Genomic DNA, 72,089 nt, shown 5'->3' on the forward strand with positions numbered 1-72,089 from the left:
CTCTTGAAAAGTCAGAGTATTATCCGCTATGCAAAGGTTCAATTTGTTTACAACACTTTTGTTTATTAGCAACCTTATGGAAACGTCTTTGACGTTATTACTGAAATCATTTTTTAAATTTAAGTAGGTGATTGTTGGAACATATGTGAAAATTGAGTAATTGACTAAACACAAATTCCCACAATGGGTAGAATTAGTGTAGTGTGAATTGAAAAAAGTGGAAGTCACACGTCGGATGGATCACACATTAGTAGTGTTTATATAGTAGGGGTGTACCTCTAATTAATGGGGGTACATAATTATGTGAACGAAGTAAGCACTAGAGAAAAAAAATATATATTGATATATATTTTATTATATGGAAATGATAAATTAAATAATTAATTTAATCATTATTAGAAAGTGTTTTCTTAGTCCCCAAGTTTTGCTAAAAATATTTTGGAACGCAATCTAAAATATTTTGGAATACAATCTGAAATATTTTGATAAGCAATCTAATATATTTTAGTGCATGATCTGAAATATATTTTGATAGTCAATAATATATTTCTGTAGTCAATAATATATTCATGTATTGAATAATATAATTTGAGACTCAATTTGAGATATTTTTGTACTAGATCTAATATGAGAATTACTTGCTCCCAAAGTTTCTCACTTATTAGCTGTGAACTTTCTCTATAAATAGAGAGCTCACACAGTGCTTTACATACACCGAAATTCACAGTTGATGCTTCCTGTGCTTTTCCTCTCTTCTCCCTCCTTCGACTTGTGTTGACAAGTCGTTCTCCTTTTTCTACTCCTTTCTGTCCCTTCAGAATTAAGAGTGTTCTTAAGACCATAGTCCATCGTCGGTTTATTATCCTTTCGGAAATAAGAATGGTCTTAAGAGTATAGTCCCTTCAATTATTTATGTCTCTTTAGAATAAATAATATTTTAAGATCATGGTCCGTTTTCGGTATAATAAAGATGATTTTTTAAATATAAATACTTCTTCAATTCTTGGAGAAGTTAGATGTTAGAATGGTAGTAATATCATATTTGAGTGGTAGTTGGAGAAGATAAAATTAGAATGGTGGTAAAACCATATTTGAGCGGTCTCAACACCATAATAGAATGATAAAAATATCATATTGGTTTCAGTATTAAAGAGTGGTCTTAGTACCATATTAGAGGGTGTTATTTCTCGAACGATCATATACGGTGCAGTATTTAATCGAACAGACGAACTGGGCTGTTTTATCCTGGAGGCACACGGTTGTTAGTCTACCTTGCATAATTTTGGGTAGTGTCGTGATTTGTCTTAAAGAAAGCGACCTAATCGTGACTCAATCCGGTAGAACTTCAAGAAGACTCAACATGATAATATCTTCGATGGTGATTTCGACTTTATTGAAAAGGTACGCTTCTGAACGCGAAAAACAACAATTACAACATGAAAGGTTGCACTAGTAATGAGATTTTTCAGCTCCCCATTCTGCTTAGGATGCCCGTATGATCAGTATCCCAAAATTTTGTTCCTGTTCTGATTATGCGCAAAAAACTTCTCTAGTTGTCTATTTACTCTACAATTAATTTTTTTATTTTCTTTTTTAGTTTTATTTCATTGTGTAGTTCTATAATCCTTGATACTAATTATTATCCTTATCCTAAATTTTATGGTGTTCTTTTTCTATGTATTCAGTATGATTTGATAATGGTTATTGCTCATAGAGAAAAATTAAATGAAACGGAAAGCTTTAGAAATTACTAGTAATCGATTCTATACATTCTTTTATTCTTTTTAAGTGGTACAAATCAATTACGCCTATTTTAAGATAACAAATAGATAATGCAAATGCATTCTTTTTGATGTGGCTTTCTAATCTTCAAACAATGTCTTCAGATGAGTTTAAATCAATTACATAGGAAACAAGCATAGAAAGTGATGAAAAACATGTAGTAGTTAATTAGAAAAAGTACGACAAAAGATACACCAAAGGTATAACAAAAAGTGATGATCCTTTCTATATAGACTTCCAAAGAATACGGTATTTTGAGAATTGACACTATAAGCAATATGAGCATTAAGCAGGCATGTATTCAGTTCTCTAAGTGAAGTCCACAACACATTTTGACTTTTAGAAATTTCATTGTCAAGTATATAAAACTTGAAACTACTAACATCCATGTTATTTAAAGCAACTACAATATCAAGGGTTTGGCTCTCTTATTCTGTTCAATATAACAGAACCCCTCAAATCACATTCATTTTGAAGCTAACAGATTTCATATCTAATACCATCCTCACCACATATAAACCACTCAAAATCTCGCTGTATTTTTTTTCAGTAGTCAACACAATATTGAAGTATTAGGAGAAAAAGAGATAAAAGAGTTTAATAGCTCAAATGAAAGTAATATTTATAGAAAATTATATTGGTCAAAATATGGTGATTTAAGTGCATGGTAGTCTTATTAGTTGAGTAACTATAACTTTAACTAATCCTGACAAACCAATCAAAAAAGAAAAAGTTTTATGTAGAATTTTGACTCCAATTAACATTGATTTTAGTTTAACTTCGTAGAACTTTCTAATTTTTTATTTTTTTTTTGTCAAATAGTCTAGTGACTAAAAGATGATAAGGAGTCTGTGGCTCGAACCCTAACCCGTATATATATTATATATGCAGTGTTCCTACAAACTAAACTAATCTTACGGAAACCTTTATTTATTTTTTGTTAATATATAACTTAATAAACTTTTGGAACACATTTTTTTAGCAAAAGAATATAACATAATTAAAAAGAAAGAAGAAAAAAGCTTAGGGGAATTTTTTGGAACACATAGTATATACATTTTAAAATCAAGAGTTTTATTTAGCCAATTCTCCCTTTTGTACTTGGATTGAAAAGTATTTCATATATAATTCACATTGGCTCAATAGATAAGATAGTTGATTAATAAAAGGTTAACTCCCTTAAAAAAATTAACTTAATAGATAAGATTGCATCAACAAAATTGTGAGAAAAAATTAAAAATTATATATAAAAATGCTAAAGCTAGATCACATAGGTTGTATGAATTATTAGAAATACATTTTTAATGTTAAACAATTAATATTCCATACCACCTCTTGATCAAGATAATTTATAAGGAACCTTTGCGGATTTTAAACAATATGATAATACCTAATTATGTCGATGTGAGACTTTTCAAGTGCCTCGTTTCTTTATATTAGTTGCCGAGGGCTATGAGAGCTTCAGAAATGAAGATTGTGTATTGTCCGTAGCACTGTTCTTTATAAAATTATATTGTCTTAACATATTGTAGCAATGAAGCACCCTAGAGACTACAAATGTATTTACTACAAAATTGTTGGATCTAGTTCAAACAGCAAGTAATGAGATTCATCTATTTTTTATTATATATTTTCATGCCATAGAAAAGGGATCAGACTGGAGTTTGGTACCCAAAAAAATTTTGAAGTGTGTGAATGTAGTTTAAGGTTTGAAATTTTCTTTCCGGTTTTCTAGACTACACTAAACTAATTTGAAAATTAAATGTTGCAGATAATTGGAATGTAGTTTAAGGTTTGATAGCTGACTCATATGAAGTAAATAAGTATTAATCCTCTATAAACTCTATAGCCAATGTCTACCTCATTGTTTTGTCTCTTTGTAAAATACTCTTTTAAGACGTTTTGTGACACTACTAAAAAATTGTGCATGCAGTTTACCAACCACGCAACCTCCAAAATAAAAAAGTTCAGCTATGACTATCTCGGAGTCCTAGAGTTAAACCTTCAATATGGTACTAACAACACAAAATTAACACTAAAACCCTTAAATGGAAGACTATGACAACATTGTTATGGTACTGTGACAACTTAAATATGGTGTTACTATTATTCTAATCTCTAACTTCCCGAAGGGCAAGCAATATTGAAATTAACTATACTTTTAAAATCGTTCTTCATTCAGAAGGGACATTTATCTTCAAAAGTGACTATTATCGTAAAAATATTATTTAAAGGAACTATGATCTTAAAAATACTATTTATTTTGAAAGGATATAATTATCAAAGGAACTATACTCTTACGATATTCTTAATTCAAAAGAGGCATCAAAAAGGAATTAGGGATTATGATTTTAAGAAGACTCTTAATTAAAGGATAAAAATTATTGGGGAGAAATGCCTCTTAAAACATCAATGACGAGAAAGTGGAAGTGATATTGGAAGATCACTTTCAAATCCACGTGATCAACAATATAACATAGCTCTTTAATCTTTATATGGAATACGTATGTTTAATTTTGTTTCTGGGCTCAGGCTCGCGTGAGCGACCAACATAGGTTTCTCACGGTGCAAATTGATTGGTGTCCATTAGATATATTATTATTAAATGATGCGTTCAAGATGTTTTACTTGAAACCTTTTGCAACAGTGTTTGTTAGGCATTAAAAATTCTATTAAAAGTATCAGGTCATAAATTCATATAAATCATTTGCAAAATTAGTGGGTTGGCACGTGTTGCAAATAAAGACAAAAAAAATAGTCTTATTTAGAGGATAATTACCCTCTCATGATATCAATCAACCAATCAAAATGTAATATACACGTAGGCAACATTAAATGTCAAATAAATGAGTCAACTTCTAAAAATAAAAGAGTTAATCTTAATCATTAGGTAACTTTTAATACTTTTAATTTTTATTTAATTATATTAAGGTGTTCAAATATCTTAATTAATTTACACTACAAGACTTATAACAAATAAAATTTTACATCATATTTCTTTCATCTGGATGTCCTTAAATTCATCACTTACATTCATAAAATTTATTCCATTCCAAAACCCCGAACTTGAGAACAAAAACATCTCCTTCATTCAAATTTCTTCTTCTTTATTCTTCCCTATTGATCAATTCTTGTTTGTTTTTTTTCATTCTTCTTCCCATTTTGATTGTTCAATTTTGTCGTTCCAAACTGTTGTAGGTTCGAATTATAGTGAGAATTGTCGTTGTTTCTAGATCCGTACTTTCAGCAAAGCCTTTAAGTCCAAACAAAAGAACAAAAGCCTCATGACATAACCATTTCAGCACTAACCGAAAAAAAACTAGCAAACTCCCACAACATCACAGCGGCAACACCTGCTAACAGTCTTCAAAGTACAACGGATGACTCACTCAATTGTTATAATTAACTACCTCACAACCAAGAAAAATCAAATCAAAAAGAAAAGAAAAATCAAGTCACCATACTTGATGTGGTTATGGAAATAACGAAAATTCTCACGATATTTGGAATCAAACGAACGACGACGATTCTCATGAAAATTGAAAAATGCGGCAATTTGGAACGACAAAATTGAACAATCAAAATGGAAACAAGAAATTTTATGAATGTAAATTATAAACTTAAGGACATTCAAATAGAAATTTGATGTGAAATTTTAATTGTTCTAAGCCAGTATTGTAGTGTAAATTAATTAAGATTGAACACCTAAATATAATTAAGGCAAGATTACATTAGGGGTCCATTATCTTATTTATTTGTAACACTTTGACCCTTCATCTTTATTTTTTCTCATTTAGGTCATTTATCTCTCTTAAAAGCACATATACATATTTTTTTTTCTCATTTTTTATTAAAAAATACATAATTTTATTTTTAAAAATATATTTTTATTAAAAATGAAAAAAAATTCAGAAATATGATGAAGATGTTCATCATCTTCTTTAAATAAAAAAAAATTCTACTAAAATATATCTCCAAATATCGTGAATTAATGTTATATTCAGCTCAAATCTTCTTTTAAACACAAAAATCAAAACCTTAATTTCACAAATGTTGCAAGGTGGATGGTGGAGGCTAAGTCACTGGCGGAAGGGTTAGACTTTACGAAAGTTAAGATTGTTCTGGAAACAACAAAATTGATGTGCAAAACTGCTCTCAATTTTTGGGTTATTTTTATGCCGAGTTTGTATATTGAGTTAGAAAATATTAATAATAATAATAACAATATACGGTGTGAAAATTTATATAACTATTTTTTTTTTTTTGTGATGAAACTAAATCTCTTTTTCTATAGGGTTTTGATTTTTGTGTTTAAAAGGAGATTTGAGATGAACATAACATTAATTCGTGATATTTGTAGATATAGTTGTGTAGAATTTTTTTTGATTTAACGCTATAAGCTCATGAAAAAAGCTTGTTACCAAACACGCCACATTTTCGTCTAACGAGCTTATAAGCTAATCCAACAAGCTATAAGCTAGCTTTTTTGTGTTACCAAACACAGCCAAAATATCTAAATAGACTCGAAATTTTGCATTACACTCACATCTTGTTTCATTTTTTGGCTCGCGCTTTCGGGTTTCCTTGGTTAACCCCCTATCCTCCTTGAGTCCTTGACATGAACAAACAAAAGTTTGCTGAACTACTTCACCATTCCGATCCCTAACCATTTGGCCCTTACGAACTGAAAATCCCGACGTTCTAGCAAACCAAGAGTAGAAAAGATAAGCCACATCCAATCCAACAAATTCATATCTCTCCACATTAGCCAAGCAAAAATTTTCCAAGTCAATTTTCATTATCAACCATGTCTTTTATGACAATAGGAATGACTTCATTAGGTTCATCATGTGAACCTTCAAATGCATCTGAACTTCCAGTGACATCTCCATTGATTTCTTCCGCATTTCTGTTGTTATTACCACATCTTTCATCCTCAAAATCCTGTAACAAGTTAATCTTTAGCCTCATGTTGTGTAATTATATAAACCAACAATTAATTTCCAAATTTCACATTTGCGATTACTTACACTGGAAATTCTAGGACCTCCTTGCTCAAACAGAGGATTCGAAGCTTGTGATCTTCCATCCATGTATCCGAATACCAACATTTTAAATCAATCAGGGTTACGACAACTTGAATAAAACCCAAACATGTACCATACAAAAACCCAACCAGCATTAATCTGCTGCATAATTATACCAACACAAAGGTAAACCATGTCTCTGAATTTCAAACATAGTAGTACTACAGCATGAATAGGGGCAGATCGATTGTTATTTTCATCAAACTAATAATACCTCCACTATAATAAACAAAAATACCATTTTTGTTTAAACCAACATGGATTAAGAAAAAAAGAACAAAAAAAAAAAAAACATTAAGGAAGATCCAGCATGCAATCCGAAAAACTAATAAATATGAAGTCTTTGAAGAAAAAAAACATGATTAGATGCCAAAAAATACCTTACTGATCTTTAATCTTCAGCTCAGAATAAACCTCCTGCGTATCGATCACTCCTTCACAAATGTTAGATCTCTCCTTCACAAATGTTTTTTTTAAGGAACAAATGTTAAATGTTTGGCTTTCAGATTTACTGTGTGACTATTTTATATTAAATTGCCTTAATTTGTTTTGTATTTATTGAAGATACAAATATGGAAAAACATATTAAATGTAATTAATAGAAAATTGGTAAAAAACCGGCTTCACCTAATATAAACGGTACATTTGCAAGTTTCACCGTGAAAGACCTATAAGGCTTGCTCATGCTAGAAGGCGCTTTGTTTCTGAATCTCTTAAGCACAACAGCGCAATACATCTTTTCACACATAATTGACATCAAAACAAATTAGCAAAGTAAAGAAGAAAGAGTATTTCAATTCGATATGTCATGTATATGCAACTGAAGTTCTTTCACACGACCAGCTGAAACATCAAACAAACCAACCACTCAACAAGTTCTCAACACAAATAAAGTAAAAGTTCTCAACACAAATGTTTCAACATGATTCCACTTAATAGAAACTGATCATTAGAATTAAAACCAGGTAGAGGTTGGTTCCACAAATTGGGAAAAACCCAAGTCCCACATCGGATAGATACTCTTGAGAAGAGTATATAAAGAGGAGGCAACCCTCACCACCTTACAAGCCGTTCTTGCATTAAATTAGACAAAAAATAAGATTATAGACAAAGAAAGACAAGTCATAACAAATATTGAGAATCTCATACAAATTTAGAGACGTGCACACTTGAGTAAGACGACAAACATGTCGTACATTATATTGGTCACTATTGAAACCATAGAAACAATGTTCTTTCTTTATAGAACATGCATCATTAATTATGTTAATTGTTTATAGTTACACCAATAATGATATTAAAGGCATTATTTTTTTTGTTGACTAATTGATCTAGCTACAAGCCAAGTTTATATATATATATATATATATATATATATATATATATATATATATATATATATATATATATAAGTTAGTTGTTAGGGATTTGGTGAAAGATTAATACAATATCATAATTTAAACAGTGAAGGGCATTGAAGGCAACGATAGCAAGGTAAGATTTATTGTCTTGGATTTGTCTTTGCATTTGTCTATTTATGCAAAATAAGAATTCAATGTGAGCACTTAAGATAAACTTAATATGCCTACTTTGTCACATATACATATCACATTAGAAGATTGTGTACATAAGAAATGCAGTTTAGCCTCTATCTATTTAAACTTGATTCAAGATCAAATAGTGTTCCAACAAATGCATTTGGCAGTGTGATCAATACAATTATAGAATCTAGCAGAATTGGATAACCGCTACGGGACTTGAAATCAATTTCAATCTCGCTGATTATAGAAAATTATACTTTTTCTCTTTAAACGTTTGCATTTTGTTGCAATGAAGGCAGGTCCAAATGTGTTTGAGAAAAAAATGTTGCTTTCTAGTATTTCTAGATTATCGTAAACTAATTTGAGAATTATATGTTGCAGATAATTACAAATGTTCAAGGTTTGATAGCAAACTTGTTACGAATCAAAATAAGTATTGATATGAATCAAAATTTGGAATGTAGAAGAGGAAGGAAATGTGATTTAGGTGAAGTATAAAATGAACCTATAAAAATATTAATCTATGATGGACCAATTTTTTGTACCATTAGATTATATGAACCCACCAAATTTTATCATTGTCTATAAACACCAAATCTCAACCATCTTCTCTATAACTCTCATTTAATCTCTCTACTTTTTTTTGTCACATATTTTTTTTTCATTTAGCAATACAAGTAGTCTTTTTCTTACGGCACTTTGTATTGATCGAGTTTTTAAGTAATATATGATTTAATTTATTTTGTTTTGAAGGGATATGAATTAAATAAGTATTCAATTGATTTTTTTTACGAAAAAAAATCTAGTTGTTGTTGCTCATGTTATTAAAATAACTTCTTTTTGAATTGTTGTTGTTGTTCTTTCTTTAATATTTTTGTTTTTAATCTTATGGGTTTCTTATTTTTTGTTTTGTTTATAAAATTGTATACTTAAATATTAATGAAAAAAATCAGATACACGTAAAATAAATCTTAAAACTGAAATATTATAAAAAAAAAACTGAAAATAATTTATTTAATTGAAATGAAATATAAAAATTGAAATGAATTAAATTAAAAATATAATTTAATCAAAAGCAATTAATTAAGTATTTTGACCAAAAAATTAAAAAATTTATTTATTAATATGTAAAATATATATTAAATTGATTAATTTAAATTATTAAATATCTTAAATATTAATTGATTTACATTTTATTATGAATCACGGATGTTCTTTTATATCATTTACATTTTATTATGTATTAATGGATTGTATTTGGTGTGGATGGACCATGATAAGAATTGGTTATTGATTCAATCTAAAGGTTAAAAAAAAATTGATCCATCTTAGACCAAAATTTCATGGGTCCAAGCTAAATGGCACCCTAAAGTATATAGAGTAAGTTGCCTATAAAAGCAGCGCACGACAACCTTTTAGTGTTGATAGGCGGATGAGAACTTATAAAATCAGCATCTCCCGTGATGGATTTGAAATTAAGGGAATACATATGTTTCAAATCTACCATGGAAATGTTGATTTATAACTTCTATAATGCCTTTAATAAAAAAACGAAAAATTATGTAAATGGTGATATTTGTATCTGATTTCTTAGTTTTTGTTTGTGTATTTATGCCTTCAAGCATCTACATGTTTGACAAAATTATGTTGATTTCAAAAAGTGGGACAATAAAGCTTCGTATGATGTTTGGCATATAGTTCTACTTCTTATGTTGTTAGCGTTTATGGTATACCTGTATGCTTATTTTTCAATGTGTAAAGAAATACATTGCTCTTGCCCAATTTTAATTATCATGTATATCACTAATAATGAATTATTTTAACATCAAGTGTCTTCTGGTTTTATTTTTCTATACCTACATGTATACTCTGTAATTTCTTACAAATGTATTATTATCTCTAACTCTCAACTTGTTCTGTTTTGTGCAACCGAATTTGACATTTTAGTTTTTTTTAGGAAAGTTTTTTTTTTGTTTTTTTTAACAAATCAAAATGATATTATAAACAACCTTCGATGTTTTCACCCGCACAAGGTGTGCAAAAAGGAGGAACACCAACAATATTTACAGAGTCTCAAAGATACTCAAGAAGAGCATCGACCAAAAAACATAAAATTACAGACGTAATCCATACAAAGAAAGAGATTTTTCCACCAGTCTTGGTAGCTATAAATAAAAAAGACGTCTGCGTGGAAAATTTTCTCTTGTTTTATTCTAGTTAAGTGATACATTTGGGGTTCTTTCTTGTCAGAAGTTAGTAGTTGAGAGAAATCGTGTCATGGGTAAATACATGCATTCTAATTTATCTTGTTGACTAATATTCAAACACCTGCTAATATGCAAATAAATCTAGGCTACCATTCTAACATTACTTGTGAGGATGAAGCATATTCAACTCTTGTTACAATTAAGATAATGAACAAATATGTGGTACAAGTACAAGTCTTGGTATATTGTAATTTTTTTTGATAGGTTCAAATTTTAACTGTAATCATTATTAAGTTAACGGGTAAATATGTGGAGCATGTGTTATAAAATAGGAAGCTTGGAAAGACCTTAAATTACAAAGAGTGGTTAGTTGGTTATCAAGCATTTTCCAAATAGAGAGGTAAAATATGATAGAGATAAACTTGCTTAAATTTGATTTTAAAATATTCTAATTCCAATAAATTAGTTACGAATATTTTTATATTTTAATTTAATATCAAATTCTTTATTTTTTATAGAGATAAATGATTAATTTATTTTCTTATACTATCTTGTTAGTTTTTAACTCTATTCATATTAAGGATAAGAATTTTAAATAGAGAGGTAAAATATGATAGTTTTAGAATTAACTTATCATATGATATTGTCTCAATGAAACATTGAATCAAGACATAGTACGATACAATTAAAAAAAATGTTACATAGACACCCTTTATTTTCATATACTCTTTGTTCTTTTGTTATTGTCATTTTTTTGGCTTTTTATACATAAGAAGATATTTGGCCTTGGTATGCTTCTAGATGGTGGAAGGAGTTGATGACATTTGAGGAATTTCCATATACCTCATTGCATCAAATAATTTTAGGCGAATGCCTTCAAACATCTATAGGCTCATAAATGATTGAGAACATGTGCGAAAGGAGGAGCGATGTTTCATGGAATGTAATGGTTGATTCTTTCTTATGATCATGTTTCACAGTATGTTACACAATGCAGGTTTGAGTACCATTGTTTCTTACTGCAAATTTTGATTGCTAAAGAGTGTGAATTGTTTGTTGTATTTAAGATCTTTAGATAAACACTTTGCAAATCATTTGTCTTTATTTTATCTTTTGTTATAAAAATAGCTTATAAACAAGCACTTATATGATAAACACCAATGCTATACGCACTTAATTAATTGTAACCAAAAATACGCACTTAATTAATGTTACTAGACTAATAGACACCTCTATTACCCGTGAGAAATGAAGATCACACTTACGATATAGCCGAATAATTATTCTTTTTCCTTCCAATCAAATTAATCAAAACATGTTATTGGCTATATAATAATGTACATTGAAAAAAAAAAAACCACCAACATCATATTTTTCAATCATCATGACCATCCAAAATCGTATCAAGAGAAACACAAACATCACTAGAAACAACACAAACTTAACAATTTGACTCCACATCCCCTAACAACAAATCCCACCATCCCAACCATACTCCTAACACCCCAATCAACATCCTCAACCAAACCCTCTCTACAAAACCCCAAAACCAAACCCTTAAAAGAATCATAACTCACCACTAAACCTTTCAAAACCATCTTCTCAACAACCCCTTTAGCCTCCTAAAATCTCTTCAAATCAATCAAACATGTTGATAAGAACTCATGAGGATAACACCCACATCTTCCAAAACCCTAATCCCTTCATCAACTCTCTCATTTTTCACCAACCCATGTATCAAAACATTGTAAACAACAACATCAACAACAATCCCTTCCTCTTTCATCCTCTCCAACAATCCAAAACCATCATCCACCATCCCTTTATCACACAACCCATGCATAAGTGTTGCAAAAGTTCTTTCATTTCTTTTCAAATCCATCTTAGGAAATTCATCAAACACCTTAAAAGCACCTTCTAACTCCCCCTTTTTATACAACCCTTTAATCATAATATTAAGACAACACGCGTCGATTTCAATCCCTAGCTTCAACCAAGAAACATAGAGATAAAAAATGACATCATGTAATTTAGTATTAACAAGTACATTAAGTACAAAGTTAAAAGTCTTTATACTAGGCCATATATGGTAACTCGACATTTTCATTTAACAATTGAATAGCTTTATCAATGCATTGTGCTTTATGAGCGTAGATTTTGATGTGGTTGAAGAAGAAATCTTGGGTGAAAGAGTAGGGTTTAGAGAGGGTTTTAAGAAAGGTGAAGTTGTGGGATTGGGTGAATTTGGTGATGAGGGAGAGACAGAAGGGTTGAGTTGGGTTATAGTCTTACCTGTGGAAAATTATACCTTAGCATACGAACCTTCTCCAACGCAAACAATTCTCATCCTGGTCCCCTGTGACTTCCACTTCCACTTTACCAAATTAGAATCCATGGACGCTGCTTTCATGCTCCCGTCAATGCAGTCGGGAGTCACGATGGATGAAGCCAATACAGAAGGGTTGAGTTGTGTATCGCTTTTCCACTTGAATAGCTTTACCACAATGAAAATCTGCTATGCTCGTTTTTCAGGATGAGATCAAGCATCCCTCAGCCGCATCATCATCGTCTTCATCGAAAGTTACTCTATTTCTGGGGCAATTGAAAGATCTCAGAATTGAAATTCGTGTTGAGAAACTACGTTTAGCCGTCGTGGCAACGTTTCTGACATTGATCACTATTTTTAAAATTAGACACGACGTAATCTTTAAAATCCTTCAATGGCTGAATTGTTATGTATCTGTAAATTCTTCTTGTCTTTCCATATATTGTTTTTGCAGTGTGCTTTGTAATGGAAAAGTATACAAACATGACAGTTCCTATTTTTCTTCACAATAGCAAACTGTACATGTGCTTTCACTTAATGGAGTTATTAATTTTTGCTAGTGAATTCGCGAAATACTTTTCGTTGCATATAGAAGTGCTCTTAAAAACTGATAACATCGAAGTTGATGTTTCCAATATGGTATTAAGCATGGCTACCTAATAGGAACAACTAATGGAGTGAGATTAAAAACTTGAAAAAAAGAGTTGGTTTTGAGATTTTGAAATATAGCATGTTAGGCACTCTACAATTTAAGACAGTTGAAAGAATAAACTTGATAGAGGTTAAGAATAAACTTTCAAAAACTGGAATTTCAACTTATCATGTTAATTTTGTTTTGGCAATGTGTGAAGAAATGTAATGCTCTTCCATTGTGAAAACAACATCAATTACAGCTTGAGTCCTAACATTTCATCAAACATTGCATTTCTTAAAACTCAATTGCTAATAACCAGCCTGAACTATTGACATTGTTGAGACTTGAGAATTAGAAGTTTGGTAGAGTCCAATGAAGAGAATAGTAGAATTGCGATAAATAAGAAACTTGAAATTCATAGAATGAAATTGATTGATTAATATGTAAAATATACTTTATATAGTCATTCTACGATAACTAATATAACCAATTAGCAAATAATTATGACTAGATATCTCCATAAGTATAATTCATTTGATAGAAACATTAGGTAATATAGTCGGAGTTCGAACACCGAACTCCTCAATTATTCACTTTAAAAAAAGGTGAATTTCTTGCCACTTAATTACCAAAATAAAAACATAATTAACTAGAAACTACATTAATCAATACTAACAAATCTCTTACTATACATAATGACTTGCGATTTATATATACTTACAACTGCATTTTCATCTCAACATCCAATCTTTATCTTTTGTCTCATTTTTCGAGTTTCAATTAAAATTTCTGCTCGACCTAGATTCCTCTTTTCCTTTACATGATGCACCAAATTATAGACATTTTTTTTGTCAAAAACAATAGACATAATACTCATAAATCTCAATTGCTTAACAATTATTAGTATTATCACCTGGACATTAAAAATTTAACAATTATTATTAGGCTAAACTTCACTTTTCGCCCTCTAAGTTTTAAAATGTTGCAATTTTTGGCCCCCTATTAAAAAAAATGGCCCCTATGTTTAGGGAAATATGCTATTTTGACCTCCTAACATAAGGGAACTATGCTTTTTGACCCCTTATCTTTACAAAAAGTTGCGATTATGACCCCTTTTTTTGAACACGTGGCGTCTTCTCAGAAATTTTTGGATGAAAGGGGCCAAAATTGCTATTTTTTTTAATAGGGGCCAAAATTACAACATTTTGAAACATAGGGGGCGAAAAGTGCAGTTTAGCCTTGTTATTATTATTACTCTTTATGTCCCTTATTATGAGCCACCTTGACCAATTTCACAAAGATTAAAAAAACTTTATTAAATAAAAGGAAGTAAACCCAAATTCTATGAGTAAATAGTCAATTACACCCCTGAAATTGTAAGTTTCGTCAATTGCCCCCTTGAAATTAACAAAACGTCAATTACCCCTCTGAAATTGCACAACGTTAATCAATTTACCCCCTCCGTCAAATTCTTCTGTCAATGAACATGAAGTTTTGCAAATACCCCCCTGAAGTTTTGCATTTATGTGCAAAAAGCCCCCCAAACTTAAAAATTTATATGTTTTTTTTCTTATCTTGATTCAAAAGATATTAAAGACAAACAATTAACAGTTAACTTTAATATTTAAGCTTAAAATAAGAATATATCCTCTAAAAATAACACATAATTAATAACTTCATATTACTTTAGCAAAATGCATGTTTAGTTCAATTTTTAAGATATAATAATTTTATTCAAACTTATCTTAAGAAACTGTTATAATTAATTATTAATGAGGAATGAGTGTCTCTAACTTACTTTGTTGTGAATTGCGTGTCTCTATCTAAATAAGTCATAATTTATGAAGAATTGAACAACCAAATGACATAACATAAACAAAATAAAATAACAGACCCTTTTAAGAATGAAAGAGTCATGTAAAGTATTAAAGTTAACTGTTAATTACTTGTCTTTAATATCTTTTGAATCAAGATAAGAAAAAAATATATAAATTTTCAAGTTCAGGGGTCATTTTGCACATAAGTGTAAAACTTCAGGGGGGTATTTGCAAAACGTCATGTTTACTAACAGAAAAATTTGACGGAGGGGATAAATTGATTAACGTTGTGCAATTTCAGGAGGGTAATTGACATTTTGTTAATTTTAGGGGGGTAATTGACTATTTACTCCAAATTCTATCTATTAATAATGTCCCACATGGAAACCTGCAACCAGCTATCAAAGCAAAAATGTCCCACATTCGGGGCTTTTGAAATATAGAGAGATTAAGTTGGCTATAAAACAGCGCATGACATTATGCCTTTGTTTGGTATGAGAGAAATAGAGGAGAGAGAGATAGAGAAGAGAGAAAGAGAAGAGAAGTTGGAGATTTCTCTTGTTTAGCAAGAAGAGAAATTGAGAAGAGAGAAAAATAAATGGTGGGCTCCATACCTTTTTTGTTACTCTTCAAAAGTGAGAAGAAAGAGGGAAGAAGACAAAAAAGTCTATTATGCCGTTGGTTTTTTTAATTAATCATAAATTATATTGTTGTCTTATCAATGATATTTTTGTCTTTTTAAAAATAATAACATTTCTTTCTCTTCTATTTATCTCTTCTTTCTCTTATACCAAAATAATACATCAAATCTTCTCTATTTCTCATCTCTTTCTCTCTTCATAAACTCTCTCTTACCTATTTCTCTCTTTCCAACTTCTCTTCCGAACCAAACACACCCTACATGTTGAACAAGAGTATGAGGTTGAGAACTTATTTGGATTGAATCAAAGAAATTTGGGAGTAAATAAACTAAGAAATACGTTTGTTTCAAATTTATCATTGATTCCTTGCAATAACTTCTCGAACGCCTCATGTTGTTTTCTTTGGAGTGACTCTCACTCTCTTCACAGTCCAATGGTAAAATAAGAAGCTACAACATTTTTTAGATGATAAAATCTTTAAAATAGGAAACTATTTTAAATAGTTTTTCATAAAAGAAACATTTTTGCAAGATATTTTTTTTTAAAAAAAGTGATTTTTATTATTTAAAATCCCTAACAATAAATATGAATTAATGAACGACAAAAAAATTTTGTGTGAAATAACTTATACTATTTTTCATAAAATTCATTTTTAGAAAAACAAATAAAAAATAATTTTGGAAGACACTAACGGGATGAATTAAGTTATCTTTATCTGCATATTCAACATTGTTATTCATTTGGTATGGAATTGGCTTTGTAAGGTTCACTTATTTATAATTAACTACTAGTCCATTAGACAATCGAGTATTAAATAAGATTGCAAATGTTTAAATTTTCCTGAATTGATCCTTATATCCATTGAACATGATAATCACCACATGGAAAACATATAAGATTGCAAATGCTTAAATTTTCCTAAATTAGAAAAATGTCTTTTTTTGCCGACTGTGTCTAACAATTGGCCTTTGCATTTAATTTGTCACAATCCACACAAACCAGAGGCTTTAATTAAAGATGTTCAAAGTTGAAGTTTTTGAACAAGTTATTACAGAGACAATATCAAGCTGTGATGACTCCCAGTTACGATTGCATTTGATGCGAGTTTGTGAATGGTCCATAACTCAAAAATTACTCTTGATGTTAATTGCTAACCATTGGAAGTTTAGAAGTACCGCCGAAGTAGGCTACTGTTTTACAATTCAAAAGCTGAAACTATCTTTATGATGTCACAATTTTTCCAGTGTTAAACATCTAAATGCACTTTGTGTTTTGTCAATGCACATAGGAATACATTGCTCTTGCCCAATTTTAAGTATCATGTATGTCATTGTTGAATTATTTTTAGCGTCATCTAGAATTTTGTTTTTTTTCTGGCTTTCTGTTTTTCGTATGTTATTTTCAATGTTGATACCGGTGCTATAACATAGTAGAATTTGAAGAAATATCCAGTGTTCTATGATACAGTGTTCTATGATACACTGTTTAGTACAAAATGATGTCAAATACCGGTTATAGTGATGCTAAATTTAGCAGCATTGGAAGGTATGAGTTGGTCTTGAGATTTTGAAATTTAGCATGTTAGGCACTCTAGAATTCAAGATAGTTGAAAGAATAGACTTGATAGAGGATAAACTTTTCTGGAAAGTGGAATTTCAACTTATCATGTTAATTTTGTTTTGGGGCATCCTATAAGTTTAAAGGAATTTTTGAAATAACTTGGTTGACCTTCTGTAAAGTGAATGCAATTTTCCAACTGTTAGGCGCAAAATATGGTATAATCCATGGAAAGAGGCGTAAAACATGGAAACAAATACGTTGAGGATGACAATGATTTGAAGGGTTCATTTTTGTAGAAGGAGAATTATTTAAGAGAGATTATGCTGAAAAAGATGGAGGATTATATGAGGTATCATCTTGAGAAGTGGAAATAGTCACAATTGTATCATTTCAATTATCATTGTGACTATTTATAGGAGGAATATTAGGATGTGTTGGTGAACCGGTAGATATGTCATCAAATTCATTATCAAGAATTTGAGTGTTAATGCTTATTGCATTATTAAATGGAGGGGATTGAATATCTTGATAAGGAAATCCAGTTTCATGAAACTGAGCATCGGGAGAAACATACATTTGACGAGTTTTCATGTCATCTATGCGGTATCCTTTTTGATTAAAAGGGTAACCAACAAAAATACCAGGTTTGGACAGCTTATTGAATTTATGTTGAATGTTCATATTTTTAGCAAAACATAGACATATCCAAACACGCGAAGTGATGAGTATGAAGGAGAAAAACTAAGTAAAACTTGATGAGCGGATTTAAATTTTAGGATTGGAGTTGGAAGTTTATTTGTAAGATATGTTGCAGTAAGAAGACATTCACCCCAAAATGAAAGAGGTAAGTTTGCTTGGAAGCGTAAAGCTCTTGCAACATCAAGAAGGTGTCAATGTTTTCATTCCACAACTCCATTTTGTTGAGGAGTTGCAACGCAATTGCGTTGATGAATAATGTCATGATCATGAAACCATGTTTGCATTTGTTTGGACAGAAATTTTGAACCATTGTCAGAACGAATTGTTTGGAGTTTAAGGAAGAAAAGTTTCTCTGTTAGTACTAGAGTTGATTTGATCAATGTTAATATTAAACTGACGATTGATTTGATTAAAAAAATGAACTAACATAGTGAATGTTTCAGATTATTGTTGCGTTAGATACAACCAAGTTGGTGGTTGAGAATTTATATGATTTGGTTCAATTTTGAATTTGAGAGTAAACAAATTAGGGAATACCTTTCTTTCAAATTTGTCATTGAATAAATTACTTATATATTCTTGCATCATCTTAATCAGTGGTAAGATTTATCCCATTTTACTTTATTGAGTCATTTTTTGGTCTCTAAATGCAGAACATATGAACTTTATCCTATTTTTGTGTTTCAATTTCCTGATCATCTCCAAATGGTGTGCTGATATGCTCTTGCTTTTAGCGAAAATCCTTCTAACATCTATAGGTTGAGATGTTAGAAAGTCGATGATACAATCATACAATACAATAATCTGCACTGTACTACCAGCACTGATGTGTTCAAAATAATCCATATGGAAACTGAATGCCTAAATCACTACAAATTTCTTCCAAGTTTTTATGTAGATTGGTTAATAAATAACTAAAGAAAAACAAAAATATTCTTGCAAATGCAAGAAGTAGAAAAGAAGATGGAGTATATATTTGAAATATTCTCACGATTACAATTATTATAAGCGCATAGTCACAGTTTCAAAGCAAACATGTCCCACATCGGAAACTATATGAAATATAGATGTAGTATGTTGGTTATAAAAGAGTGCATGACTCTTAAAGCATGAGGTAGATAACTCATCCCATTGAAATAGGGACAAATTTTGGAGTAAATAACTAAGGGAATACCCTTGTTTCAAATTTGTCCTTGATTTTCATGGGGTAACTTGTCGAATGCCTCATTTTGGTATCTCGAGAGTGAGAACTCCCAGAATAAGAGCTTATTTTGTTATCTCGAGAGTGAATGTTTGTACATATATATGTTTGTATATACGAATAATCACATATTTTGTAGATATATATGTTTGTATATACTGGTGAAAGTTGGGTCAGTTTAAAATTTGAATTAAATATATTAATTTTTGTTGACTTTAACTTTCTTTTATATATAATACTGGAGATAGTATGTTGTATTTTTTTATTCCTAGCAACATGTTAAGGGCATGTTTCAAAACCACAAATCTTCAAACAACCAAGTGATGCATAAAGAAGAGTTCACATTAGACAGTTGTGATTTAAACTAACAATTGCCTCTAATAGAAGTGGCGGCCAAGTGTGGATCAAGAAAACAACAAATCTAGTTGGAAAAGGGAATCAAGACACACATTAGAATAATCTGTTCCAAATTATAAGATGCTTATATTTCAAAAATGTATCACAATATGTTGCTTATCATATCATTACTTCCTCCATCTTAAATGATAAGATATTTTTGACGTTTCACACATTAAAAAATGTAATTAATTTTGTACGAGAATGAGATATTATGAGTTGTCTTACAAAATTGTCCTTAATAAATCATAGGGAAAAAATAAATTAAAGAATTGAAAAAAAATAGTACTAAATAGTTAAAAGTATAAAAGAAAAAGTAACATTAATAATGTTTCATTGATATTATAAAGCGACTTATAATTTGAGACAAATTTTCCCCCAAAACGACTTATAATTTGGGACTGAGTGAGTATTACAAACGCAAATTGCTCAGCAAATGTTTTTTTGAAACAATGTTGATGAGATGCTGTTGTATGATAGTGTTTATCCATTTATTTTGATTTTTAGTTGAGTCTTTAGCAATTTTAGATAGTTTGGAACTGAATAATTGAATAAAATCAATGGTTATATTAATTCATCATCGCGGCACAAGTTTCAACATCGTGCCACAATTTTTGGTCTAGTATGTGCATTGGCAATTGACTTACAAATTGTGGCACGATCTTCAATATCGTGACACGATTTTGTGTGCGCCAAACCTGAAGATTTTAATTTAATGAAGTAATCATGGCATGATATTTAGCATCGTGATACGATTTTTAACATACAGAACCGAACCTATAAAAGTAAAACTCGGGATTTTGAAATACATACTTTCAAACAAGGAACTCAGGATCTTTTGGTGGCTTGCCATCCAACTCATAGTTGCCCCTATTAATGCAAAGTTGTATTTCTCTAACTTAGTTATTTGTGATTTAGCCCAAGTATCTAAATTTTCCATTGAGTATGTTTGAGATGAATCGATTGATATTTGAAACATGTGATTGTATAAACTCGATTTAATACAATTGCTATCCTAGTTTTATTCCTAATTAATTATGTGTAGTTCTTTTTATATCTTGATCAAATATGCAGAAAAATCTAAATATCAATTGACTACTAGCCATAACTATCGAATTAGACCTAATATTTCTGGTTAATTTAATTAATGGGTCAGACTAGAGATAGATGATTGTTAGGTTATGATCTAAGAATTAACGTTCTAGTAAACCCTTCAACTGTTACAAATTCACCTAAATGGATTGTAACCTTAGAAGAGGATTCCGAGTCAAGAGATTGATCTGAACGATTTATTAATTCATCGTGAATCTAGGAGAATAATTGTAGATGATAAGTGCAATTTATTGAACAACGAGCAATAGAGAATTCAAAAGACATGATCTCATTTTATCTTGAAATTCTAAAACCAATTTACTCGCATTTTACGAATTATCGTAACCCTCCCATTTTTACACATCCAACATGATAATGTCAAAGGGAATAGGCTACTATGGAAAAGCTTTAGGACTGTAATCCATTGAATGATTATAATTTAGTAAGTTACTCTCCATCTAGCTCACAGTGGTTACATTTTCTTAATTACTTTCAAATTCTTATTATAAAATGAAAGAAATTCAATATCAGTATTTTCTCATTAAATATTGAATTGAGACATGATATGATACAATTATCTTATTGATGAGTCAATAATTAGTTATTTTAGTTTAATATTTAATTTCGTTTTAATTAGATTTAAGTTTATTCTATTTTAATATTATTTTCTTTTTGAGCTATTTTACTTCAATTGTATATTATTATATTTCAGGAACGAATATTTGATGGATTGAGTTTTGGAGCAAAAGAAAGGGGTTTTGGAGCTGATTCGCTACGAAAATACGAAGATTCGGAGACAAAAATATATCTCCCTCAAGTCAGAAGCTTGGCACGGCCGTGCCACCTCCCAGACAGCCTTTTGCTGCTTTTGCTTAGATTCTAAGCTACTCTATTTGGTTTTACCACAAAGCCCTTTGCTTGTGGAACATTCTAGTGATGTAATTGCTTAGATTTTAAGTCGAATGTTACCTATAAATAGAGTAGCTAGCCATCACAAATATTCATCTTTTCTTGGAATTCAATAAGTGACAATTGTCTTTGTAATAAAAGTTATTTTCTTTTCTTTTACTTTCTTGTCATTTACTTTTATGTTTTCTCTCTTCTTCTCCATGTCTACGATGACCATGAGTGAGTAGACTTCTTATGTCTTGGGATTGTTGGATAAGTCTAATGACATAATCATAATCAAGTCAAGCCTTAACCCTTAATATTATGTAACCCTAGTTTCTCTTCTAAATTCACCGTTTTAACATGGATTAAATATTATCAAACTGTGGAAACGAAAGTGGAGGGTTTGATAATCGTTAATCCATTATTCCAAATGTTAATTCATAAAACGAAAGTGGGGCTTTAATATTCGATCAAGTGAAGACAAGGATTGCGAAACATGAAAATAATCTAGTGAACCTTGAGACTTATAGAGTTTCGAACTTCAAGGATTCTAATAGTAATCAACCATGAAAATAGGCGTGCTTGCTAGAGGAACACACTCACTGAGACCGATAGGAGATGTGATAGGGTTAATAGAAACTCGTCTTTGAAAATAGGTCTAAAATAAGGTATAGGTTTAATGGCTTGGCTTGTGAATGATTTTGTCGCCTATGACGGACCAACGATCCCAAGGCTCTCTTTTTATTATTATTTTCTCTTTTAACCAAGTGAAAACAACAATCTCATATTCTTGATTCTCTTATAATCACCAATTAAAGTTAATTGAATTAAACAACTCCCTGTCAGAACGATACTCTTTTCATTACTACTTCGGTAAGACCGTGCACTTGCGATTTTATCCCATCAAGTTTTTGGCGCCGCTGTTGGGGAGTTAACTAATTCAATTAACTCTTTCTTTGTGATTAGAACTTTTTCTTTTCCTTTTCTTCTACTTCTTCCTTTTCTTTGTTTACCATTAACTTCTTGGGTTCTCAATTTCTTATGCGAAGAAGTAAAAGTCTCGGAGAATTTATTCCTGAGATTGAAAGATATTTGCATAAGAAAAAGAGGGAGGCACAAAATAATATTGCTATGGCTGAACGCACTCTCAAAGAGTATGCTACTCCTTCAACGGAAGAGCCACAAGCTATTATCATGTATCCGACGGTTGAGGGAAACAACTTCGAAATCAAGTCTGCACTACTCAATTTGGTGCAGCAAAACCAGTTCTCTGGATCACCCACTGAGGATCCAAATCTCCATATTTCTTCCTTCTTAAGACTTAGTGGCACCATAAAAGAGAACCAAGAAGCCGTAAGACTTCATCTCTTTCCATTTTCCTTAAGGGAAGTTCACAAGTTCCGCCAAAGCAGGTTATGATTTACAATTTATTGAAACATTTCTTATGGTGTCACAATTTTTCCTGTAATGAACAAAGAAAGCATGCTATGATCTACGCATAGAGATGCTTGTTTTTGTCTACACATTAGTGATTTATGCAAATGCCTATTTAATTATGCAATCTACACATTATCTAGCCTGTGGCTTTAATATAAGGACTTTGGTGGGAAGAACTTTGTTTTGTTCTACTCAAATGTGGATGTTGACTATATTAGGGAACAATTTCAGTTTGTTTGAGTTGCAGTGTTTATTTTAGATTGGGACTTAATGCTTTGGACTAACTTTCTTACCTTTTGTTTTTAATGGATTAAATGTGGTTTAATTGATTTCATGGAATGGAGACTAGTATAGTGAAGGTTTGAGCTGCAGGACAAAGGCAAGAAAACATCATTAAGTCCCACATCGAAAAACTTTAATGAAATGTAGCGAGTAAGTTAGTTATAAAACCATCGTATGACATCTGATCAGTGTAACAATGATTCGATGTTGAGTTGATAGGCAACTATCCTCTAGCTTTGTTTACGACCGACCTATGGTCTATTTTTTTGTGAGTTGGGGTTGAGAACTTATACAGGGCGATTGAGATGCAAATTTGAAATTTTTTAAATTCGTAATTTGTAATCTGGTTGTTCTTTATAACTTCTTGTACTCTTAATTTCAATTAATGATAAGATTTATCATTTTATTTTCATGTGTAATTTTTCCGTGCTTCTTCTTTTTCCTGAGTCATGTTAATGTGGATCAATTTCATGCTTCTTCTTCCCACACACATGAAGGTTGGGTTCAATTTTTGTGCTGTTATGCTCTTGCTTTTAGTGAAATGCCTTCAAACATCCACAGGCCCAGAAACTGTATGACAAAATATGAAAGGATTTTCATGAAATGTAAAGATTGGAGAGTATTATACTTGCTTAGTTCATTATGGTCTGAAAATTGCTTACCAGGTTTCTTCTATAGAGAGAGATGTGAGTTCAGTAATCATCATGGGTTTATTAGAACCAATGCTTCTTATTATTCATTATGTTTTTTTTATTTTATTTGGCTTGTCCTGTGCTTTTCAGTTTCACAACTTTATTCTCATTTGTGAGTTAAACTAACTTGTTGTTCCAATTTCATTAGATTTTGAGTTTACAAGCGAGTAAACTTGAAATTACTATCTATAATCATTGAATCGTACAGTTTTGCTAGATAAGTCGCAATTATAACAACCTTGACAAATTACCATATAATGTACAAAAAAAAAATCAGAACTCAACTTTTACAAACATTACAACGTACAATTCTCAAACTCAATAGATTTAGACAAAATTTATTTGAATGAGTCGATTGTTGTAGACCATATGTTCTTAGAATAAGACATTACTTTCACTTAACATGATCTTCAAATGACAAAACACAACAAAAGTTTTTGTTAGCATGGTATCAAATTGATTCAACAGTTTGATATTAAAAAACTCATAAAACGTACCTTGATAAAAATTGAACTTATATATTAAGTGAAATTTAACATGACCAATTCGTCCATGTTGATGATATCTGTTATACCCTGATTTTGGACCTAAAAATACTCATTCAAATTTATTTTCTACCACTGATATTTGTCAATTTGCTGTTGTTTTACTCCGAACCTTTACTCTCCTTTCATCTGCATATTTTACTGTCTCTATCTCAAAGTATGTTCAATCATGATTTTCTTGCATAAAGCTATCCAAAGTGTCTTTTCTTGCATTACAAGTCATTTAAGAACTCTCTGAAACGTCGCATTACTTTTCTTGCATCTTATTTAAAAAAAAATCATACAAAAGGGTATTTTGGTCATTTCCTGCAGTGGAGCCCATTTTAGTCCCTGTGTTTGCCTCTGAGTCTTCTCAACTTGTCTGTACAAATCACTGTTGAGTCTTTGTTTAAAAAGTCATTTCAAAATTTGTATCTGAGTCAGTTTGAGTCAGTTTAGTCCCTAGGGGCATTTTGGTCTTTTCCTGTCAAAATTTCGGCAGGGAGGTATTTTAAAATACCTCATGTCAGTGATTGGTTCGTTTTAGTCCTTTTGTTGATTTTATTTTAGGTTTCACTTTACTTTTTTTTCAAATTACCAATTTTAATTCAATTTTCTTTTAATTGCATTTTGGGTCCCTCAAAAGGTTTCCAAAATTGCATTTTTTGTCCAAAACTTTTCAAAATTACATTTCTAGTCCATTTTTCTTATTTACAGTCCAGTCCTCATTTTTTACATTTTGCAGAAAGGTCCTTAAGGTCAAAAGTCCAAGGCAGAGTCAAATTAAGTCCAATTCCAGGTGGCAGTGTCCCATTGGGTCTCAGATACAAGTGGCAGCCTATAAAAGGCGCATTCAATGCACAAGTCAAAAGAGAATCAATCACGCGCCACCACCAAAAACACCTGAGAATTCTCTCTCTTGGCAGTTACAGATCAAAACAGAAAAATCACAAGAACAATCACATAAACCCTAGATTTCCAGATTCACCAAAAATTCATTTTTCTGTGATTCTCAGAGATTCTTTTGCGAATCGTCATCATCGAATCAAATCCTTCGCAATTCCAGTGCGAATTCATCACCATTGGCGACAAATTCAAGCACGATCACGAAGGATCCAAAGCTTGAGAAGAAGAGAAAAAGAAACAGAATCTGAACCGGTGAAGAAGAAGAAGGAACAACACCGATTTATTTTCGGTTTTAAAGCAAGAAATCAACAAGCAGAACCAGATTCAAGTGTTTCCGAAGATCTTCGTTCGAAATCTCCAACCGAAAACCACAGGTAAACACATAAACTCCACTTTCTTTCTCAGAAACATCAACAAGGACGAATCTAACGTAGATCCGTGAAGCTCTGGAAGTTTCCATTCAAAAAGAACTAAAAAGAACAAGAAAATTTTTTCAAAACCGCAAACACAAACTTCAGATCTACGTTGATTCAAATCTTGCATGCAAAATCTAGTGCCATATTCGTGTTAAGGACAAAAAAGGATATCTAAAAATGTAAAAAATTTTGAAATCGGAGAAGTTTGCTCAACTCCGGCGGCGGCGCCGCCTCCCTTGGGCGGCCGGCCACCACGCCGGAGGAGCAAACTCCACCGGAGAAGATGAAGATCATCCTCCTTTTTCCAGAATCCGGTGAGATGAGAGAAGAGAGAGGTGAGAGCTTCTCTCACTAGGTTGAGAGAAGAGAGAGAAAGAACAAAGAAAAATGAGAAAACCGGTATGAACATGCTTATATAGACAACTGAACCGGACCGGTTCAAGACCGGTCCAATCCCTTCAATTCTGAGCGTCGGATCTAGGGTTTCCCTCCCTGGATCAATCCAACGCTCCCTGTGCTTCCAGGCTTTTAGGTTTTGGGCTTGGGCCTTTTTTCTCTGCAGTTTCCTACGTTTTTGCTTTTTCTTGCTATTCACACCCTGTTTTCTTGCTGATTGAACCTCTGCGTGCTCAATTTTTCTCTAAAAATTCCTAAAAAATTGTTATATGTTTCTTAATACATTTTAACACTTTTGTGATATTTTCCAATGGTTTAAAAAATGATAAAAATGTGTGTGTTATTTCTTCTTGATTAATTTTGTGTTTGATCTAAGTTTGTGTATTTTTGTGGTATATTTTCTCATAAAATGTTGGCATGTGATGTAGATGATTGGTGTGTAATTTCATGGTGAATATGTTGCTGATCACATGTATGTTTTGCTGATTATGGATATGGATTTTCATTTCTTTCTTGTTTTGTAAGTAATGTGTGTTTTGATCAAGAAATAAAGTGCAAAATATCTTTGAAAATGTGTCATGATTCTTGGCTTGAATGTGTCCTACTTGTTCCCACATTATAGCTCAAAATCAAATCCCTTTAACATTGCTATAATGAGGGGATTATAGGTCATGTGCATTGCCTAAGTGTCATAACCAATTTTAGGTATATTTTGCCACTTTATTTCATTTCATTACTTTTTTTTTTCTCTCTTGCTATTCTATCCAATTTTGTTTACCTTTCTATCATTTTTATGCCTTATGATACTAACCATTTCATCTCACATTTCATTCATCGCATAGTTTTGGCATTATTTTTATTCATTTCTATATCAAATGGGTTTGTAATAATTTTAGATGGATTAGTTCCTTTTTTAATTCCTTGCAAGACCATAGCATGTATTTAGGACTCAATGTAAAGGACTATGGACACTATAAGTGATGTACACCGACACAAGCACTGACACGCACACACGTTGCATGTTTACCGTTTAGATGTATGCTTAGGAAACGCGATTTTTAGACAAATGTCAATTTTCAAAAAAATAATAAACCAATTCCATCACTCAAATTTTTCCAAACAAACCTTGGAGTCAAAACTCCATTGATCTTTTCCTTTATTTTCTTAAACAAATCCAAATGAATCCTAATCCCTACTTAGACTTTTTTAATAAACAATTGAACCAACATTCACTATTTTCTTCTCTTATGCCTTTAAGGCCTCTTTCTTTTCTTCAAAACCATTTTCCAACAAAAATTAAAATCAACCAAACACACAAAAAAACATTTTTTGAGAATGAACTACATGGAGTTTGATCCCTTAAAATGGGTATGTAGGCATGAGGTCAAAACCTCTCCAAGTCCACTAAAATAAAACCTCAAACACTTTCTTCCCCCCATTCTTAACATAAATAAATTTCCTTTTTCATAAGTAGCATTAGAAATAAAGCGTAGACATAAACTAAGAAAACGGTTACTATAGAGTACTATAGTCACCGCGGGTGCCTAACACCTTCCCGTAGCGAAAACGACCCCCGAACTTAGAATCTAAGGGTTTTTTCTCAATTTCGCCCTTCCCAAGAAAAAATAGAGAATATCAAAGATTGAAAGGTTCAAGCCTAATTAATGACTTGACACCTGAAAATCGCGATAACAGAAATGGCGACTTCACTGGGGATTATTGTTAGCGGGTCACGCCTAGTTTTCCTTAGTTTATATTTACGCTTTGTTTCCTTGCTTACATATGTGAATACTTGTTTATTTTCATTTGACGTGTGGGGTGAGAATATCAAAAGTCCTATACCCGGGCTGAGTGAACTTATGATTAGGTAGAGATATAATCGACAATTCGATCCGAGGGTTGCCTCGTGTATTGGGTTATGCGATCAATCTCACATAGCTGAGGCATTTTGGAAGTAATATTGTCGGCGTGTGTTGTCATGCTTAGGCACTTTGCTTTCAATTGTTCGACGATGCTATGGACCGTAGTTACCAAACCCATCCCTGGCCTTTTTAGGACGTAGTGCGGTGGCTAAACCGAGTGTTGTCTCGAGTTTTAGTCGTCACGCGATACTACACTCAAACTAGACCTTCTTGCGAATAAACATGGAACGGACGTTGTCCCGTGCTACCATGATATACGTAAGAGAAGTTGCAGTTTGGGAACTTGATTAGAACCTTGGTTACTATTATCCTAAGCCCTAGTTTACCGGGCACCGTGTCCGCCCGTGGCTCCTCGACTTTAATCTCAAACCCTCCATGTTTTCTCTGTAATTGAAAAAAAAAAAAAACAATCATGCATACATGCATTCATGCATAAATTTTTCTCATGCATTCATCGAAGGATTGGATAAATTAAAAAAACTTTGTAAACATTACAGGTATGAAGAAGACTAAATCCTACAAGTTCAAGGAGGTTGATTTGGTTAGTTTGAGAGAGTTGGCACTCAAGGTGAAGAATCAAACAGGTTTCCGACTCCGGTATGGTGGTTTGCTTACTATTCTCCGGACTAATGTTGAAGAGAAGCTCGTGCACACTCTAGTGCAATTCTATGACCCGAGTTTCCGTTGCTTCACTTTCCCGGATTTCCAGTTGGTCCCTACTCTTGAGGCTTATTCCCACTTATTGGATTCACCTATAGCCGAGAAGACGCCTTTCACCGGTCCCGGGGCTTCTCTCACTCCTCTGGTTATTGCTAAGGATCTCTATCTCAAGACTTCCGATGTCTCCAAGCATCTTACCACTAAGTCTCACATCCAAGGGTTCACTTCAAAGTATCTACTTGAGCAAGCTAATCTCAAAACTACTTGTCAGGACGCACTCGAGGCTATTCTTGCATTGCTTGTCTATGGGCTCATTCTCTTCCCGAATCTCGACAACTTTGTGGATATGAATGCTATTGAGATCTTCCATTCTAGGAATCCGGTTCCTACCTTGCTAGCTGACATATACCATGCTATCCATGACCGGACCCTCAAAGGTCATGGGTATATCCTTTGCTGCGTGCCTCTCCTATATAGGTGGTTTATTTCTCACCTTCCGAGCTCCTTCCATGACAACTCGGAGGATTGGTCCTATTCACAGCGGATGATGGCTCTCTCTCCTAACGAGGTGGTCTGGATCACTCCCGCCGCTCAGGTTAAGGAGATTATTACTGGTTGTGGAGACTTTCTCAATGTACCTCTTCTTGGTACCCGTGGGGGAATCAACTACAATCCGGAGCTTGCTATGAGACAGTTTGGGTTCCCTATGAAGACAAAGCCCATCAATCTTGCTACATCTCCGGAGTTCTTCTATTATTCGAACGCCCCCACCGGACAAAGGGAGGCTTTCACAAGGGCTTGGTCTAAGGTCCGTAGGAAGAGTGTGAAGCATTTGGGTGTGAGATCTGGTATTGCTCATGAGGCCTATACTCAGTGGGTAATAAACCGAGCTGAAGAGATTGGTATGCCATACCCTGCTATGAGACATGTGGCTGCATCTGCTCCATCTATACCTTTACCTCTACCTCCCACAACTCAGGAGATGTATCAGGAGCATCTGGCCATGGAAAGTCGTGAGAAACAAATGTGGAAAGCCCGATACAATGAGGCTGAGAATCTAATCATGACTTTGGATGGTAAGGATGAGCAGAAGACTCATGAGAACCTGATGTTGAAGAAGGAATTGGTTAAGGTCCGAAGGGAACTTGAAGAAAAGGATGAGCTACTTATGCGGGACTCCAAGAGAGCCAGAGGACGACGCAACTTCTATGCTAGATACTGCGGTTCGGATTTGGAGTCTGAGTCTGAGGATCATCCCACTACTTCCTATGCTTGAGAGTTTTATTTGTTTATATTTCAAAAGTCTTCCCTTGGCTTAGTATTTCAAAGGGATTCATCTTGTAAACGCTTCGTTTTGCTTTGCTTGTTTAGATATTGTTTACAAAACTCCTAATTTGTCTAAAATTAGTATTACATATCTAGAATAAACTATATTAGGAATTTGGCAAGAATCCAAACCAAAAAAAATCGGATTAAATTTTGGTCACCAAAGGTTCTTTCTTTGGAGACGAACTTAATTTAAACTTTATTTTAGGGAAGTAACTTGTTTATTAGGTGCATAATCATCATAAAATTAGTATTACATAACTAGAAAGAACTATATTAGGAATTTGACAAGAATCCAAACCAAAAAAGTTTGGATTAAATTTTGGTCACCAAAGGTTCCTCCTTTGGAGACGAACTTAATTTAAACTTTATTTTAGGGAAGTAACTTGTTAATTAGGTCCATAATCATCATAAAATTAGTATTACATATCTGTAGGTGCATAATCATCATAAAATTAGTATTACATAACTAGAAAGAACGATATTAGGAATTTGACAAGAATCCAAACCAAAAAAGTTTGGATTAAATTTTGGTCACCAAAGGTTCCTCCTTTGGAGACGAACTTAATTTAAACTTTATTTTTGGGAAGTAACTTGTTAATTAGGTCCATAATCATCATAAAATTAGTATTACATAAGTAGAAAGAACTATATTAGGAATTTGACAAGAATCCAAACCAAAAAAGTTTGGATTAAATTTTGGTCACCAAAGATTCCTCCATTGGAGACGAACTTAATTTAAACTTTATTTTAGGGAAGTAACTTGTTAATTAGGTCCATAATCATCATAAAAATTTATCCTACCTTTTTTGGCATGGATTCTTGCCAAATGCCTAATATAGTTCATTCTAGTTATGTAATACTTATTTTATGATGATTATGGACCTAATTAACAAGTTACTTCCCTAAAATAAAGTTTAAATTAAGTTCGTCTCCATTGGAGGAACCTTTGGTGACAAAAATTTAATCCAAACTTTTTTGGTTTGGATTCTTGTCAAATTCCTAATATAGTTCTTTCTAGTTATGTAATACTAATTTTATGATGATTATGGACCTAATTAACAAGTTACTTCCCTAAAATAAAGTTTAAATTAAGTTCGTCTCCAAAGGAAGAACCTTTCGTGACCAAAATTTAATCCGATCTTTTTTGGTTTGGATTCTTGCCAAATTCCTAATATAGTTTATTCTAGATATGTAATACTAATTTTATGATGATTATGGACCTAATTAACAAGTTACTTCCCTAAAATAAAGTTTAAATTAAGTTCGTCTCTAAAAGAAGAACCTTTGGTGACCAAAATTTAATCCGATCTTTTTTGGTTTGGATTCTTGCCAAATTCCTAATATAGTTTATTCTAGATATGTAATACTAATTTTATGATGATTATGGACCTAATTAACAAGTTACTTCCCTAAAATAAAGTTTAAATTAAGTTCGTCTCCATAGGAGGAACCTTTGGTGACCAAAATTTATCCTACCTTTTTTGGCTTGGATTCTTGCCAAATGCCTAATATAGTTCTTTCTAGTTATGTAATACTAATTTTATGATGATTATGGACCTAATTAACAAGTTACTTCCCTAAAATAAAGTTTAAATTAAGTTCGTCTCCAAAGGAGGAACCTTTTGTGACCAAAATTTAATCCAAACTTTTTTGGTTTGGATTCTTGTCAAATGCCTAATATAGTTCTTTCTAGTTATGTAATACTAATTTTATGATGATTATGGACCTAATTAACAAGTTACTTCCCTAAAATAAAGTTTAAATTAAGTTCGTCTCCAAAGGAGGAACCTTTGGTGACCAAAATTTATCCTACCTTTTTTGGCTTGGATTCTTGCCAAATGCCTAATATAGTTCATTCTAGATATGTAATACTAATTTTATGATGATTATGGACCTAATTAACAAGTTACTTCCCTAAAATAAAGTTTAAATTAAGTTCGTCTCCAAAGGAGGAACCTTTGGTGACCAAAATTTCATCCAAACTTTTTTGGTTTGGATTCTTGTCAAATTCCTAATATATTTCTTTTTAGATATGTAATACTAATTTTATGATGATTATGGACCTAATTAACAAGTTACTTCCCTAAAATAAAGTTTAAATTAAGTTCGTCTCCAAAGGAGGAACCTTTGGTGACCAAAATTTATCCTACCTTTTTTGGCTTGGATTCTTGCCAAATGCCTAATATAGTTCTTTCTAGTTATGTAATACTTATTTTATGATGATTATGGACCTAATTAACAAGTTACTTCCCTAAAATAAAGTTTAAATTAAGTTCGTCTCCATTGGAGGAACCTTTGGTGACAAAAATTTAATCCAACTTTTTTGGTTTGGATTCTTGTCAAATTCCTAATATAGTTCTTTCTAGTTATGTAATACTAATTTTATGATGATTATGGACCTAATTAACAAGTTACTTCCCTAAAATAAAGTTTAAATTAAGTTCGTCTCCAAAGGAAGAACCTTTCGTGACCAAAATTTAATCCGATCTTTTTTGGTTTGGATTCTTGCCAAATTCCTAATATAGTTTATTCTAGATATGTAATACTAATTTTATGATGATTATGGACCTAATTAACAAGTTACTTCCCTAAAATAAAGTTTAAATTAAGTTCGTCTCTAAAAGAAGAACCTTTGGTGACCAAAATTTAATCCGATCTTTTTTGGTTTGGATTCTTGCCAAATTCCTAATATAGTTTATTCTAGATATGTAATACTAATTTTATGATGATTATGGACCTAATTAACAAGTTACTTCCCTAAAATAAAGTTTAAATTAAGTTCGTCTCCATAGGAGGAACCTTTGGTGACCAAAATTTATCCTACCTTTTTTGGCTTGGATTCTTGCCAAATGCCTAATATAGTTCTTTCTAGTTATGTAATACTAATTTTATGATGATTATGGACCTAATTAACAAGTTACTTCCCTAAAATAAAGTTTAAATAAAGTTCGTCTCCAAAGGAGGAACCTTTGGTGACCAAAATTTATCCTACCTTTTTTGGCTTGGATTCTTGCCAAATGCCTAATATAGTTCATTCTAGATATGTAATACTAATTTTATGATGATTATGGACCTAATTAACAAGTTACTTCCCTAAAATAAAGTTTAAATTAAGTTCGTCTCCAAAGGAGGAACCTTTGGTGACCAAAATTTAATCCAAACTTTTTTGGTTTGGATTCTTGTCAAATTCCTAATATAGTTCTTTCTAGATATGTAATACTAATTTTATGATGATTATGGACCTAATTAACAAGTTACTTCCCTAAAATAAAGTTTAAATTAAGTTCGTCTCCAAAGGAGGAACCTTTGGTGACCAAAATTTAATCCAAACTTTTTTGGTTTCGATTCTTGTCAAATTCCTAATATAGTTCTTTCTAGATATGTAATACTAATTTTATGATGATTATGGACCTAATTAACAAGTTACTTCCCTAAAATAAAGTTTAAATTAAGTTCGTCTCCAAAGGAGGAACCTTTGGTGACCAAAATTTAATCCAAACTTTTTTGTTTGGATTCTTGTCGAATGCCTAATATAGTTCTTTCTAGTTATGTAATACTAATTTTATGATGATTATGGACCTAATTAACAAGTTACTTCCCTAAAATAAAGTTTAAATTAAGTTCGTCTCCAAAGGAGGAACCTTTGGTGACCAAAATTTAATCCGATCTTTTTTGGTTTGGATTCTTGCCAAATTCCTAATATAGTTTATTCTAGATATGTAATACTAATTTTATGATGATTATGGACCTAATTAACAAGTTACTTCCCTAAAATAAAGTTTAAATTAAGTTCGTCTCTAAAAGAAGAACCTTTGGTGACCAAAATTTAATCCGATCTTTTTTGGTTTGGATTCTTGCCAAATTCCTAATATAGTTTATTCTAGATATGTAATACTAATTTTATGATGATTATGGACCTAATTAACAAGTTACTTCCCTAAAATAAAGTTTAAATTAAGTTCGTCTCCATAGGAGGAACCTTTGGTGACCAAAATTTATCCTACCTTTTTTGGCTTGGATTCTAGCCAAATGCCTAATATAGTTCTTTCTAGTTATGTAATACTAATTTTATGATGATTATGGACCTAATTAACAAGTTACTTCCCTAAAATAAAGTTTAAATTAAGTTCGTCTCCAAAGGAGGAACCTTTGGTGACCAAGATTTAATCCAAACTTTTTTGGTTTGGATTCTTGTCAAATTCCTAATATAGTTCTTTCTAGTTATGTAATACTAATTTTATGATGATTATGGACCTAATTAACAAGTTACTTCCCTAAAATAAAGTTTAAATTAAGTTCGTCTCCAAAGGAGGAACCTTTGGTGACCAAAATTTAATCCGATCTTTTTTGGTTTGGATTCTTGCCAAATTCCTAATATAGTTTATTCTAGATATGTAATACTAATTTTATGATGATTATGGACCTAATTAACAAGTTACTTCCCTAAAATAAAGTTTAAATTAAGTTCGTCTCTAAAAGAAGAACCTTTGGTGACCAAAATTTAATGCGATCTTTTTTGGTTTGGATTCTTGCCAAATTCCTAATATAGTTTATTCTAGATATGTAATACTAATTTTATGATGATTATGGACCTAATTAACAAGTTACTTCCCTAAAATAAAGTTTAAATTAAGTTCGTCTCCATAGGAGGAACCTTTGGTGACCAAAATTTATCCTACCTTTTTTGGCTTGGATTCTAGCCAAATGCCTAATATAGTTCTTTCTAGTTATGTAATACTAATTTTATGATGATTATGGACCTAATTAACAAGTTACTTCCCTAAAATAAAGTTTAAATTAAGTTCGTCTCCAAAGGAGGAACCTTTGGTGACCAAAATTTAATCCAAACTTTTTTGGTTTGGATTCTTGTCAAATTCCTAATATAGTTCTTTCTAGTTATGTAATACTAATTTTATGATGATTATGGACCTAATTAACAAGTTACTTCCCTAAAATAAGTTTAAATTAAGTTCGTCTCCAAAGGAGGAACCTTTGGTGACCAAAATTTAATCCGATCTTTTTTGGTTTGGATTCTTGCCAAATTCCTAATATAGTTTATTCTAGATATGTAATACTAATTTTATGATGATTATGGACCTAATTAACAAGTTACTTCCCTAAAATAAAGTTTAAATTAAGTTCGTCTCCAAAGGAGGAACCTTTGGTGACCAAAATTTAATCCAACTTTTTTGTTTGGATTCTTGTCAAATTCCTAATATAGTTCATTCTAGTTATGTAATACTAATTTTATGATGATTATGGACCTAATTAACAAGTTACTTCCCTAAAATAAAGTTTAAATTAAGTTCGTCTCCAAAGGAGGAACCTTTGGTGACCAAAATTTATCCTACCTTTTTTGGCTTGGATTCTTGCCAAATGCCTAATATAGTTCATTCTAGATATGTAATACTAATTTTATGATGATTATGGACCTAATTAACAAGTTACTTCCCTAAAATAAAGTTTAAATTAAGTTCGTCTCCAAAGGAGGAACCTTGGTGACCAAAATTTAATCCAACTTTTTTGGTTTGGATTCTTGTCAAATTCCTAATATATTTCTTTTTAGATATGTAATACTAATTTTATGATGATTATGGACCTAATTAACAAGTTACTTCCCTAAAATAAAGTTTAAATTAAGTTCGTCTCCAAAGGAGGAACCTTTGGTGACCAAAATTTATCCTACCTTTTTTTGGTTGGATTCTTTCCAAATGCCTAATATAGTTCTTTCTAGTTATGTAATACTAATTTTATGATGATTATGGACCTAATTAACAAGTTACTTCCCTAAAATAAAGTTTAAATTAAGTTCGTCTCCATAGGAGGAACCTTTGGTGACCAAATATTATCCTACCTTTTTTTGGTTTGGATTCTTGCCAAATGCCTAATATAGTTCTTTCTAGTTATGTAATACTAATTTTATGATTATTATGACCTAATTAACAAGTTACTTCCCTAAAATAAAGTTTAAATTAAGTTCGTCTCCAAAGAAGAACCTTTGGTGACCAAAATTTAATCCGATCTTTTTGGTTTGGATTCTTGCCAAATTCCTAATATAGTTTATTCTAGATATGTAATACTAATTTTATGATGATTATGGACCTAATTAACAAGTTACTTCCCTAAAATAAAGTTTAAATTAAGTTCGTCTCCAATGGAGAACCTTTGGTGACCAAAATTTAATCCAACTTTTTTGGTTTGGATTCTTGTCAAATTCCTAATATAGTTTATTATGTAATACTAATTTTATGATGATTATGGACCTAATTAACAAGTTACTTCCCTAAAATAAAGTTTAAATTAAGTTCGTCTCCAAAGGAGGAACCTTTGGTGACCAAAATTTATCCAACTTTTTTTGGCTTGGATTCTTGCCAAATCCTAATATAGTTCATTCTAGATATGTAATACTAATTTTATGATGATTATGGACCTAATTAACAAGTTACTTCCCTAAAATAAAGTTTAAATTAAGTTCGTCTCCAAAGGAGGAACCTTTGTGACCAAAATTTAATCAGAACTTTTTTGGTTTGGATTCTTGTCAAATTCCTAATATAGTTCTTTCTAGATATGTAATACTAATTTTATGATGATTATGGACCTAATTAACAAGTTACTTCCCTAAAATAAAGTTTAAATTAAGTTCGTCTCCAAAGGAGGAACCTTTGGTGACCAAAATTTAATCCAAACTTTTTTGGTTTGGATTCTTGTCAAATGCCTAATATAGTTCATTCTAGTATGTAATACTAATTTTATGATGATTATGGACCTAATTAACAAGTTACTTCCCTAAAATAAAGTTTAAATTAAGTTCGTCTCCAAGGAGGAACCTTTGGTGACCAAAATTTAATCCAAACTTTTTTGGTTTGGATTCTTGTCAAATTCCTAATATAGTTCTTTCTAGTTATGTAATACTAATTTTATGATGATTATGGACCTAATTAACAAGTTACTTCCCTAAAATAAAGTTTAAATTAAGTTCGTCTCCAAAGGAGGAACCTTTGGTGACCAAAATTTAATCCTACCTTTTTTGGCTTGGATTCTTGCCAAATCCTAATATAGTTCATTCTAGATATGTAATACTAATTTTATGATGATTATGGACCTAATTAACAAGTTACTTCCCTAAAATAAAGTTTAAATTAAGTTCGTCTCCAAAGGAGGAACCTTTGGTGACCAAAATTTATCCAACCTTTTTTGGTTTGGATTCTTGTCAAATTCCTAATATAGTTCTTTCTAGATATGTAATACTAATTTTATGATGATTATGGACCTAATTAACAAGTTACTTCCCTAAAATAAAGTTTAAATTAAGTTCGTCTCCAAAGGAGGAACCTTTGGTGACCAAAATTTATCCACTTTTTTGGCTTGGATTCTTGCCAAATGCCTAATATAGTTCTTTCTAGTTATGTAATACTATTTTATGATGATTATGGACCTAATTAACAAGTTACTTCCCTAAAATAAAGTTTAAATTAAGTTCGTCTCCAAGGAGGAACCTTTGGTGACCAAAATTTAATCTAACTTTTTTTGGTTTGGATTCTTGTCAAATTCCTAATATAGTTCATTCTAGTTATGTAATACTAATTTATGATGATTATGGACCTAATTAACAAGTTACTTCCCTAAAATAAAGTTTAAATTAAGTTCGTCTCCAAAGGAAGAACCTTTCGTGACCAAAATTTAATCCGATCTTTTTTGGTTTGGATTCTTGCCAAATTCCTAATATAGTTTATTCTAGATATGTAATACTAATTTTATGATGATTATGGACCTAATTAACAAGTTACTTCCCTAAAATAAAGTTTAAATTAAGTTCGTCTCTAAAGAAGAACCTTTGGTGACCAAAATTTAATCCGATCTTTTTTGGTTTGGATTCTTGCCAAATTCCTAATATAGTTTATTCTAGATATGTAATACTAATTTTATGATGATTATGGACCTAATTAACAAGTTACTTCCCTAAAATAAAGTTTAAATAAGTTCGTCTCCATAGGAGGAACCTTTGGTGACCAAAATTTATCCTACCTTTTTTGGTTGGATTCTTGCCAAATCCCTAATATAGTTCATTCTAGTTATGTAATACTAATTTTATGATGATTATGGACCTAATTAACAAGTTACTTCCCTAAAATAAAGTTTAAATAAGTTCGTCTCCAAGGAGGAACCTTTGGTGACCAAAATTTATCCTACCTTTTTTGGCTTGGATTCTTGCCAAATCCTAATATAGTTCATTCTAGATATGTAATACTAATTTTATGATGATTATGGACCTAATTAACAAGTTACTTCCCTAAAATAAAGTTTAAATTAAGTTCGTCTCCAAAGGAGGAACCTTTGGTGACCAAAATTTAATCCAAACTTTTTTGGTTTGGATTCTTGTCAAATTCCTAATATAGTTCTTTCTAGATATGTAATACTAATTTTATGATGATTATGGACCTAATTAACAAGTTACTTCCCTAAAATAAAGTTTAAATTAAGTTCGTCTCCAAAGGAGGAACCTTTGGTGACCAAAATTTAATCCAAACTTTTTTGGTTTGGATTCTTGTCAAATTCCTAATATAGTTCTTTCTAGATATGTAATACTAATTTTATGATGATTATGGACCTAATTAACAAGTTACTTCCCTAAAATAAAGTTTAAATTAAGTTCGTCTCCAAAGGAGGAACCTTTGGTGACCAAAATTTAATCCAAACTTTTTTGTTTGGTTTGTTCCTAATATAGTTCTTTCTAGATATGTAATACTAATTTTATGATGATTATGGACCTAATTAACAAGTTACTTCCCTAAAATAAAGTTTAAATTAAGTTCGTCTCCAAGGAGGAACCTTTGGTGACCAAAATTTATTCCACCTTTTTTTGGTTTGGATTCTTGTCAAATTCCTAATATATTCTTTCTAGATATGTAATACTAATTTTATGATGATTATGGACCTAATTAACAAGTTACTTCCCTAAAATAAAGTTTAAATTAAGTTCGTCTCCAAGGAGGAACCTTTGGTGACCAAAATTTAATCCACTTTTTTAGGCTTGGATTCTTGCAAATTCCTAATATAGTTTTTCTAGATATGTAATACTAATTTTATGATGATTATGGACCTAATTAACAAGTTACTTCCCTAAAATAAAGTTTAAATAAGTTCGTCTCAAAGGAGAACCTTTGGTGACCAAAATTTAATCCAAATTTTTTGGTTTGGATTCTTGTCAAATTCCTAATATAGTTCTTTCTAGATATGTAATACTAATTTTATGATGATTATGGACCTAATTAACAAGTTACTTCCCTAAAATAAAGTTTAAATTAAGTTCGTCTCCAAGGAGGAACCTTTGGTGACCAAAATTTATTCTACCTTTTTTTGGTTTGGATTCTTGTCAAATTCCTAATATAGTTCTTTCTAATATGTAATACTAATTTTATGATGATTATGGACCTAATTAACAAGTTACTTCCTAAAATAAAGTTTAAATTAAGTTCGTCTCCAAAGGAGGAACCTTTGGTGACCAAAATTTAATCCAACTTTTTTGGTTGGATTCTTGCCAAATCCTAATATAGTTCATTCTAGTTATGTAATACTAATTTTATGATGATTATGGACCTAATTAACAAGTTACTTCCCTAAAATAAAGTTTAAATTAAGTTCGTCTCCAAAGGAGGAACCTTTGGTGACCAAAATTTAATCCAACTTTTTTTGGTTTGGATTCTTGTCAAATGCCTAATATAGTTCATTCTAGTTATGTAATACTAATTTTATGATGATTATGGACCTAATTAACAAGTTACTTCCCTAAAATAAAGTTTAAATTAAGTTCGTCTCCAATGGAGGAACCTTTGGTGACCAAAATTTAATCCAAACTTTTTTGGTTTGGATTCTTGTCAAATTCCTAATATAGTTCTTTCTAGATATGTAATACTAATTTTATGATGATTATGGACCTAATTAACAAGTTACTTCCCTAAAATAAAGTTTAAATTAAGTTCGTCTCCAAAGGAGGAACCTTTGGTGACCAAAATTTAATCCGATCTTTTTTGGTTTGGATTCTTGCCAAATTCCTAATATAGTTTATTCTAGATATGTAATACTAATTTTATGATGATTATGGACCTAATTAACAAGTTACTTCCCTAAAATAAAGTTTAAATTAAGTTCGTCTCAAAGGAGAACCTTTGGTGACCAAAATTTAATCCAAACTTTTTTGGTTTGGATTCTTGTCAAATTCCTAATATAGTTCTTTCTAGATATGTAATACTAATTTTATGATGATTATGGACCTAATTAACAAGTTACTTCCCTAAAATAAAGTTTAAATTAAGTTCGTCTCCAAGGAGGAACCTTTGGTGACCAAAATTTAATCCAACTTTTTTGGTTTGGATTCTTGCAAATTCCTAATATAGTTCATTCTAGTTATGTAATACTAATTTTATGATGATTATGGACCTAATTAACAAGTTACTTCCCTAAAATAAAGTTTAAATTAAGTTCGTCTCCAAAGGAGGAACCTTTGGTGACCAAAATTTAATCCACTTTTTTGGTTGGATTCTTGCAAATTCCTAATATAGTTCTTTCTAGATATGTAATACTAATTTTATGATGATTATGGACCTAATTAACAAGTTACTTCCCTAAAATAAAGTTTAAATTAAGTTCGTCTCCAAAGGAGAACCTTTGGTGACCAAAATTTAATCCAACTTTTTTGGTTTGGATTCTTGCCAAATTCCTAATATAGTTTTTCTAGTTATGTAATACTAATTTTATGATGATTATGGACCTAATTAACAAATTACTTCCCTAAAATAAAGTTTAAATTAAGTTCGTCTCCAAAGGAGAACCTTTGGTGACCAAAATTTAATCCACTTTTTTAGGCTTGGATTCTTGCAAATTCCTAATATAGTTTTTCTAGATATGTAATACTAATTTTATGATGATTATGGACCTAATTAACAAGTTACTTCCCTAAAATAAAGTTTAAATTAAGTTCGTCTCCAAAGAAGAACCTTTGGTGACCAAAATTTAATCCGATCTTTTTGGTTTGGATTCTTGCAAATGCCTAATATAGTTTATTCTAGATATGTAATACTAATTTTATGATGATTATGGACCTAATTAACAAGTTACTTCCCTAAAATAAAGTTTAAATTAAGTTCGTCTCAAAAGAAGAACCTTTGGTGACCAAAATTTAATCCGATCTTTTTTGGTTTGGATTCTTGCCAAATTCCTAATATAGTTTATTCTAGATATGTAATACTAATTTTATGATGATTATGGACCTAATTAACAAGTTACTTCCCTAAAATAAAGTTTAAATTAAGTTCGTCTTAAAAGAAGAACCTTTGGTGACCAAAATTTAATCCAACTTTTTTGGTTTGGATTCTTGCAAATTCCTAATATATTTTTTCTAGATATGTAATACTAATTTTATGATGATTATGGACCTAATTAACAAGTTACTTCCCTAAAATAAAGTTTAAATTAAGTTCGTCTCAAAGAGGAACCTTTGGTGACCAAAATTTAATCCAAACTTTTTTGGTTTGGATTCTTGTCAAATTCCTAATATAGTTCTTTCTAGTTATGTAATACTAATTTTATGATGATTATGGACCTAATTAACAAGTTACTTCCCTAAAATAAAGTTTAAATTAAGTTCGTCTCCAAAGGAGGAACCTTTGGTGACCAAAATTTAATCCAACTTTTTTGGTTGGATTCTTGCCAAATTCCTAATATAGTTCTTCTAGTTATGTAATACTAATTTTATGATGATTATGGACCTAATTAACAAGTTACTTCCCTAAAATAAAGTTTAAATTAAGTTCGTCTCCAAAGGAGGAACCTTTGGTGACCAAAATTTAATCCAACTTTTTTGGTTTGGATTCTTGCCAAATTCCTAATATAGTTCTTTCTAGATATGTAATACTAATTTTATGATGATTATGGACCTAATTAACAAGTTACTTCCCTAAAATAAAGTTTAAATTAAGTTCGTCTCCAAAGGAGGAACCTTTGGTGACCAAAATTTATCCTACCTTTTTTGGTTTGGATTCTTGCCAAATGCCTAATATAGTTCATTCTAGATATGTAATACTAATTTTATGATGATTATGGACCTAATTAACAAGTTACTTCCCTAAAATAAAGTTTAAATTAAGTTCGTCTCCAAAGGAGAACCTTTGGTGACCAAAATTTAATCCGACTTTTTTGGTTTGGATTCTTGCAAATTCCTAATATATTTTTTTTAGATATGTAATACTAATTTTATGATGATTATGGACCTAATTAACAAGTTACTTCCCTAAAATAAAGTTTAAATTAAGTTCGTCTCCAAAGGAGGAACCTTTGGTGACCAAAATTTAATCCACTTTTTTAGGTTTGGATTCTTGCAAATCCTAATATAGTTCTTTCTAGTTATGTAATACTAATTTATGATGATTATGGACCTAATTAACAAGTTACTTCCCTAAAATAAAGTTTAAATTAAGTTCGTCTCCAAAGGAGGAACCTTTGGTGACCAAAATTTAATCCACTTTTTTAGGCTTGGATTCTTGCCAAATTCCTAATATAGTTCTTTCTAGTAATGTAATACTAATTTTATGATGATTATGGACCTAATTAACAAATTACTTCCCTAAAATAAAGTTTAAATTAAGTTCGTCTCCAAAGGAGAACCTTTGGTGACCAAAATTTAATCCAAACTTTTTTGGTTTGGATTCTTGCAAATTCCTAATATAGTTCTTTCTAGATATGTAATACTAATTTTATGATGATTATGGACCTAATTAACAAGTTACTTCCCTAAAATAAAGTTTAAATTAAGTTCGTCTCCAAAGGAGGAACCTTTGGTGACCAAAATTTAATCCGATCTTTTTTGGTTTGGATTCTTGCCAAATTCCTAATATAGTTTATTCTAGATATGTAATACTAATTTATGATGATTATGGACCTAATTAACAAGTTACTTCCCTAAAATAAAGTTTAAATTAAGTTCGTCTCAAAGAGAACCTTTGGTGACCAAAATTTAATCCACTTTTTTGTTTGGATTCTTGCCAAATTCCTAATATATTTTTTCTAGATATGTAATACTAATTTTATGATGATTATGGACCTAATTAACAAGTTACTTCCCTAAAATAAAGTTTAAATTAAGTTCGTCTCCAAAGGGAACCTTTGGTGACCAAAATTTAATCCATCTTTTTTGGTTTGGATTCTTGCCAAATTCCTAATATAGTTTATTCTAGATATGTAATACTAATTTTATGATGATTATGGACCTAATTAACAAGTTACTTCCCTAAAATAAAGTTTAAATTAAGTTCGTCTCCAAAGGAGAACCTTTGGTGACCAAAATTTAATCCAAACTTTTTTGGTTTGGATTCTTGTCAAATTCCTAATATATTCTTTCTAGATATGTAATACTAATTTTATGATGATTATGGACCTAATTAACAAGTTACTTCCCTAAAATAAAGTTTAAATTAAGTTCGTCTCCAAAGGAGGAACCTTTGGTGACCAAAATTTAATCCAACTTTTTTGGTTGGATTCTTGCCAAATTCCTAATATAGTTCTTTCTAGATATGTAATACTAATTTTATGATGATTATGGACCTAATTAACAAGTTACTTCCCTAAAATAAAGTTTAAATTAAGTTCGTCTCCAAAGGAGGAACCTTTGGTGACCAAAATTTAATCCAAACTTTTTTGGTTTGGATTCTTGTCAAATTCCTAATATAGTTCTTTCTAGATATGTAATACTAATTTTATGATGATTATGACCTAATTAACAAGTTACTTCCCTAAAATAAAGTTTAAATTAAGTTCGTCTCCAAAGGAGGAACCTTTGTGACCAAAATTTAATCCATACTTTTTTGGTTTGGATTCTTGCCAAATGCCTAATATAGTTCTTTCTAGATATGTAATACTAATTTTATGATGATTATGGACCTAATTAACAAGTTACTTCCCTAAAATAAAGTTTAAATTAAGTTCGTCTCCAAAGGAGAACCTTTGGTGACCAAAATTTAATCCGATCTTTTTTGGTTTGGATTCTTGCCAAATTCCTAATATAGTTATTCTAGATATGTAATACTAATTTTATGATGATTATGGACCTAATTAACAAATTACTTCCCTAAAATAAAGTTTAAATTAAGTTCGTCTCCAAAGGAGAACCTTTGGTGACCAAAATTTAATCCAAACTTTTTGGTTGGATTCTTGTCAAATTCCTAATATAGTTCATTCTAGTTATGTAATACTAATTTATGATGATTATGGACCTAATTAACAAGTTACTTCCCTAAAATAAAGTTTAAATTAAGTTCGTCTCCAAAGGAGAACCTTTGTGACCAAAATTTATCCAACTTTTTTGGTTTGATTCTTGCCAAATTCCTAATATAGTTCTTCTAGTATGTAATACTAATTTTATGATGATTATGGACCTAATTAACAAGTTACTTCCCTAAAATAAAGTTTAAATTAAGTTCGTCTCCAAAGAGGAACCTTTGGTGACCAAAATTTAATCCACTTTTTGGTTGGATTCTTGCAAATTCCTAATATAGTTTTTCTAGATATGTAATACTAATTTTATGATGATTATGGACCTAATTAACAAGTTACTTCCCTAAAATAAAGTTTAAATTAAGTTCGTCTCCAAAGGAGAACCTTTGTGACCAAAATTTAATCCAACTTTTTTGGTTTGGATTCTTGTCAAATTCCTAATATATTTCTTTCTAGATATGTAATACTAATTTTATGATGATTATGACCTAATTAACAAGTTACTTCCCTAAAATAAAGTTTAAATTAAGTTCGTCTCCAAAGAAGGAACCTTTGGTGACCAAAATTTAATCCAACTTTTTTGGTTGGATTCTTGCCAAATCCTAATATAGTTTATTCTAGATATGTAATACTAATTTTATGATGATTATGGACCTAATTAACAAGTTACTTCCCTAAAATAAAGTTTAAATTAAGTTCGTCTCCAAAGGAGGAACCTTTGGTGACCAAAATTTAATCCAAACTTTTTTGTTTGGATTCTTGTCAAATTCCTAATATAGTTCTTTCTAGTATGTAATACTAATTTTATGATGATTATGGACCTAATTAACAAGTTACTTCCCTAAAATAAAGTTTAAATAAGTTCGTCTCCAAAAGAAGAACCTTTGGTGACCAAAATTTAAATCGATCTTTTTTGGTTGGATTCTTGCCAAATTCCTAATATAGTTCTTTCTAGATATGTAATACTAATTTTATGATGATTATGGACCTAATTAACAAGTTACTTCCCTAAAATAAAGTTTAAATTAAGTTCGTCTCCAAAGGAGAACCTTTGTGACCAAAATTTAATCCAAACTTTTTTGGTTTGGATTCTTGCAAATTCCTAATATAGTTCTTTCTAGATATGTAATACTAATTTTATGATGATTATGGACCTAATTAACAAGTTACTTCCCTAAAATAAAGTTTAAATTAAGTTCGTCTCCAAAGGAGAACCTTTGGTGACCAAAATTTATCCTACCTTTTTTGGTTTGGATTCTTGCCAAATTCCTAATATAGTTCTTCTAGTTATGTAATACTAATTTTATGATGATTATGGACCTAATTAACAAGTTACTTCCCTAAAATAAAGTTTAAATTAAGTTCGTCTCCAAAGGAGGAACCTTTGGTGACCAAAATTTAATCCAACTTTTTTGGTTTGGATTCTTGCAAATTCCTAATATAGTTCTTTCTAGATATGTAATACTAATTTATGATGATTATGGACCTAATTAACAAGTTACTTCCCTAAAATAAAGTTTAAATTAAGTTCGTCTCCAAAGGAGAACCTTTGGTGACCAAAATTTAATCCAACTTTTTTGGTTTGGATTCTTGCAAATCCTAATATAGTTCTTTCTAGATATGTAATACTAATTTTATGATGATTATGGACCTAATTAACAAGTTACTTCCCTAAAATAAAGTTTAAATTAAGTTCGTCTCCAAAGGAGAACCTTTGGTGACCAAAATTTAATCCAAACTTTTTTGGTTTGGATTCTTGTCAAATTCCTAATATAGTTCTTTCTAGATATGTAATACTAATTTTATGATGATTATGGACCTAATTAACAAGTTACTTCCCTAAAATAAAGTTTAAATTAAGTTCGTCTCCAAAGGAGAACCTTTGGTGACCAAAATTTAATCCAAACTTTTTTGGTTTGGATTCTTGCCTAATTCCTAATATAGTTTATTCTAGATATGTAATACTAATTTTATGATGATTATGGACCTAATTAACAAGTTACTTCCCTAAAATAAAGTTTAAATTAAGTTCGTCTCAAAAGAGAACCTTTGGTGACCAAAATTTAATCCAACTTTTTGGTTTGGATTCTTGCAAATTCCTAATATAGTTCTTTCTAGATATGTAATACTAATTTTATGATGATTATGACCTAATTAACAAATTACTTCCCTAAAATAAAGTTTAAATTAAGTTCGTCTCCAAAGGAGAACCTTTGGTGACCAAAATTTAATCCACTTTTTGGTTGGATTCTTGCCAAATTCCTAATATAGTTATTCTAGATATGTAATACTAATTTTATGATGATTATGACCTAATTAACAAATTACTTCCCTAAAATAAAGTTTAAATTAAGTTCGTCTCCAAAGGAGAACCTTTGGTGACCAAAATTTAATCCAAACTTTTTTGTTTGGATTCTTGTCAAATTCCTAATATATTCTTTTAGATATGTAATACTAATTTTATGATGATTATGGACCTAATTAACAAGTTACTTCCCTAAAATAAAGTTTAAATTAAGTTCGTCTCCAAAGGAGGAACCTTTGTGACCAAAATTTAATCCAACTTTTTTGGTTTGGATTCTTGCCAAATTCCTAATATAGTTCATTCTAGTTATGTAATACTAATTTTATGATGATTATGGACCTAATTAACAAGTTACTTCCCTAAAATAAAGTTTAAATTAAGTTCGTCTCCAAGGAGAACCTTTGGTGACCAAATTTAATCCACTTTTTGGTTGGATTCTTGCTAAATTCCTAATATAGTTCATTCTAGTATGTAATACTAATTTATGATGATTATGGACCTAATTAACAAGTTACTTCCCTAAAATAAAGTTTAAATTAAGTTCGTCTCCAAAGAAGGAACCTTTGGTGACCAAAATTAATCCGATCTTTTTTGTTTGGATTCTTGCCAAATTCCTAATATAGTTTATTCTAGATATGTAATACTAATTTTATGATGATTATGGACCTAATTAACAAGTTACTTCCCTAAAATAAAGTTTAAATTAAGTTCGTCTCAAAGAGAACCTTTGGTGACCAAAATTAATCCACTTTTTTGGTTTGGATTCTTGCCAAATCCTAATATATTTATTCTAGATATGTAATACTAATTTATGATGATTATGGACCTAATTAACAAGTTACTTCCCTAAAATAAAGTTAAATTAAGTTCGTCTCCAAAGAGAACCTTTGGTGACCAAAATTTAATCCGACTTTTTTGGTTTGGATTCTTGCCAAATTCCTAATATAGTTTATTCTAGATATGTAATACTAATTTATGATGATTATGGACCTAATTAACAATTACTTCCCTAAAATAAAGTTTAAATAAAGTTCGTCTCAAAGAGAACCTTTGGTGACCAAAATTTATCCACTTTTTGGTTGGATTCTTGTCAAATTCCTAATATATTTCATTCTAGATATGTAATACTAATTTTATGATGATTAGACCAAATTAACAAGTTACTTCCCTAAAATAAAGTTTAATTAAGTTCGTCTCCAAAGAGAACCTTGGTGACCAAAATTTAATCCAAACTTTTTTGGTTGGATTCTTGTCAAAATTCCTAATATATTCTTCTAATATGTAATACTAATTTTATGATGATTATGGACCTAATTAACAAGTTACTTCCCTAAAATAAAGTTTAAATTAAGTTCGTCTCCAAAGGAGGAACCTTTGGTGACCAAAATTTATCCACCTTTTTTGGCTGGATTCTTGTCAAATTCCTAATATAGTTCTTTCTAGTTATGTAATACTATTTTATGATGATTATGGACCTAATTAACAAGTTACTTCCCTAAAATAAAGTTTAAATTAAGTTCGTCTCCAAAGGAGGAACCTTTGTGACCAAAATTTATCCAACCTTTTTTGGTTTGTGATTCTTGCAAAATCCTAATATAGTTCATTCTAGTTATGTAATACTAATTTATGATGATTATGGACCTAATTAACAAGTTACTTCCCTAAAATAAAGTTTAAATAAGTTCGTCTCCAAAGGAAGAACCTTTGTGACCAAAATTTAATCCAAACTTTTTGGTTTGGATTCTTGCCAAATTCCTAATATATTTATTCTAGTTATGTAATACTAATTTTATGATGATTATGGACCTAATTAACAAATTACTTCCCTAAAATAAAGTTTAAATTAAGTTCGTCTCCAAAGAAGAACCTTTGGTGACCAAAATTTATCCGACTTTTTTTGGTTTGGATTCTTGCCAAATTCCTAATATAGTTTATTCTAGATATGTAATACTAATTTTATGATGATTATGGACCTAATTAACAAGTTACTTCCCTAAATAAAGTTTAAATTAAGTTCGTCTCTAAAAGAGAACCTTGGTGACCAAAATTTAATCCATCTTTTGGTTGGATTCTTGCCAATCCCTAATATAGTTCTTTCTAGATATGTAATACTAATTTTATGATGATTATGGACCTAATTAACAAGTTACTTCCCTAAAATAAAGTTTAAATTAAGTTCGTCTCAAAGGAGAACCTTTGGTGACCAAAATTTAATCCAACTTTTTTGTTTGGATTCTTGTCAAATTCCTAATATATTCTTCTAGTATGTAATACTAATTTATGATGATTATGGACCTAATTAACAAGTTACTTCCCTAAAATAAAGTTTAAATTAAGTTCGTCTCCAAAGAAGAACCTTTGTGACCAAAATTTATCCATCTTTTTTGGTTTGGATTCTTGCCAAATTCCTAATATAGTTTATTCTAGATATGTAATACTAATTTTATGATGATTATGACCTAATTAACAAATTACTTCCCTAAAATAAAGTTTAAATTAAGTTCGTCTCAAAAGGAACCTTTGGTGACCAAAATTTAATCCACTTTTTTGTTTGGATTCTTGCCAAATTCCTAATATAGTTTATTCTAGATATGTAATACTAATTTTATGATGATTATGGACCTAATTAACAAGTTACTTCCCTAAATAAAGTTTAAATTAAGTTCGTCTCTAAAGAAGAACCTTGGTGACCAAAATTTAATCGATCTTTTTTGGTTTGGATTCTTGCAAATTCCTAATATATTTTTTCTAGATATGTAATACTAATTTTATGATGATTATGGACCTAATTAACAAGTTACTTCCCTAAAATAAAGTTTAAATTAAGTTCGTCTCAAGGAGGAACCTTTGGTGACCAAAATTTAATCCATCTTTTTGGTTTGGATTCTTGCCAAATTCCTAATATAGTTTATTCTAATATGTAATACTAATTTTATGATGATTATGGACCTAATTAACAAGTTACTCCCTAAAATAAAGTTTAAATTAAGTTCGTCTCAAAGAGAACCTTTGGTGACCAAATTTAATCCGATTTTTTGGTTTGGATTCTTGCCAAATTCCTAATATATTTTTCTAGATATGTAATACTAATTTTATGATGATTATGGACCTAATTAAACAAGTTACTTCCCTAATAAAAGTTTAAATTAAGTTCGTCTCAAAAGGAACCTTTGGTGACCAAAATTAATCCATACTTTTTTGGTTGGATTCTTGCCAAATGCCTAATATAGTTCTTTCTAATATGTAATACTAATTTTATGATGATTATGGACCTAATTAACAAGTTACTCCCTAAAATAAGTTTAAATTAAGTTCGTCTCCAAAGGAGAACCTTTGGTGACCAAAATTTATCCACTTTTTTGGTTTGGATTCTTGCCAATTCCTAATATAGTTTTTTCTAGATATGTAATACTAATTTATGATGATTATGGACCTAATTAACAAGTTACTTCCCTAAAATAAAGTTTAAATTAAGTTCGTCTCCAAAGAAGGAACCTTTGGTGACCAAAATTTAATCCGACTTTTTTGGTTTGGATTCTTGCCAAATTCCTAATATAGTTTATTCTAGATATGTAATACTAATTTTATGATGATTATGGACCTAATTAACAAGTTACTTCCCTAAAATAAAGTTTAAATTAAGTTCGTCTCCAAAGGAGAACCTTTGTGACCAAAATTTAATCCAACTTTTTGGTTTGGATTCTTGTCAAATTCCTAATATAGTTATTCTAATATGTAATACTAATTTTATGATGATTATGGACCTAATTAACAAGTTACTTCCCTAAAATAAAGTTTAAATTAAGTTCGTCTCAAAAGAAGAACCTTTGGTGACCAAAATTTAATCGATCTTTTTTGGTTTGGATTCTTGCCAAATTCCTAATATAGTTTTTCTAGATATGTAATACTAATTTTATGATGATTATGGACCTAATTAACAAGTTACTTCCCTAAAATAAAGTTTAAATTAAGTTCGTCTCAAAGAGAACCTTTGGTGACCAAAATTTAATCCATCTTTTTTGGTTTGGATTCTTGCAATTCCTAATATAGTTTATTCTAGTATGTAATACTAATTTTATGATGGTTATGGACCTAATTAACAAGTTACTTCCCTAAATAAAGTTTAAATTAAGTTCGTCTCCAAAAGAGAAACCTTTGGTGACCAAAATTTAATCCAACTTTTTTGGCTTGGATTCTTGCTAAATCCTAATATAGTTTTTCTAGATATGTAATACTAATTTATGATGATTATGGACCTAATAACAAGTTACTTCCCTAAAATAAAGTTTAAATTAAGTTCGTCTCCAAGAGAACCTTTGGTGACCAAAATTTATCCTACCTTTTTTGGCTTGGATTCTTGCCAAATTCTAATATAGTTTATTCTAGATATGTAATACTAATTTTATGATGATTATGGACCTAATTAACAAGTTACTTCCCTAAAATAAAGTTTAAATTAAGTTTGTCACCAAAGGGAAACCTTTGGTGACCAAAATTTAATCCAACTTTTTTGGTTTGGATTCTTGTCAAATTCCTAAAGATATGTAATACTAATTTTATGATGATTATGGACCTAATTAACAAGTTACTTCCCTAAAATAAATTTAAATTAAGTTCGTCTCAAAAGAAGAACCTTTGGTGACCAAAATTTAATCCAACTTTTTTGGTTGGATTCTTGCCAAATTCCTAATATAGTTCTTTCTAGATATGTAATACTAATTTTATGATGATTATGACCTAATTAACAAGTTACTTCCCTAAAATAAAGTTTAATTAAGTTCGTCTCCAAAGGAGAACCTTTGGTGACCAAAATTTAATCCATCTTTTTTGGTTTGGATTCTTGCCAAATCCTAATATAGTTTTTTCTAGATATGTAATACTATTTTATATGATTATGGACCTAATTAACAAGTTACTTCCCTAAAATAAAGTTTAAATTAAGTTCGTCTCCAAAGGAGGAACCTTTGGTGACCAAATATTATTCTACTTTTTGGGTTTGGATTCTTGTCAAATTCCTAATATAGTTCTTTCTAGATATGTAATACTAATTTTATGATGATTATGGACCTAATTAACAAGTACTTCCCTAAAATAAAGTTTAAATTAAGTTCGTCTCCAAAGGAGGAACCTTTGGTGACCAAATATTATTCTACCTTTTTTTGGTTTGGATTCTTGTCAAATGCCTAATATAGTTCTTTCTAGTTATGAATACTAATTTTATGATGATTATGACCTAATTAACAAATTACTTCCCTAAAATAAGTTTAAATTAAGTTCGTCTCCAAAGGAGAACCTTTGGACCAAAATTTAATCCAAACTTTTTTGGTTTGGATTCTTGTCAAATTCCTAATATAGTTCATTCTAGTTATGTAATACTAATTTTATGATGATTATGGACCTAATTAACAAATTACTTCCCTAAAATAAAGTTTAAATTAAGTTCGTCTCCAAAAGAGAACCTTTGGTGACCAAAATTTAATCCGATCTTTTTGGTTTGGATTCTTGCCAAATTCCTAATATAGTTTATTCTAATATGTAATACTAATTTATATGATTATGGACCTAATAACAAGTTACTTCCCTAAATAAAGTTTAAATTAAGTTCGTCTCCAAAGGAGGCCTTTGGTGACCAAAATTTAATCCAAATCTTTTTTGGTTTGGATTCTTGCCAAATTCCTATTATAGTTTATTCTAGATATGTAATACTAATTTTATGATGATTATGGACCTAATTAACAAGTTACTTCCCTAAAATAAAGTTTAAATTAAGTTCGTCTCCAAAGGAGAAACCTTTGGTGACCAAAATTTAATCCAAACTTTTTTGGTTTGGATTCTTGTCAAATCCTAATATAGTTCTTTCTAGAATGTAATACTAATTTTATGATGATTATGGACCTAATTAACAAGTTACTTCCCTAAATAAAGTTTAAATTAAGTTCGTCTCCAATAGGAGAACTTTGGTGACCAAAATTTATCCAAACTTTTTGGTTGGATTCTTGCAAATTCCTAATATAGTTTTCTAGTTATGTAATACTAATTTATGATGATTATGACCTAATTAACAAGTTACTTCCCTAAAATAAAGTTTAAATTAAGTTGTCTCCAAGGAGAACCTTTGGTGACCAAAATTAATCCGACTTTTTTTTGGATTCTTGCCAAATTCCTAATATAGTTATTCTAGATATGTAATACTAATTTTATGATGATTATGGACCTAATTAACAAGTTACTTCCCTAAAATAAAGTTTAAATTAAGTTCGTCTCTAAAAGAAGAACCTTTGGTGACCAAAATTTAATCCGAACTTTTTTGGTTTGGATTCTTGTCCAAATTCCTAATATCATTCATTCTATTGATATGTAATACTAATTTTATGATGATTATGGACCTAATTAACAAGTTACTTCCCTAAAATAAAGTTTAAATTAAGTTCTCTCCAAAGGAGGAACCTTGGTGACCAAAATTTATCCTACCTTTTTTGCTTGGATTCTTGCCAAATTCCTAATATAGTTCTTTCTAGATATGTAATACTATTTTATGATGATTATGGACCTAATTAACAAGTTACTTCCCTAAAATAAAGTTTAAATTAAGTTCGTCTCCAAAGGAGAACCTTTGGTGACCAAAATTAATCCAAACTTTTTTGGTTTGGATTCTTGGTCAAATTCCTAATATATTCTTTCTAGTTATGTAATACTAATTTATGATGATTATGGACCTAATTAACAAGTTACTTCCCCTAAAATAAAGTTTAAATTAAGTTCGTCTCCAAAGAAGAACCTTGGTGACCCAAAATTTAATCCGATCTTTTTTGGTTTGGATTCTTGCAAATTCCTAATATAGTTTTTTCTAGATATGTAATACTAATTTTATGATGATTATGGACCTAATTAACAAGTTACTTCCCTAAAATAAAGTTTAAATTAAGTTCGTCTCCAAAAGAGAACCTTTGGTGACCAAAATTTAATCCACTTTTTTGGTTTGGATTCTTGCCAAATTCCTAATATAGTTTTTCTAGATATGTAATACTAATTTTATGATGATTATGGACCTAATTAACAAGTTACTTCCCTAAAATAAAGTTTAAATTAAGTTCGTCTCCAAAGGAGAACCTTTGGTGACCAAAATTTAATCCACTTTTTTGGTTTGGATTCTTGCAAATTCCTAATATAGTTCTTTCTAGATATGTAATACTAATTTTATGATGATTATGGACCTAATTAACAAGTTACTTCCCTAAAATAAAGTTTAAATTAAGTTCGTCTCCAAAGGAGAACCTTTGGTGACCAAAATTTAATCCACTTTTTTGGTTTGGATTCTTGCAAATTCCTAATATAGTTCTTTCTAGATATGTAATACTAATTTTATGATGATTATGGACCTAATTAACAAGTTACTTCCCTAAAATAAAGTTTAAATTAAGTTCGTCTCCAAAGGAGAACCTTTGGTGACCAAAATTTAATCCACTTTTTTGGTTTGGATTCTTGCCAAATTCCTAATATAGTTTTTTCTAGATATGTAATACTAATTTTATGATGATTATGGACCTAATTAACAAGTTACTTCCCTAAAATAAAGTTTAAATTAAGTTCGTCTCCAAAGGAGAACCTTTGGTGACCAAAATTTAATCCATCTTTTTTGGTTTGGATTCTTGCCAAATTCCTAATATAGTTTTTCTAGATATGTAATACTAATTTTATGATGATTATGGACCTAATTAACAAGTTACTTCCCTAAAATAAAGTTTAAATTAAGTTCGTCTCCAAAGGAGAACCTTTGGTGACCAAAATTTAATCCACTTTTTTGGTTTGGATTCTTGCAAATTCCTAATATAGTTTTTCTAGATATGTAATACTAATTTTATGATGATTATGGACCTAATTAACAAGTTACTTCCCTAAAATAAAGTTTAAATTAAGTTCGTCTCCAAAGGAGAACCTTTGGTGACCAAAATTTAATCCATTTTTTGGTTTGGATTCTTGCAAATTCCTAATATAGTTCTTTAGATATGTAATACTAATTTTATGATGATTATGGACCTAATTAACAAGTTACTTCCCTAAAATAAAGTTTAAATTAAGTTCGTCTCCAAAGGAGGAACCTTTGGTGACCAAAATTTAATCCATCTTTTTTGGTTTGGATTCTTGCAAATTCCTAATATAGTTTTTCTAGATATGTAATACTAATTTTATGATGATTATGGACCTAATTAACAAGTTACTTCCCTAAAATAAAGTTTAAATTAAGTTCGTCTCCAAAGGAGAACCTTTGGTGACCAAAATTTAATCCACTTTTTTGGTTTGGATTCTTGCCAAATGCCTAATATAGTTTCTCTAGATTTAGTAATACTAATTTTATGATGATATGGACCTAATTAACAAGTTACTTCCCTAAAATAAAGTTTAAATTAAGTTCGTCTCCAAAGGAGGTGACCAAAATTTAATCCGATCTTTTTGGTTGGATTCTTGCAAATTCCTAATATAGTTTTTCTAATATGTAATACTAATTTTGATGATGATTATGGACCTAATTAACAAATTACTTCCCTAAAATAAAGTTTAAATTAGTTCGTTCTCCAAAGAGAACCTTTGGTGACAAATTTAATCCCAATTTTTTGGTTGGATTCTTGCAAATTCCTAATATAGTTTTTCTATATGTAATACTAATTTTATGATGATTATGGACCTAATTAACAAGTTACTTCCTAAAATAAAGTTTAAATTAAGTTCGTCACCAAAGGAGGAACCTTTGGTGACCAAATATTATTCTACCTTTTTTTGGTTTGGATTCTTGTCAAATTCCTAATATAGTTCTTTCTAATATGTAATACTAATTTTTGATGATTATGGACCTAATTAACAAGTTACTTCCCTAAAATAAAGTTTAAATTAAGTTCGTCTCCAAAGAGAACCTTTGTGACCAAAATTTAATCCAAACTTTTTGGTTTGGATTCTTGTCCAAATTCCTAATATAGTTTTTCTAGATATGTAATACTAATTTTATGATGATTATGGACCTAATTAACAAGTTACTTCCCTAAAATAAAGTTTAAATTAAGTTCGTCTCCAAAGGAGGAACCTTTGGTGACCAAAATTTAATCCAAACTTTTTTGGTTTGGATTCTTGTCAAATTCCTAATATAGTAATATAGTTTATTCTAGATATGTAATACTAATTTTATGATATTATGGACCTAATTAACAAGTTACTTCCCTAAAATAAAGTTTAAATTAAGTTCGTCTCCAAAGAGAACCTTGGTGACCAAAATTTAATCCACTTTTTTTGGTTGGATTCTTGCAAATTCCTAATATAGTTTATTCTAGATATGTAATACTAATTTTATGATGATTATGGACCTAATTAACAAGTTACTTCCCTAAAATAAAGTTTAAATTAAGTTGTCTCCAAAAGAGAACCTTTGGTGACCAAAATTTAATCCGAATTTTTTTGGTTTGGATTCTTGCCAAATTCCTAATATAGTTTCTTCTAGATATGTAATACTAATTTTATGATGATTATGGACCTAATTAACAAGTTACTTCCCTAAAATAAAGTTAAATTAAGTTTCTCTAAAAGAAGAACCTTTGTGACCAAAATTATCCAACTTTTTTGGTTTGGATTCTGCAAATTCCTAATATATTCTTTCTAGATATGTAATACTAATTTTATGATGATTATGGACCTAATTAACAAGTTACTCCCCTAAAATAAAGTTAAATTAAGTTCGTCTCAAAGGAGAACCTTTGGTGACCAAAATTTATCCTACCTTTTTTGGCTTGGATTCTTGCCAATTCCTAATATAGTTTATTCTAGTTATGTAATACTAATTTTATGATGATTATAGACCTAATTAACAAGTTACTTCCCTAAAATAAAGTTTAAATTAAGTTCGTCTCCAAAAGAAACTTTGGTGACCAAAATTAATCCAAACTTTTTGGTTTGATCTTGTCAAATTCCTAATATAGTTTCTTTCTAGTTATGTAATACTAATTTTATGATGATTATGGACCTAATTAACAAGTTACTTCCCTAAATAAAGTTTAAATAAGTTCGTCTCCAAAGGAGGAACCTTTGGTGACCAAAATTTAATCCTACCTTTTTTGGCTTGGATTCTTGCCAAATTCCTAATATAGTTTATTCTAGATATGTAATACTAATTTTATGATGATTATGGACCTAATTAACAAGTTACTTCCCTAAAATAAAGTTTAAATTAAGTTCGTCTCCAAAGGAGAACCTTTGGTGACCAAAATTTAATTCGATCTTTTTTTGGTTTGGATTCTTGTCAAATTCCTAATATAGTTTATTCTAGATATGTAATACTAATTTTATGATGATTATGGACCTAATTAACAAGTTACTTCCCTAAAATAAAGTTTAAATTAAGTTCGTCTCTAAAAGAAGAACCTTGGTGACCAAAATTTAATCCGATCTTTTTGTTTGGATTCTTGCCAAATTCCTATATAGTTTATTCTAATATGTAATACTAATTTTATGATGATTATGGACCTAATTAACAAGTTACTTCCCTAAAATAAAGTTAATTAAGTTCGTCTCAAAAGAAGAACCTTTGTGACAAAATTTAATCCGAATCTTTTTTGGTTTGGATTCTTGCCAAATCCTAATATAGTTTTCTAGATATGTATACTAATTTTATGATGATTATGGACCTAATTAACAAGTTACTTCCCTAAAATAAAGTTAAATAAGTTCGTCTCCAAAAGAGAACCTTTGTGACCAAAATTTAATCCAAACTTTTTGGTTTGGATTCTTGTCAAATTCCTAATATATTTCTTCTAGATATGTAATACTAATTTTATGATGATTATGGACCTAATTAACAAGTTACTTCCCTAAAATAAAGTTTAAATAAAGTTCGTCTAAAAAAGAAGAACCTTGGTGACCAAAATTTAATCCAACTTTTTTGGTTTGGATTCTTGCCAAATTCCTAATATAGTTATTCTAGATATGTAATACTAATTTTATTGATTATGGACCTAATTAACAAATTACTTCCCTAAAATAAAGTTTAAATTAGTTCGTCTCCAAAGGAGAACCTTTGGTGACCAAAATTAATCCAAACTTTTTGTTTGGATTCTTGCAAATTCCTAATATAGTTCTTTCTAGATATGTAATACTAATTTTATGATGATTATGGACCTAATTAACAAGTTACTTCCCTAAAATAAAGTTTAAATTAAGTTCGTCTCCAAGGAAGAACCTTGTGACCAAAATTTAATCCATCTTTTTGGTTTGGATTCTTGCAAATTCCTAATAGTTTTTCTAGATATGTAATACTAATTTATGATGATTATGGACCTAATTAACAAGTTACTTCCCTAAAATAAAGTTTAAATTAAGTTGTCTCCAAAGAAGAACCTTTGGTGACCAAAATTTAATCCATCTTTTTGGTTGGATTCTTGCAAATCCTAATATAGTTTATTCTAGATATGTAATACTAATTTTATGATGATTATGACCTAATTAACAAGTTACTTCCCTAAAATAAAGTTAAATAAGTTGTCTCAAAAGAGAACCTTTGTGACCAAAATTTAATCCGATCTTTTTTGGTTTGGATTCTTGCCAAATTCCTAATATAGTTTATTCTAGATATGTAATACTAATTTATGATGATTATGACCTAATTAACAAGTTACTTCCCTAAAATAAGTTTAAATAAGTTCGTCTCCAAAGGAGAACCTTTGGTGACCAAAATTTAATCCAACTTTTTTGGTTTGGATTCTTGCAAATTCCTAATATAGTTTTTCTAGATATGTAATACTAATTTTATGATATTATGGACCTAATTAACAAGTTACTTCCCTAAAATAAAGTTTAAATTAAGTTCGTCTCCAAGAGAACCTTTGGTGACCAAATTTAATCCAACTTTTTTGGTTGGATCTTGCCAAATTCCTAATATAGTTTTTCTAGTATGTAATACTAATTTTATGATGATTATGGACCTAATTAACAAGTTACTTCCCTAAAATAAAGTTTAAATTAAGTTCGTCTCTTTGGTGACCAAAATTTAATCCAAACTTTTTTGGTTTGGATTCTTGCAAATGCCTAATATAGTTCATTCTAGATATGTAATACTAATTTTATTGATTATGGACCTAATTAACAAGTTACTTCCCTAAAATAAAGTTAAATTAAGTTCGTCTCTAAAAGAAGAACCTTTGTGACCAAAATTTAATCCGATCTTTTTTGGTTTGGATTCTTCCAAATTCCTAATATAGTTTATTCTAGATATGTAATACTAATTTTATGATGATTATGGACCTAATTAACAAGACTTCCCTAAAATAAAGTTTAAATTAAGTTCGTCTCTAAAAGAGAACCTTGGTGACCAAATTTAATCCGATCTTTTTGGTTTGGATTCTTGCCAAATCCTAATATAGTTTATTCTAGATATGTAATACTAATTTTATGATATTATGGACCTAATTAACAAGTTACTTCCCTAAAATAAAGTTTAAATTAAGTTCGTCTCCAAAGAGAACCTTGGTGACCAAATTTAATCCAAACTTTTTTGGTTTGGATTCTTGCCAAATTCCTAATATAGTTTATTCTAGATATGTAATACTAATTTTATGATGATTATGGACCTAATTAACAAGTTACTTCCCTAAAATAAAGTTTAAATTAAGTTCGTCTCCAAAGAAGGAACCTTTGGTGACCAAAATTTAATCCGACTTTTTTGGTTTGGATTCTTGCCAAATTCCTAATATAGTTTATTCTAGATATGTAATACTAATTTATGATGATTATGGACCTAATTAACAAGTTACTTCCCTAAAATAAAGTTTAAATTAAGTTCGTCTCCAAAGAAGAACCTTTGTGACCAAAAATTTAATCCGATCTTTTTTGGTTTGGATTCTTGCAAATTCCTAATATAGTTTATTCTAGATATGTAATACTAATTTTATGATGATTATGGACCTAATTAACAAGTTACTTCCCTAAAATAAAGTTTAAATTAAGTTCGTCTCAAAGAAGAACCTTTGTGACCAAAATTTAATCCATCTTTTTTGGTTTGGATTCTTGCCAAATTCCTAATATATTTATTCTAGATATGTAATACTAATTTTATGATGATTATGGACCTAATTAACAAGTTAATTCCCTAAAATAAAGTTTAAATTAAGTTCGTCTCTAAAAGATGAACCTTTGGTGACCAAAATTTAATCCGATCTTTTTTGGTTTGGATTTGCAAATTCCTAATATAGTTTATTCTAGATATGTAATACTAATTTATGATGATTATGGACCTAATTAACAAGTTACTTCCCTAAAATAAAGTTTAAATTAAGTTCGTCTCTAAAAGATGAACCTTTGGTGACCAAAATTAATCCATTTTTTTGGTTGGATTCTTGCCAAATTCCTAATATAGTTTATTCTAGATATGTAATACTAATTTTATGATGATTATGGACCTAATTAACAAGTTACTTCCCTAAATATAAGTTTAAATTAAGTTCGTCTCAAAAGAGGAACCTTTGGTGACCAAAATTTAATCCAACTTTTTGGTTTGGATTCTTGTCAATTCCTAATATAGTTATTCTAGATATGTAATACTAATTTATGATGATTATGGACTAATTAACAAGTTACTTCCCTAAAATAAAGTTTAAATAAGTTCGTCTCCAAAGGAGAACCTTTGTGACAAAATTTAATCCAAACTTTTTTGGTTGGATTCTTGTCAAATTCCTAATATTTCTTTCTAGATATGTAATACTAATTTTATGATGATTATGGACCTAATTAACAAGTTACTTCCCTAAAATAAAGTTTAAATTAAGTTCGTCTCCAAGAAGAACCTTTGTGACCAAAATTTAATCCGACTTTTTTGGTTGGATTCTTGCAAATTCCTAATATAGTTCTTTCTAGTATGTAATACTATTTATGATGATTATGGACCTAATTAACAAGTTACTTCCCTAAATAAAGTTTAAATTAAGTTCGTCTCCAAGGAGAACCTTTGGTGACCAAAATTTAATCCAAACTTTTTTGGTTTGGATTCTTGTCAAATGCCTAATATAGTTCTTTCTAGATATGTAATACTAATTTTATGATGATTATGGACCTAATTAACAAGTTACTTCCCTAAAATAAAGTGAAATTAAGTCGTCTCAAAGAAGAACCTTTGGTGACCAAAATTTATCCGACCTTTTTGGTTTGGATTCTTGCCAAATCCTAATATAGTTTATTCTAGATATGTAATACTAATTTTATGATGATTATGGACCTAATTAACAAGTTACTTCCCTAAAATAAAGTTTAAATTAAGTTTGTCTCTAAGGAGAACTTTGGTACCAAATTTAATCCATCTTTTTGGTTTGGATTCTTGCCAAATTCCTAATATAGTTTTCTAGTATGTAATACTAATTTTATGATGATTATGGACCTAATTAACAAGTTACTTCCCTAAAATAAAGTTTAAATTAAGTTCGTCTCTAAAAGATGAACCTTTGGTGACCAAAATTTAATCCGATCTTTTTTGGTTTGGATTCTGCAATTCCTAATATAGTTTATTCTAGATATGTAATACTAATTTTATGATGATTATGGACTAATTAACAAGTTACTTCCCTAAAATAAAGTTTAAATAAGTTCGTCTCTAAAGGAAGAACCTTTGTGACAAAATTTAATCCGATCTTTTTTGTTTGGATTCTTGCAAATGCCTAATATAGTTTATTCTAGATATGTAATACTAATTTTATGATGATTATGGACTAATTAACAAGTTACTTCCCTAATAAAGTTTAAATAAGTTCGTCTTAAAAGAGAACCTTTGGTGACCAAAATTTAATCCGATCTTTTTTGGTTTGGATTCTTGCCAAATTCCTAATATAGTTTATTCTAGATATGTAATACTAATTTATGATGATTATGGACCTAATTAACAAGTTACTTCCCTAAAATAAAGTTTAAATAAGTTGTCTCAAAAGAGAACCTTTGGTGACCAAAATTTAATCCATCTTTTTTGGTTGGATTCTGCCAAATTCCTAATATAGTTTATTCTAGATATGTAATACTAATTTTATGATGATTATGGACCTAATTAACAAGTTATTCCTAAAATAAAGTTTAAATTAAGTTCGTCTCTAAAAGAGAACCTTTGGTGACCAAATTTAATCCGATCTTTTTTGGTTTGGATTCTTGCAAATTCCTAATATAGTTTTTCTAGATATGTAATACTAATTTTATGATGATTATGGACCTAATTAACAAGTTACTTCCCTAAAATAAAGTTTAAATTAAGTTCGTCTCCAAAGGAGAACCTTTGGTGACCAAAATTTAATCCATCTTTTTTGGTTTGGATTCTTGCCAAATTCCTAATATAGTTTTTCTAGATATGTAATACTAATTTTATGATGATTATGGACCTAATTAACAAGTTACTTCCCTAAAATAAAGTTTAAATTAAGTTCGTCTCCAAAGGAGAACCTTTGGTGACCAAAATTTAATCCAAACTTTTTTGGTTTGGATTCTTGCCAAATTCCTAATATAGTTCTTTCTAGATATGTAATACTAATTTTATGATGATTATGGACCTAATTAACAAGTTACTTCCCTAAAATAAAGTTTAAATTAAGTTCGTCTCCAAAGGAACCTTTGGTGACCAAAATTTAATCCACTTTTTTGGTTTGGATTCTTGCCAAATTCCTAATATAGTTCTTTCTAGATATGTAATACTAATTTTATGATGATTATGGACCTAATTAACAAGTTACTTCCCTAAAATAAAGTTTAAATTAAGTTCGTCTCCAAAGGAGGAACCTTTGGTGACCAAAATTTAATCCATCTTTTTTGGTTTGGATTCTTGCAAATTCCTAATATAGTTCTTCTAGATATGTAATACTAATTTTATGATGATTATGGACCTAATTAACAAGTTACTTCCCTAAAATAAAGTTTAAATTAAGTTCGTCTCCAAAGGAGAACCTTTGGTGACCAAAATTTAATCCATCTTTTTTGGTTTGGATTCTTGCAAATTCCTAATATAGTTTTTCTAGATATGTAATACTAATTTTATGATGATTATGGACCTAATTAACAAGTTACTTCCCTAAAATAAAGTTTAAATTAAGTTCGTCTCCAAAGAGAACCTTTGGTGACCAAAATTTAATCCATCTTTTTTGGTTTGGATTCTTGCAAATTCCTAATATAGTTTTTCTAGATATGTAATACTAATTTTATGATGATTATGGACCTAATTAACAAGTTACTTCCCTAAAATAAAGTTTAAATTAAGTTCGTCTCCAAAGGAGAACCTTTGGTGACCAAAATTTAATCCATCTTTTTTGGTTTGGATTCTTGCCAAATTCCTAATATAGTTTTTCTAGATATGTAATACTAATTTTATGATGATTATGGACCTAATTAACAAGTTACTTCCCTAAAATAAAGTTTAAATTAAGTTCGTCTCCAAAGGAGAACCTTTGGTGACCAAAATTTAATCCATCTTTTTTGGTTTGGATTCTTGCAAATTCCTAATATAGTTTTTCTAGATATGTAATACTAATTTTATGATGATTATGGACCTAATTAACAAGTTACTTCCCTAAAATAAAGTTTAAATTAAGTTCGTCTCCAAAGGAGAACCTTTGGTGACCAAAATTTAATCCACTTTTTTGGTTTGGATTCTTGCAAATTCCTAATATAGTTTTTCTAGATATGTAATACTAATTTTATGATGATTATGGACCTAATTAACAAGTTACTTCCCTAAAATAAAGTTTAAATTAAGTTCGTCTCCAAAGGAGAACCTTTGGTGACCAAAATTTAATCCACTTTTTTGGTTTGGATTCTTGCAAATTCCTAATATAGTTCTTCTAGATATGTAATACTAATTTTATGATGATTATGGACCTAATTAACAAGTTACTTCCCTAAAATAAAGTTTAAATTAAGTTCGTCTCCAAAGGAGAACCTTTGGTGACCAAAATTTAATCCACTTTTTTGGTTTGGATTCTTGCAAATTCCTAATATAGTTTTTCTAGATATGTAATACTAATTTTATGATGATTATGGACCTAATTAACAAGTTACTTCCCTAAAATAAAGTTTAAATTAAGTTCGTCTCCAAAGGAGAACCTTTGGTGACCAAAATTTAATCCATCTTTTTTGGTTTGGATTCTTGCAAATTCCTAATATAGTTCTTTCTAGATATGTAATACTAATTTTATGATGATTATGGACCTAATTAACAAGTTACTTCCCTAAAATAAAGTTTAAATTAAGTTCGTCTCCAAAGGAGAACCTTTGGTGACCAAAATTTAATCCATCTTTTTTGGTTTGGATTCTTGCAAATTCCTAATATAGTTTTTCTAGATATGTAATACTAATTTTATGATGATTATGGACCTAATTAACAAGTTACTTCCCTAAAATAAAGTTTAAATTAAGTTCGTCTCCAAAGGAGAACCTTTGGTGACCAAAATTTAATCCATTTTTTGGTTTGGATTCTTGCCAAATTCCTAATATAGTTCTTTCTAGATATGTAATACTAATTTTATGATGATTATGGACCTAATTAACAAGTTACTTCCCTAAAATAAAGTTTAAATTAAGTTCGTCTCCAAAGGAGAACCTTTGGTGACCAAAATTTAATCCACTTTTTTGGTTTGGATTCTTGCAAATTCCTAATATAGTTTTTCTAGATATGTAATACTAATTTTATGATGATTATGGACCTAATTAACAAGTTACTTCCCTAAAATAAAGTTTAAATTAAGTTCGTCTCCAAAGGAACCTTTGGTGACCAAAATTTAATCCATCTTTTTTGGTTTGGATTCTTGCCAAATTCCTAATATAGTTCTTCTAGATATGTAATACTAATTTTATGATGATTATGGACCTAATTAACAAGTTACTTCCCTAAAATAAAGTTTAAATTAAGTTCGTCTCCAAAGGAGAACCTTTGGTGACCAAAATTTAATCCATCTTTTTTGGTTTGGATTCTTGCAAATTCCTAATATAGTTTTTCTAGATATGTAATACTAATTTTATGATGATTATGGACCTAATTAACAAGTTACTTCCCTAAAATAAAGTTTAAATTAAGTTCGTCTCCAAAGGAGAACCTTTGGTGACCAAAATTTAATCCATCTTTTTTGGTTTGGATTCTTGCCAAATTCCTAATATAGTTTTTCTAGATATGTAATACTAATTTTATGATGATTATGGACCTAATTAACAAGTTACTTCCCTAAAATAAAGTTTAAATTAAGTTCGTCTCCAAAGGAGAACCTTTGGTGACCAAAATTTAATCCATCTTTTTTGGTTTGGATTCTTGCCAAATTCCTAATATAGTTTTTCTAGATATGTAATACTAATTTTATGATGATTATGGACCTAATTAACAAGTTACTTCCCTAAAATAAAGTTTAAATTAAGTTCGTCTCCAAAGGAGAACCTTTGGTGACCAAAATTTAATCCATCTTTTTTGGTTTGGATTCTTGCCAAATTCCTAATATAGTTTTTCTAGATATGTAATACTAATTTTATGATGATTATGGACCTAATTAACAAGTTACTTCCCTAAAATAAAGTTTAAATTAAGTTCGTCTCCAAAGGAGAACCTTTGGTGACCAAAATTTAATCCACTTTTTTGGTTTGGATTCTTGCCAAATTCCTAATATAGTTTTTCTAGATATGTAATACTAATTTTATGATGATTATGGACCTAATTAACAAGTTACTTCCCTAAAATAAAGTTTAAATTAAGTTCGTCTCCAAAGGAGAACCTTTGGTGACCAAAATTTAATCCACTTTTTTGGTTTGGATTCTTGCAAATTCCTAATATAGTTCTTTCTAGATATGTAATACTAATTTTATGATGATTATGGACCTAATTAACAAGTTACTTCCCTAAAATAAAGTTTAAATTAAGTTCGTCTCCAAAGGAGAACCTTTGGTGACCAAAATTTAATCCACTTTTTTGGTTTGGATTCTTGCAAATTCCTAATATAGTTTTTCTAGATATGTAATACTAATTTTATGATGATTATGGACCTAATTAACAAGTTACTTCCCTAAAATAAAGTTTAAATTAAGTTCGTCTCCAAAGGAGAACCTTTGGTGACCAAAATTTAATCCACTTTTTTGGTTTGGATTCTTGCAAATTCCTAATATAGTTCTTCTAGATATGTAATACTAATTTTATGATGATTATGGACCTAATTAACAAGTTACTTCCCTAAAATAAAGTTTAAATTAAGTTCGTCTCCAAAGGAGAACCTTTGGTGACCAAAATTTAATCCACTTTTTTGGTTTGGATTCTTGCCAAATTCCTAATATAGTTTTTCTAGATATGTAATACTAATTTTATGATGATTATGGACCTAATTAACAAGTTACTTCCCTAAAATAAAGTTTAAATTAAGTTCGTCTCCAAAGGAGGAACCTTTGGTGACCAAAATTTAATCCACTTTTTTGGTTTGGATTCTTGCAAATTCCTAATATAGTTTTTCTAGATATGTAATACTAATTTTATGATGATTATGGACCTAATTAACAAGTTACTTCCCTAAAATAAAGTTTAAATTAAGTTCGTCTCCAAAGGAGAACCTTTGGTGACCAAAATTTAATCCATCTTTTTTGGTTTGGATTCTTGCAAATTCCTAATATAGTTTTCTAGATATGTAATACTAATTTTATGATGATTATGGACCTAATTAACAAGTTACTTCCCTAAAATAAAGTTTAAATTAAGTTCGTCTCCAAAGGAGAACCTTTGGTGACCAAAATTTAATCCACTTTTTTGGTTTGGATTCTTGCAAATTCCTAATATAGTTTTTCTAGATATGTAATACTAATTTTATGATGATTATGGACCTAATTAACAAGTTACTTCCCTAAAATAAAGTTTAAATTAAGTTCGTCTCCAAAGGAGAACCTTTGGTGACCAAAATTTAATCCATCTTTTTTGGTTTGGATTCTTGCAAATTCCTAATATAGTTTTTCTAGATATGTAATACTAATTTTATGATGATTATGGACCTAATTAACAAGTTACTTCCCTAAAATAAAGTTTAAATTAAGTTCGTCTCCAAAGGAGAACCTTTGGTGACCAAAATTTAATCCATCTTTTTTGGTTTGGATTCTTGCAAATTCCTAATATAGTTTTCTAGATATGTAATACTAATTTTATGATGATTATGGACCTAATTAACAAGTTACTTCCCTAAAATAAAGTTTAAATTAAGTTCGTCTCCAAAGGAGAACCTTTGGTGACCAAAATTTAATCCATCTTTTTTGGTTTGGATTCTTGCAAATTCCTAATATAGTTTTTCTAGATATGTAATACTAATTTTATGATGATTATGGACCTAATTAACAAGTTACTTCCCTAAAATAAAGTTTAAATTAAGTTCGTCTCCAAAGGAGAACCTTTGGTGACCAAAATTTAATCCATCTTTTTTGGTTTGGATTCTTGCAAATTCCTAATATAGTTTTTCTAGATATGTAATACTAATTTTATGATGATTATGGACCTAATTAACAAGTTACTTCCCTAAAATAAAGTTTAAATTAAGTTCGTCTCCAAAGGAGAACCTTTGGTGACCAAAATTTAATCCATCTTTTTTGGTTTGGATTCTTGCAAATTCCTAATATAGTTCTTTAGATATGTAATACTAATTTTATGATGATTATGGACCTAATTAACAAGTTACTTCCCTAAAATAAAGTTTAAATTAAGTTCGTCTCCAAAGGAGAACCTTTGGTGACCAAAATTTAATCCATCTTTTTTGGTTTGGATTCTTGCCAAATTCCTAATATAGTTTTTCTAGATATGTAATACTAATTTTATGATGATTATGGACCTAATTAACAAGTTACTTCCCTAAAATAAAGTTTAAATTAAGTTCGTCTCCAAAGGAGAACCTTTGGTGACCAAAATTTAATCCATTTTTTTGGTTTGGATTCTTGCAAATTCCTAATATAGTTTTTCTAGATATGTAATACTAATTTTATGATGATTATGGACCTAATTAACAAGTTACTTCCCTAAAATAAAGTTTAAATTAAGTTCGTCTCCAAAGGAGAACCTTTGGTGACCAAAATTTAATCCATCTTTTTTGGTTTGGATTCTTGCCAAATTCCTAATATAGTTTTTCTAGATATGTAATACTAATTTTATGATGATTATGGACCTAATTAACAAGTTACTTCCCTAAAATAAAGTTTAAATTAAGTTCGTCTCCAAAGGAGAACCTTTGGTGACCAAAATTTAATCCATCTTTTTTGGTTTGGATTCTTGCAAATTCCTAATATAGTTTTTCTAGATATGTAATACTAATTTTATGATGATTATGGACCTAATTAACAAGTTACTTCCCTAAAATAAAGTTTAAATTAAGTTCGTCTCCAAAGGAGAACCTTTGGTGACCAAAATTTAATCCATCTTTTTTGGTTTGGATTCTTGCAAATTCCTAATATAGTTTTTCTAGATATGTAATACTAATTTTATGATGATTATGGACCTAATTAACAAGTTACTTCCCTAAAATAAAGTTTAAATTAAGTTCGTCTCCAAAGGAGAACCTTTGGTGACCAAAATTTAATCCATCTTTTTTGGTTTGGATTCTTGCAAATTCCTAATATAGTTTTTCTAGATATGTAATACTAATTTTATGATGATTATGGACCTAATTAACAAGTTACTTCCCTAAAATAAAGTTTAAATTAAGTTCGTCTCCAAAGGAGAACCTTTGGTGACCAAAATTTAATCCACTTTTTTGGTTTGGATTCTTGCAAATTCCTAATATAGTTCTTTCTAGATATGTAATACTAATTTTATGATGATTATGGACCTAATTAACAAGTTACTTCCCTAAAATAAAGTTTAAATTAAGTTCGTCTCCAAAGGAGAACCTTTGGTGACCAAAATTTAATCCAAACTTTTTTGGTTTGGATTCTTGCAAATTCCTAATATAGTTTTTCTAGATATGTAATACTAATTTTATGATGATTATGGACCTAATTAACAAGTTACTTCCCTAAAATAAAGTTTAAATTAAGTTCGTCTCCAAAGGAGAACCTTTGGTGACCAAAATTTAATCCATCTTTTTTGGTTTGGATTCTTGCCAAATTCCTAATATAGTTTTTCTAGATATGTAATACTAATTTTATGATGATTATGGACCTAATTAACAAGTTACTTCCCTAAAATAAAGTTTAAATTAAGTTCGTCTCCAAAGGAGAACCTTTGGTGACCAAAATTTAATCCACTTTTTTGGTTTGGATTCTTGCAAATTCCTAATATAGTTTTTCTAGATATGTAATACTAATTTTATGATGATTATGGACCTAATTAACAAGTTACTTCCCTAAAATAAAGTTTAAATTAAGTTCGTCTCCAAAGGAGAACCTTTGGTGACCAAAATTTAATCCATCTTTTTTGGTTTGGATTCTTGCCAAATTCCTAATATAGTTTATTCTAGATATGTAATACTAATTTTATGATGATTATGGACCTAATTAACAAGTTACTTCCCTAAAATAAAGTTTAAATTAAGTTCGTCTCCAAAGAGAACCTTTGGTGACCAAAATTTAATCCATCTTTTTTGGTTTGGATTCTTGCAAATTCCTAATATAGTTTTTCTAGATATGTAATACTAATTTTATGATGATTATGGACCTAATTAACAAGTTACTTCCCTAAAATAAAGTTTAAATTAAGTTCGTCTCCAAAGGAGGAACCTTTGGTGACCAAAATTTAATCCAAACTTTTTTGGTTTGGATTCTTGCAAATTCCTAATATAGTTCTTTCTAGATATGTAATACTAATTTTATGATGATTATGGACCTAATTAACAAGTTACTTCCCTAAAATAAAGTTTAAATTAAGTTCGTCTCCAAAGGAGAACCTTTGGTGACCAAAATTTAATCCACTTTTTTGGTTTGGATTCTTGCAAATTCCTAATATAGTTTTTTCTAGATATGTAATACTAATTTTATGATGATTATGGACCTAATTAACAAGTTACTTCCCTAAAATAAAGTTTAAATTAAGTTCGTCTCCAAAGGAGGAACCTTTGGTGACCAAAATTTAATCCATCTTTTTTGGTTTGGATTCTTGCCAAATTCCTAATATAGTTCTTTCTAGATATGTAATACTAATTTTATGATGATTATGGACCTAATTAACAAGTTACTTCCCTAAAATAAAGTTTAAATTAAGTTCGTCTCCAAAGGAGAACCTTTGGTGACCAAAATTTAATCCACTTTTTTGGTTTGGATTCTTGCAAATTCCTAATATAGTTCTTTCTAGATATGTAATACTAATTTTATGATGATTATGGACCTAATTAACAAGTTACTTCCCTAAAATAAAGTTTAAATTAAGTTCGTCTCCAAAGGAGGAACCTTTGGTGACCAAAATTTAATCCACTTTTTTGGTTTGGATTCTTGCAAATTCCTAATATAGTTCTTTCTAGATATGTAATACTAATTTTATGATGATTATGGACCTAATTAACAAGTTACTTCCCTAAAATAAAGTTTAAATTAAGTTCGTCTCCAAAGGAGAACCTTTGGTGACCAAAATTTAATCCATTTTTTGGTTTGGATTCTTGCAAATTCCTAATATAGTTCTTTCTAGATATGTAATACTAATTTTATGATGATTATGGACCTAATTAACAAGTTACTTCCCTAAAATAAAGTTTAAATTAAGTTCGTCTCCAAAGGAGAACCTTTGGTGACCAAAATTTAATCCATCTTTTTTGGTTTGGATTCTTGCAAATTCCTAATATAGTTTTTCTAGATATGTAATACTAATTTTATGATGATTATGGACCTAATTAACAAGTTACTTCCCTAAAATAAAGTTTAAATTAAGTTCGTCTCCAAAGGAGAACCTTTGGTGACCAAAATTTAATCCATCTTTTTTGGTTTGGATTCTTGCAAATTCCTAATATAGTTTTTCTAGATATGTAATACTAATTTTATGATGATTATGGACCTAATTAACAAGTTACTTCCCTAAAATAAAGTTTAAATTAAGTTCGTCTCCAAAGGAGAACCTTTGGTGACCAAAATTTAATCCATCTTTTTTGGTTTGGATTCTTGCAAATTCCTAATATAGTTTTTCTAGATATGTAATACTAATTTTATGATGATTATGGACCTAATTAACAAGTTACTTCCCTAAAATAAAGTTTAAATTAAGTTCGTCTCCAAAGGAGAACCTTTGGTGACCAAAATTTAATCCACTTTTTTGGTTTGGATTCTTGCCAAATTCCTAATATAGTTTTTCTAGATATGTAATACTAATTTTATGATGATTATGGACCTAATTAACAAGTTACTTCCCTAAAATAAAGTTTAAATTAAGTTCGTCTCCAAAGGAACCTTTGGTGACCAAAATTTAATCCAAACTTTTTTGGTTTGGATTCTTGCAAATTCCTAATATAGTTTTTCTAGATATGTAATACTAATTTTATGATGATTATGGACCTAATTAACAAGTTACTTCCCTAAAATAAAGTTTAAATTAAGTTCGTCTCCAAAGGAGAACCTTTGGTGACCAAAATTTAATCCACTTTTTTGGTTTGGATTCTTGCCAAATTCCTAATATAGTTCTTTCTAGATATGTAATACTAATTTTATGATGATTATGGACCTAATTAACAAGTTACTTCCCTAAAATAAAGTTTAAATTAAGTTCGTCTCCAAAGGAGAACCTTTGGTGACCAAAATTTAATCCATCTTTTTTGGTTTGGATTCTTGCAAATTCCTAATATAGTTCTTTCTAGATATGTAATACTAATTTTATGATGATTATGGACCTAATTAACAAGTTACTTCCCTAAAATAAAGTTTAAATTAAGTTCGTCTCCAAAGGAGGAACCTTTGGTGACCAAAATTTAATCCACTTTTTTGGTTTGGATTCTTGCAAATTCCTAATATAGTTCTTTCTAGATATGTAATACTAATTTTATGATGATTATGGACCTAATTAACAAGTTACTTCCCTAAAATAAAGTTTAAATTAAGTTCGTCTCCAAAGGAGGAACCTTTGGTGACCAAAATTTAATCCAAACTTTTTTGGTTTGGATTCTTGCAAATTCCT

This window comes from Medicago truncatula, chromosome 5, assembly GCF_003473485.1.
Source record: "Medicago truncatula cultivar Jemalong A17 chromosome 5, MtrunA17r5.0-ANR, whole genome shotgun sequence".
In the NCBI taxonomy this organism is placed as follows: domain Eukaryota; kingdom Viridiplantae; phylum Streptophyta; class Magnoliopsida; order Fabales; family Fabaceae; genus Medicago; species Medicago truncatula.